Raw genomic sequence first — 71,309 nt, 5'->3', positions numbered from 1 at the left:
TAAGATCTCACGTGCCATAGAGCAGCTAAGCCCTCACACCTCAACTTGAAAGGCTGTGTGCCACAACTAGAGAAACTGGACCCCACCGAGAGACGACACAATGAAGATATCTAGTGCCACCACTAAGACCCAATGCAGCCAAATACATTTTAAAAAATTTTTTTAAAAAGACTTCAAAGTGTTCCAGGCGCTGGGGGTACCACAACGAGCAAACAGCTCCCTGCTCTGGTGGAGCCTGCGTTCTGCTGAGAAGTGAGGAGGCTGACAAAGACAATCACACCTGTAAGGTGGTTTCAGAGAGTGTTCAGAGCCTTAAGAAAAACAGTGATGTGATGGAAAGTGCCTGAGAACAAGGGAACTGAAACTTAGCAGGACCCTTCCGGGTAGGGGCCTCCCCACCCCCTGATTGTTTGTAGGAAATAGTCTCCTGGGCCTTCTGGGAGTTCCAAAGAGCAGACACAAGCAGTTACTAATTAGAGAAGTGAGGGAATGCGGAAACAAAGGGCAACTGGTCTGGAACGACAGTTCAGGGGTGAAACCGAGGCCTAGTTCATCTTCCAGGGATACACAGAACAATCTGATTCAAATCTCTGAGTTGCTTTTCGGGGACTAAGGCCCCAGCCGGGTGGAGAATGGTAACTACCTGCTGCGACCCCAGACTTGTTGGAACCAGAAGACTGGTTGGAATTGAGATTCCTGATCACCTCACCACCAGCCAGAGGGAAGTCAGACACCCACAGCCCTCACCCCACATTTCGCCTTTAACAACTCTTCCTTGAAGCCGTCAAGGAGTTCGGGTCTTCTGACCTCAAGCCACCTGTGGTCCTTGCTTCAGTTCAGTTCAGTCACTCAGTCGTGTCTGACACTCTGTGACCCCATGGACTGCAGCATGCCAGGCCTCCATGTTCATCACTAAGTCCTGGAGTTTACTCAAACTCATGTCCATTGAGTCAGTGATGCCATCCAACCGTCTCACCCTCTGTCGTCCCCTTCTCCTCCTGCCCTCAATCTTTCCCAGCATCAGGGTCTTTTCAAATATATCAGCTCTTCGCATCAGGTGGCCAAAGTATTGGAGTTTCAGCTTCAACATCAGTCCTTTCAATGAATATTCAGGACTGACCTCCTTTAGGATGGACTGGTTGGATCTCCTTGCAGTCCAAGGGACTCTCAAGAGTCTTCTCCAACACTACAGTTCAAAAGCATCAATTCTTCAGTGCTCAGCTTTCCTTATAACCCAACTCTCACATCCATACACGGCTTGGCGCTGCAATAAACCTTTCTCTGCTCCAAGCTCTGACATTTTGGTTTATATGGCCTCACTGTGCTTCAGGTACATGGAGGACTTGGATTCAATAACAGGACTGAAGGCTGGTGAGTCCAGAAAGGCGTTGAGAGGAGGTGACATTTGAGCAGAGCCCTGGACAGTGAGAAAGAGTCAGCCTCACTGAGGTCTGGGAGGAGAGCTTTCTGGGCAGTGAACAAGGTAAGTCACCAGAAGCCCTGTGAGTGGGTTTGGTGTGATCCATGAACTGGAAGGAGGTGGGGGAATGCAGGTGGAGACTGACAACAGCTGGAGGGGAGACCCATCTGGAGAAGGCAGGGCGGGCCGCTCCACTTTGTCCAGCCTACCTGTCCAGACCCTGCCCCAGGACTTCCCCGAAAGGCGGTGGTTACTTCCCCTCCCTCGGGAAGAATATCAGGGAGGCAGGGCAGGCTTTGGGGGAGGAGCAAGGGAAAGGCCTTTGGAAAATAGTTGCATAGCTTTAATAAGAGGTGAGGGTTTTTTAATTTATAATTTTAATATGTAAAATTATGATTTATAATTTTATGATTCATTTACTTATTTTTGGCTGCACTGGGTCTTCATTGCTTTGCTCAGGCTTTCTCTAGCTGTGGTGGCTTCTGCTGTCATGGAGCACAGGCTCTGGGCACACGGGCTGCAGTCTTCTCAGCCCTGAGGCACACGGGCTTCGTTGCTCCGAGGCACGTGGAATCTTCCTGGACCAGGGATCGAACCTGTGTCTCTTCCACTGGCAGGCGGATTCTTATCCATTGTGCCACTAGGGAAGTCCAGAGTATTGTTTACCCTATTTCACACCTGAGCCAGCGCAGGTTGAATGGTGGCTTCTGTTTCCTTCCATGCCTCTCATTTTCCAGCGTCCATGGCGTTCCGTAAACAAGGGGCTGACCTTCCTCTCAGCCCACTCCTGCCCCTCCCCTCTGTCACTGGGCCCTCCACCTCTCCTGTCTCTTGTCTCTCCGAGCTCAGGGCTGAGCTCTCCAGGGGACTCAGGTTGCTGACCTCATTCTGAGGGCTCTGTTCCTATTGGAATTAAAACCTACTTCCTTTTCTTAAAAAAGAAAAGAAAGGATTAATTTATTTATTTAGCTGTGCTGATCTTAGTTGCAGTATACGCGTCTTCAGTTTGGGCTGTTAGTTGCTCTACGCAGGATCCAGTTCCCTGACCAGGGATCGAACCTGGGCCGCCTGCCTCGGGAGCTCAGAGTCTTAGCCACTGGACCGGCAGGGAAGTCATGAAGCCCACTTCCTTTTGTGTACACATCTACTGCGGGGTCCCTTTCTCCTCTCTGTGTCCTGAGCGACACCACCCGGCTTCCCAGTTGCCTGGGCTCACGCTTCCCCTTGAAGGCTTCCCGAGGGGCTGCTGGGAGGTGAGGAGGAGGACTTCCGGGGCAACTTATCTAATGGCACCACCAATCAGGACTGTATTTCACTCTGAATTCTGCAAGGAAGTGACGGCAGCTTTGGTCTCTAAAGGAAAGAAAGGCAGACACTTCCCTCTCAGACTTGCTTGAGTGGTCGTGTCCCTCACACTGCGACCTCAGCCGGGGAAAGCACTTGCTCATCCAGTCACACGTTTACACACGCCCCGCGAGTGCTGTGCTTAGCCACTCAGTCGGGTCTGACTCTGTGGCCCCGTGGACTGCAGCGGCCACAAGCCCTACGGCGTGCCAAGCCCCAGGACTAGAAGTCAGTCTCTGAACTTCAGGGAGTCACAGCTGAATAACAATGTCAGGCACGGTCTAGAGTAACGTTGCCCCGTGTTCCCTCCCTTGATGTTCATAAGCAACCTTGGAGACAGGCGGGCTGGGTGCGTGCATGATGGCCTCCTGTGTGTTGTCCGAGGTCGTAGCAGGCTCCTGGGAAGACTGCGCTTAACCCAGGCCCCGCAACTCCATTTTTATTCCTCTGGAATCTTAATTCTTTTGAGCTTAGAGTGAGTGCATTCAGGGCATTAGGGGTTAGATGTGTTTTTTTGGTTGTGCTGGGTCCTCATCGCTGCTCTTGGGCTTTCTCTGGCTGTGGCCAGTGGGGGCTGCTCTTCCTTTTGGCGCTTGGGGTCCTCACAGCAGTGGCCTCTCTTCTTGCAGAGCTCTCAAGCTTCAGTAGTGGTGCTCAGGCTCCGCAGTGGCAGCCTTAGCTGCTCAGCAGCCTGTGGAATCTTCCCGGACCAGGGATCGAGCCCAGGTCTCCTGCATTGGCAGGTGGATTCCTAACCACTGGACCACCAGGGAAGGCCAGGCGTTAGGTTTTCACATGAATTTCAGGGGCACCAGCATTCCATCTGTACCATCTCCCGTCACTCCACTTCCCGCCTCCAGTCCCCTTGCTAATTCCTCAAACACTCAAGCACACTTCCCTCAGGACCTCTGCACTTCCCGTTGCCCGCGTCTCAAGCTCTTCGATGTCTTGTCCCCTTTGCTCTTCGCCCAGATGGTGCGGCTTGTGGTCTCATCTCGCCCGGCCTCCTCTCAGACGTGCTGGGCCAGCTCTTCTTAACATGGCAGCCCACCACTGTTGTCTCTCTCTTCACCGTCTTCCTTTTCTTTGTGCCGTGTCTCTCCTGACATTATTTCCTGGCGTGTTCCTTCATCCTCTGTCTCCTCCTAAGCATAGTGTTAATATCAGGTCTGAGACGGTAAGGATTTTGATTTGCTCCATGCTGCTGCACCGTGCCCAGCAAAGTACCTGGCATATCAACAAAATTAACGTGTATCAACAGAACGGAAGAGCACACGCATCATCGGTCTGGAAGAGTGTCTCAAAAAATATCTGTTTATTTGGCCGTTTTGAGTCTTAGCTGTGGCATGTGGGATCTTTGTTACGTCATGCGGGATCTTTTGTTTTGACACACGGACTCTCTAGCTATGGTGCCTGGGCTCAGTAGTTGTGGTGCTCAGGCTTAGTTGCCCCGCAGCAAGTGGGGTCTTGGTTCCCAGCAAGGGATCTATCAAACCCATGTCCCCTGCATTGCAAGGCGGATTCGTAATTGCTGGACCACCACGCAAGTCCCTGAAAGAATATATTTTTTGAAACTACAACTAAATGGATGTCTTAAAGCCAGTCTGCCATCACAGGTTATTTTTTTTTTTTCTCCCATTCTACATAATTTTAAATGGTTTGAATCAAGAATAAGATTTTATGAGAACGAAGTATTGAGGTAGACAATTGCTCATCTGCAAGCAATTCCTTTTCTCGATGCCTAATGAATTTCCCATAGGTCATAAAAACAGGTCATAAAGGAGATTAAGCATAATATTGCTGTGTGCATTAAGCTCCAATTTCTAATTAGAAACCGCAGAAAGTGATTGCTTCAGAACCAGGTGGGCCTAGCCAGCACAAAAGGAAGCAGAGTCTGGGTAGGATAAACATCCTATCTAGATAAAATCAGGGCATCCGACTCCAGATTGGTCAAATTATTTAGGAAATTGCCAGATGTCTGTTTCATGCTGTGACAAAGACAAGCTCTCAAAGACTTCATTAAAAAAAAAAAATTAGTTATTTATCTGGCTGAACCGGGTCTTGGGTCTTCTCCAGTGGCTCAGTGGCAAAGAATCCATCCACAGTGCAGGAGACAGGGGTTTGATCCCAGGCAGGAAGATGCCCTGGAGAAGGAAATGGTAACCCACTCTAGGATTCTTGCCTGGGAAATCCCATGGCCTGGCAGGCTGAGGGGTTGCAAAGAGTTGGATACAACTTAGCGACTAAATAACAACAACTGGGTCTTGGTTTTGATGCCCAGGATCTTTAGTTGCAGCATGTGGGACCTTGTTCCCTGACCCAGGATTGGACCCCAGGCCACCAGGGGGACTCACAGTCCTGCTGACCCCCTCGATTTCAGCTGGGTAGAACTGACTGTAGACGTCCAACCTCCAGAAGGGTCAGAGGACACCTTTTTGCTTTTGTCTATTATAGAGATTTTTTTTTAATATGGGCGGTTCTAAAAGTCATTGTTGAATTTGTTACAATATTACTTCTGCTTTATGTTTTGGTTCCCTGGCTGAAAGGCATGCGGAATCTTAGCTCCCCGACCAGGGATGGAACCTGCACTCCCCGCACTGGAAGGAGGAGTCTTAACCCTGGATCACCTGGGAAGTCCCTGAATTCATGTTGTTTTAAGCCACTGTTTGAGACAGCTTGTTACAGCGGCAATAGGAAATGAACGCAAGTCTTTCTGGGGATTCCTGGCTTCTGAGTGGGAGCCAGGGCATCTGAATTAGAACTGAGCTTCCTCAATGTGATGTGTGCACACTGGCCGCTGCCTTAGCAAAAAGCAGACCCGGAAGTTGTTAGGAGTGGAAGCCCGGGGCAGTGAGGAGGGTGAAGCAAGAAGAAAGAGGCGCAGACTCCTCGCTCTGAGACAGCCCTGTTACCACCTGGCCTCCGTTTGCCAGTGAGCTGTGAAGAGGCACAGCAGGTCGTTCAGTGGCTCATCTGCTCAGATGTTGTTGTTCAGTCGCTCAGTCGTGTCCAACTCTTTGCGACCCCATGAACTGCAGCACACCAGGCTTCCCTGTCACTCACCATCTCTCAGAGTTTGCCCAAGTTTATTGTCCACTGGATCAGCAATGCTATCCAACCATCTCATCCTCTGCCGCCCCCTTCTCTTCTCGCCCTCAACCTTTCCCAGCATCAGAGTCTTTTCCAATGAGTCCACTCTTCACATCACGTGGCCAAAGTACCGGGGCTTCATCCTCAACATCAGTCCTTCCAATGAGTATTCAGGGTTTTCTTAAAGATTGACTAGTTTGAGCTCTTCGAAATCCGAAGGACTCTCAGTCTGCTCAGATACAGGGTTGCCAACAGCAAGGATGCTTCCTCAGAGTGGCCCTCGGAGAGAGGAACGAGGGAAAATGAGTGGCGGGCTGCCTCCTGTTTCCCGTTCCCAACTGGTCAGGGCTCATCCATGCTGGGGTCGGGGTGAGGTTAGTGCCCTGGAACCCGAGGTTGATTCCATCTGGCCCCAGAGGCTGCCTAGGACATCCTATCCCCAAGCCTCAGCTTCTGCTGGTTCATTTACATCCAAGGATGAAATTCTGGTTCACACTTGGTTGGCTAAGGATTCAAGAGAGTGAACAAAAGCTAGCGGCCTCTGGAGGCCCCGGCCCGGAACCCCCACAGCACACTTCCAGAACATTCCATGGGGCAGGCAGCCACAGGCCGGTCCGGAATCAGTGGCTGTGAAAATCGACTCCCTCTCTATGGGAGAAGCTGCAAGAGGGCCTGGCTAGCAAAAAAGGAAGGGTTGGGGCAGTTTGGGCAAAAACTTCACCACGGAGGGGTTAGCGGATAAAAGGAGCGGAGGGGAGCGGGCGGAAGATTCCGGACCAGCGAGACTGGGAGCCACAGGTGCCGCAGGTTTGACCAGAGTGGAGCCGAACCCGCGGCCTTGACGCGGCGGAAGGCGGGCTGAAGCCGGGAGCCGCATCACGAGGCCCCGGCGCTGAGTCAGGGCGCTCGGATTTTGTTCTGAAAGCAGCCGGGAAGCGCAAAGCCGAGGCAAGCCTGCAGGCTGTCTGTGCTGAGAGCCCTTCCGATGGGACGCGGAGAGTAGGTCAGGCCATCCCGGCGGGCCTCGAGGGTGGAGTCCGCAGCGCAGGTAGGAGATGCCGCTGGCCTGACGGCAGGGTGGTGGAGAGCGACACAGTGGATGTGCGCGGGGACGCGGAGGAGGGAGACACGCCCCGACGCGGTGATGGGAGCGGGGGCGCCGATGGAGGCCTGGCGGACGCAAAGCCACGGGACCGAGGGCAGGACCCTGGACTGAGAAACGGGTGCCACGCCGGAAGTTAAGGAAAGGAAGTAGAGAGGAGCATATTCAGACAAAGGAAAGCGCCCCACGCTGGTGTGGACCGGCTGAAGCATGCCCTTCCTAGTTCATCTGAACACCAGGCTGGTGATCAGCATTTCATTATCCTGTATCCTCCAGGAAAGGGAACGGGGGTGATTCCAACCCCCAAGCCCTCAGAAACCCCTCGCTGATGTTCTTGATGCTCCTGAGCGCAGTCCATTTCCTTGTGTATTTGTGTGGGTCTAACAGGTTCCAAATAGGAAAAGGAGTCCGTCAAGACTGTATACTGTCACCCTGCTTATTTAACTTATATGCAGAGTACATCATGAGAAACACCAGGCTGGAGGAAGCACAAGCTGGAATCAAGAGTGCCGAGAGAAATGTCAATAACCTCAGATAGGCAGATGACCCCACCCTTATGGCAGAAAGTGAAGAGGAACTAAGAAGCCTCTTGATGAAAGTGAAAGAGGAGAGTGAAAAAGTTGGTTTAAAGTTCAACATTCAGAAAACGAAGATCATGGCATCTGGTCCCATCACTTCATGGGAAATAGATGGGGAAACAATGGAAACAGTGGGAGACTTTATTTTCTTGGGCTCCAAAATCACTACAGATGGTGATTGCAGCCATGAAATTAAAAGACGCTTACTTCTTGGAAGAAAAGTTATGACCAACCTAGACAGCATATTCAAAAGCAGAGACATTACTTTGCCAACAAAGGTCCGTCTAGTCAAGGCTATGGTTTTTCCAGTGGTCATGTATGGATGTGAAAGTTGGACTGTGAAGAAAGCTGAGCGCCAAAGAATTGATGCTTTTGAACTGCGCTATTGGAGAAGACTCTTGAGAGTCCCTTGGACTGCAAGGAGATCCAACCAGTCCACCCTAAAGGAGATCAGTCCTGGGTGTTCATTGGAAGGACTGATGCTAAAGCTGAAACTCCAATACTTTGGCCACCTCATGCGAAGAGTTGACTCATTGGAAAAGACGCTGATGCTGGAAGGGATTGAGGGCAGGAGGAGAAGGGGACGACAGAGGATGAGATGGCTGGATGGCATCACGGACTCGATGGGCATGAGTTTGAGTGAACTCTGGGAGTTGGTGATGGACAGGGAGGCCTGGTGTGCTGCGATTCACGGGGTTGCAAAGAGTCAGATACGACTGAGCGACTGAACTGAACTGAACTGAACAGGCCTTTGAAGAAAAGGTGGGGTGGGGCTTGGAGCATGGGCCTTTGATGTGGTTCCTGCCCTGTAAGGCTTGAAAACAAACTCAGAGGAGCCACATCTATTGAAAACTCAGAATATCGCTTCTTATATGTTCAGTGAAAAATAGAGAGTAAATGGGAAACTTGTGCTCACTGCCCAGAGCATTCTCTCCCCCGAAGCAAAGCTATGCAGGAAGCTAAGTGATTATCTGGGTGCTTGGTAAATCCATCTCCTGAGCCTCAATTTCTCTGTCTCGAAAATGAGGGTAATGATTCCTACCTCCCATGGGTGATTACAAGGATTAAATGTACAGACATTTTATACACCTCAAGTCTAAGGGTCAATTGTGGAAATAACATTTTAAAACTGACTATATATAATCTTATAATTAATAACAATGTGAACAGATCTTTTAATTTTTAAATTAATTTGTTTTTGGCTGCACTGCGTCTTTGTTGCTGCTCATGGGCTTTCTCTGGTTGTGGAGAGCTGGCTTCTCATTGCAGGGACTTCTCTTGTTGCGGAGCGCTGGCTCTAGCGTGCACACAGGCTTCCGTAGTTGCAGCTGGCTGGCTGTAGAGCACGGGCTCAGTAGTTGAGGTGCTTGGGCTTAGTTGCTTCAAGGTGTGTGGGATCATCCCCAACCAGGGATCAAACTGGTGTGCCCGGCATTGGCAGGTGAGTTCTTAACCACTGGACTGCCAGGGAAGTCCTAACTGAATTCCTGATAATCGGATCTGTTTAGTTCAGAAGTTAGAAAGTTAGTTCCGATCGTTACTGCAGTGGACTATATGTTTGTGTCCCCTCCAAATTCATATGCTGAAACCGTAACCTCAGTGTGATGGTGTTAAAAATAAAATAAAAACTTAAACACATACACACACAAAACACACACACACACACACAAAATGTGATGTTGTTAGGATGTGGGAATGATCAGGTCGTGAGAGTCGAGCCCTCCTGAATGGGATGAGCACCCCTATAAGAGGGACCCTACAGAGCTCTCTCACCCTCTTTCTGCCATGTGGGAACACGAGAGAAGCTGGCAGTCTGTAACCCAGAAGATGGCTTCACCAACAGCATGATCTCAGAGTTCCAGCCTCCAGAACTAAAAGAAATAAGTACTTATTGCTTATAAGCCCCCCAGTCCATGGTATTCTGTTGTTTATTTGCTGAGCCATGTCCGACTCTTCCAGAATGCCGTGGACTGTAGCCTGCCAGGCTCCTTCTGTCGGGAATTCCCAGGCAAGAATACAGGAGCAAGTTGCCATTCCTTTTCCAGGGGATCTTCCTGACCCAGGGACCAAACCTGGGTGGTCTTGGTCGCCTGCATTGCAGTCAAATTCTTTGCTGACTGAGGCTCCAGGGAAGCCCCTGCTATTCTTCTAGAGCTTCCCAGGTGGCGCTAGTGATAATGCAGGAAATGCAAGAGATGCAGGGTCCATCCCTGGGCTGGGAAGATCTCCTGGAGAAGGGCATGGCAACCCACTCCAGTATTCTTGCCTGGAGAAACCTACGGACAGAGGAGCCTGGCGGGCTACAGTTCATAGCATCACTCAAGAGTCAGACACGACTGAAGCGACGAACACGTATGCACGCAAACTAAGACAGCAAGATGACTTCTAAAGTATCTAAAGGCCACACTTAAGATACAGGGTCAGTCACTCAAAGCTGTCCTATGAGATTCCCCTCGAGGCAGCATTCTGCTCAGTGCGATGCTTGTGTTCCTGGCATCAAGGCCTTTAAAACTGTATGCTCTCGCTTTGCTTTCTACTAATTCCCTGGAAATCTTTCAAAGCATAGCCTCGTGAGATGAATTTCCCCGTAGCTTTTGCGTTTTACTGCCTTTGTCAGCTCTAACTCTGTCCTTTGTCAAGGTCACCTCCCAGTGAATAGTGTCTCATGATCCCATTTACAGTCCAAAGTGGTTATTCAGCCTCAGGACTTTTTCAGTTTGGAAGAATTATGCTCAGCAGATGTTCTCCAGTCATCCAGAATGTCAGCCCAGGGAACCTTAATTCCAGTCAATTGCCCTCCCTGAATCTTGCTGTTTTTTCTTGAGCGTTCTGAGTTTGTCATGAAATGAGGAAGTTTACTAGAGGAACGTGTTTAAAGTCAGAGGAAAAACAGGTGCAGAGTAAGGCTGAGTCTGGAGGGAGTTGAGGGGGAGAAAATTATTGGGTAAAATTCTAGATTCTCTGTGAAACAGCAGGCATCATGGAGCAGCTATTAGTACAGGACGCAGTGCTCACTGATGGTAAAGTGAAGCATGGAGGTGACGGCAGGGGCGTCCCTGGTGGCTGAGTGGTTAAGAATCTGCCTGCCAATGCAGGGGGCTTGGGTTTGATCCCCGGCTGGAAAAGATTCCACATGCCTTGGAGCAACGAAGCCTTTGCACCACGACCACTGAGGCCCCCTCTGAAGCCCACGTGCTGCAGCTGCTGGAGCCTGCACGCCCTAGAGGCAGTGCTCGAAGCAAGAGCAGCCACCTCAGGGAGAAGCCTGCAACTGGAGAGCAGCCCCCAACTCCCTGCAACTGGAGAGAAGCACCCCCAGCAACAAAGACCCAATACAGCCAAAAATCAATAAGTGGTTTTACAAAGATGTGACATCAGCTGTAGGTCTGAGAGATAAGCTTTCAGCTTACGAAAAGTTAAATGATACAAGAGAAATACCAAGCTAAGCTGAAGGTCATTGCTATTTGTTAGTGAAGTAATAGTATCCACAGTCATTCTTTTTTTTTTTTTTTATATTTGGCTGCATTGGATCTTAGCTGGGCACATGGGATCTTTGATTTTCATTACAGCATGCAGGAGATTTAGTTGCTGCCTGCTAACACTTAGTTGCGGCTTGTGGAATCTAGCTCCCCGATCAGGCATCGAACCTAAACCCCCTTGCATTTAGAGCATGGAGTCTTAGCCACTGGACCACAGGGAAGTCCCCGACAGTCCCCTCACAATGTACTTGGTCCCAGCCACTTATATGTAACGGTGAACAAGCCACTAGGTGAGGCGTCCTGGAGGACTGGCCATCCATTCCAGCTCGAGGGAGAAGAGAGGGAGATGATGGTGTGGACAGAGCCACTGAAATCCGGTATCGAGTCATAGGACCATGAGTCCGTCACTTGAGTTGTTTCTCCCAAAGCAATCAGCTGGGCCTGGATCCCTTCCATAGCTCATTTGAGCTTGTTAGAAGGCTTAAGTTTTGATAGAGCAGCTCTGAACTCTCCCCCAGTTAGGTCAGTCACTTTCGCTTTCTGGTCAGATGAGGCCCTGTTGTGCCGGAACTTGGCACCACATGCAGAATAAAGGTCTAGGACAAGCCTGGGGCATGGTTCTGAAAAGCTGGAGGAGTGTGGGAGCTGACGTATTTGTGCTTGACCTGGGGCAGACCTGGGGCCTGTGCCATCACCCTGTGACCCAGGCTCACCTCTTTGCTGAAAGATGATTAAAGGCACAAGATCACCCAGCTGGTTAGAGGCCCAACCAGCCCACAGCTCCACCATGCTTCCCATCTTTTGTGGAACCATGATGTCGGGTGGCTCAGACGGTAAAGAATCTGCCTGCAATGTGGGAGACCTGGGTTTGATCCCTGGATTGGGAAGATCCCCTGGAGGAAGGCATGGCAACCCCACTCCAGTATTCTTGCCTGGAGAATTCCCATGGACAGAGGAGCCTGGAGGGCTGCAGTCCATGGGGTCTCAAAGAGTCAGACATGACTGAGCGACTAAGCATGGTGTCTTCAACTCCTGGGCTGTTCCAGGTGATCTCAACTCCCATGTGTCTCTGTCACTATTACTTGCCTTTTTCTTCCTCTCTGAGTCATCTTTTCATTCTTCTTTGGTTCTTCACTTCTTTCTCAGAAGATAAGACTTCCCTGATGTCCCAGTGTGTAAGACTCTGAGCTCCCAATCCAGGGGGACTGGGTTCGAACCTGCATGCTGCGACTAAGACCCAGTGCAGCCAAATAAGTAAATAGTGATAATTTTTAAAATAGGTAGGGCAAAAAAGAAGATAAGGCAGTGTCCTCCACCGCAGAGTTCTTCTCATTCGTCCTTTAGTAGGTGATGTGCTGGCCACTTGCTCCCAGGGCACTGGCCCCTCGCCAGCTCTCCACCCCATGTCAGCTGCCCCTGAGGCGGGTCCTTAACTACTGCTCATCTCCGTGTCCCTGGGAGCCCTCAGTCAGAACTAAGGACTTCCCAGCTGCTTGTGTAACTTCAGTTAGTCTACTTCAGTTCGTTTCTGCTGCTGCTGCTGCTGCTAAGTCGCTTCAGTCGTGTCCAACTCTGTGCGACCCCACAGACGGCAGCCCACCAGGCTCCCCCGTCCCTGGGATTCTCCAGGCAAGAACACTGCAGTGGGTTGCCATTGCCTTCTCCAGTGCATGAAAGTGAACAGTGAAAGTGAAGTCGCTCAGTCGTGTCCGACTCTGAGCGACCCCATGGACTGCAGCCCACCAGGCTCCTCTGTCCATGGGGTTTTCCAGGCAAGAGCACTGGAGTGGGGTGCCATGGCCTTCTCCGAAGTTCGTTTCTAGCCCTCACTTATTTCCTGAGTGCTAGTGCCACGTGGGCTTCCCAGGTGGCGCTAACGGTAAAGAACTCGCCTGCCAATTCAGGGGATAGAAGAGACGCAGGTTCGATCCCTGGGTGGGGAAGATCCCCTGGAGGTGAAATGGCAACCCACTCCAGTATTCTTGCCTGGAGAGTGGTGATCAGACACAACGGAACCGACTTAGCACGCAGGTGACGTACGTGCAGATCCACGCAGCAAACTGACTCAGAGACTTCCGGGTGAAGTGTGTCAGGCAGCTCAGCGTATCTCAGGCGGAAGCATCTCCTTTGCCTCCAACCTCCCTCTTCCCCAGTCTCTGCTCTGAGTGGCACCAAGTTGGACATGAGGCAGGAACCCAAGAGTCTGTCTCACCTACCTCCCCTCCACCTCCGTGGTGGTGCAGTCAAGAAGTTCCAGGCTGTCTGCCTCCTTCACCTCCCCTGTCCCACCATTGCCGTCTTAATTTAGCTTTTCAGCTGGGAAACTTGCACTGACCCTTCAGGACTTGGGCAGTTCAAGTGTCATCTCCCCTAGGAAGCCTTCCAAAAGCCAGTTCAGGCTATTATGTAATTGTTAGGTTCTTTTTTTTTCTTCCCTTTCATCAGACCATAAATCTCTAAAGGCAAAGGCATTTTTTCCCCCTTGTACCCAGCATGGCATTTAGGGATGGCCCAGTACATGAATACATCAGTATATAAATGACCAAGATGAGGAAATAATACTTATTTTTCCATAGCTGCCCACAGGATTCATGGTCAAATAAGGACGTTTCCATTTTTACCTACCACTCTCCACAGGTTTTATAGTTACTTTCTTTTTCCCTAGGCATATTTTCTCTTGTTCTATTTCGTTCTCTGCTCTACTAAATACAAAGGGAAATAAGACTCAAGACTCAGGATATAAAGCAACTATATACGCCAATAAAAATTTAATTAAAAAAAGACTCAAAATAACACACTAGTGACTGGAAATTCAGTTCTAGTTTCCTGGACCAGAGAATTAAGTGAATATAAATCTTCAATGGAAGTTAAATTTGCAAACCATAATTAGACCAAATTAGCAATCAGAACCCTCATTGTTCTCTACTAGAGAGTCTCTTTACGTCCTCTCCGGGCTAGCTGTGGAAACACCACCCATAGACAATATACCTCCCTAATCCCTTCTTGTGGGACAGTTGGCTGTTATGTCTCATTTTAAGGTAAAGTGTTGTTAGTGGGTGAGAGCAGATAATAAAAATGTGAGCTCGGAGACATTGATTATAGACAAGCCCTGATGGGATTCTTGTGATATTCTCACAGAAAATGGAGGCTGGAAAACAACTGTCAGCCTAACCTTGTGAATTTCCAGGTTGGCGTCACTAATTATAATTTACCTCTGTGTGTGTGTGTGTGTGTGTGTGTGTGTGTGTGTGTGTATTAGCCAGTCATGTCCAACACTTACTAATTACTCACATCACACCGTGTATCACATAGTCACACCTGGGAAAACCACCTCGCCATCACCAACGTTTTTTCAAATGGAAAAAGAACAGTGAGCATCACACACGCACACCATCCTTAGTTTTTATTTTTCCATGAATTCTGATTAAAGGAAATATATTTGGGAAAAGGGCCATCCTGTTTGTTTATGTAGGAGTTTTTTTTTTTGGAAAAGGTGCTGAGTCAGAGTGTGCAGGTCATTCTCTTGGACAGATCAATGTGCTTCAGCCAAGGTCTAGTTATCCTCGTTAGGTAAGTAGGTGAAAGGGTCACAGTGGTAATATGGGTGCTTGTAGCTTTGGCTGTAGAATCTTCTCCAGGCTGCTGCAAAATCTAAATTAAGGCCAGGGGTTCCTGATTACTTACTTCCCTGGTGGCTCAGACGGTAAAGCGTCTGCTTGCAATGTGGGAGACCCAGGTTCAATCCCTGGGTCGGGAAGATCTCCTGGAGAAGGAAATGGCAACCCACTCCAGTATTCTTGCCTGGAAAATCCCATGGATGGAGGAGCCTGGTAGGCTACAGCCCATGGGTTCGAAAAGAGTCGGACACGATTGAGCGACTTCACTTTCACTCTCCTGATCATATATTTAGAGGCTGCTGTCAATTTAAGACCCTTCTGTGGTGCTAGTAGACAAGTCTGGCCTTTATCCAATCTGAAAGGAATGCAGGTTCATGTGACTCAAACCATCAAGTGAGAACTGGCCTTGACCTTCGGGGAAGGACGGTAATGATGACAGGAACCCAGCAGGACTCGTCAGTTTCAACAGAAGCCTGGGCTGGAGGCGTGGCTGCTGCTTGTTGTGCCCCCTGCAGAGGAATGTGTCAGTTAACCAGCACTGGGTGAGTGTCTGCTCCATTTAGAGCTCATGCTGTGTGGACTGCGGAAACATGTGCTCTTCGGCTTATAAATACATTGAGCGTTTCAAAAGAGCAGTGTGTCTTAAAGCCTTTCGAAAGGCTTGTGTCCCTCTAGAAACCAACCACTAATTATTTCATGTAGGGTGCGTTGATTCTGTGATGGTTCTCTTTCACATTAGCAATGATAAAGTGCACTTAACTGCACTGACAATTCGGTTCTTTGCGTTCTGACTGCGTGAAACCACATCCAACAGCCAACACAAGCAGTGTCTGTGTAAGAGGCACAATCAGACATAAACTGTTCCCTTTCAGATGGTTCCGTTGAGCCTGGGCACTGACCGGTGCAGTGGCTGGGTCTCTGTTGTGTGTCCTCTTAGCAAAACCCAAAGTGATGTTTAAAACTGGAGATTATAGAAGTTGTTAGAACTGGATGTATCCGTGGAATAAATAATGTGCGATTTTGAAAAGTTTACTTAAGGAAAGTATAAATCTATAAGACATATTTTGTTATTCGTTCTATATATATCCACTAGAAAGTGAAGTGAAAGTGAAGTTGCTCAGTCGTGTCCGACTCTTTGTGACCCTGTGAACTAGCCTACTAGGCTCCTCTGTCCATGGGATTCTCCAGGCAAGGATACTGGAGTGGGGTGCCATTCCCTTCGCCAGGGGATCTTCCCGACCCAGGGATCGAATCCAGGTCTCCCACGTTGCAGGCAGACGCTTTAACCTCTGAGCCTCAGGGAAGCCTGTATTAATATACTAGTATGTACATTAGTGTCGTCAGGTAGGAAATCTGCAAGTAACGGTGTCTGCTCGTAGGGGAGTGTCCTGGTCCAGGGGTTAGGACTAGGGGCTTTCACTTCAGGGGCCCAGGTGTGATCCCTGGTCCGGGAATTAAGATCCCATAAGCTGCACGGGCTTCCCTGGTGGCTCAGATGGTGAAGAATCTGCCTGTGATGTGGGAGACCCAGGTTCCATCCCTGGGTCAGGAACATTCCCTGGAGAAGGGAATGGCTACCCACTCCAGTATTCTAGCCTGGAGAATTCCACAGAGAGAGTAGCCTGGTGGGCTACAGCCCATCGGGTCCCAAAGAGTTGGACAGGACTGAACGACTCACACTTTCACTTTTTCACTGTAAGCGACACAGAGCAGCCCTAAATAAATAAATCTTAATTTAAAAAAACACACACAGCTGTGTGTTTAACAATGCTATTTTTCTCGTAGAACAAGAAGTCTGGAGGTAAGAAGCTGCGGGCACTGGCGTAGTTTCCCAGCAATGCCAATAAGGACCCTGCCTCTCTGTCCTTCCTGTCCTGCTCCTCTTGGCCACGTGGTCTTTTGTTTCCGAATTTGTCCCTTTGTGATTGTAAGATGACTGCCATGGCTCCGGGTACCTCGTCTGTCTTACCGGCGGGAGCGTGGAGGAAGGCAGTCCCGTGGCCACTCTTCTTGGGCCTGGTCCTTTTATTTATTTATTTATTAATTTTTTTGGTCATTTTATTTTATTTTAGTTTTTTTTAAAAATCTTTAATTCTTACATGCGTTCTCAAACATGAACCCCCCTCCCACCTCCCTCCCCACAACATCTCTCTGGGTCATCCCCATGCAGGGCCTGGTCCTTTTATAAAGAAGTAAAAGCTTCCTCAGGCACTCTCCCTTCCCCACAAGAGTGCCAGCTTTGTCTTGGTGGTTGGAACTTGTAACTTGGCCATGCTTAGCTGCAGAAGGCCTGGGAGAGGAAGTATTAACGTTTCTAGCTTCTGCAGTGGAGGGCTGGCAAAGCAGAGGACGGGTAGGAAGAAGTTATCTTACGAGCAATATCAGAGCTTTTTTATCAGAGCAGCTACCGGCTTTCCTTAGGGAAGCAGGGCGTGGCCAGGATCCTTTCAGTTGCTTCCTTTTGTGGCACTTAAATCGAATTTTACCCAGTTTGGGGCTTCCCAGGTAGCTCAGTGGAAGGTCTGGATCCCTAGTTCTAGGCTACTTACTAAGCTGTGTCAAACTGGCCTTTTTGTGGGTACAGGTGGGGATTGGAGCTGTTTTACTATTTATAAAAAGTTATCTGCCTTTCTACCTTCATTTGCTCGAAGCTAAAGCCCTACAAGTTTTCTACTTTGGCTACCCACGAGTGGCTTTTGGGATCTCAGTTCCCCAACCAGAGATCGAACCTGGGCCCTTGGCAGTGGAAGTGCAGGGTCCTAACCACTGGACTGCCGGGAAATTCCCTTGATTTGACTTTTAGAAGCAGTATGTTTCAAATTTAGAATAAATTAATAAAACAGCAACAAATCCCACCCCCTCCTATATTTTCATTGCTCTGATGGTGTATATTCTAATTTTTTTTCCACTGAAGAAAGTTTGGGTGAAATTCACATAAGCTAGACATAAGGTGATGGTTGGACAGGGAGGCCTGGCATGCTGCGGTTCCTGGGGTCGCAAAGAGTCAGACACGACTGACCGACTGAACTGAACTGAACCATTTAACAAGTGTGTTTAGCGGCATTTACTATATTTACAGTGCCGTGTAACCATCACCTCTGTTGAGACCCAGAATATGTTTTTGAACAAGTGATCCGAAATTCTGGGGAAGATGTGGTCGTCTGTGCTAAAAAGACTGCCGATGCTGCCTGCAAGATGCCCGCCACTCCCCCTACCCCCACGTGGGGGCTCTGGGCTCACAGACTTAGCTTCACTATAGGCTTTAAAACAGTGGCTGGACACCTGTCCCAGCTCTCAGAACCCTCTTGGCCCTGCCCTTTCACATGTCAAAGGTTGCAGTGAGAAGCTCTTTGTTTGCTGAGGATTTGCAGTTTATGGCGGCTTAGATAACAGTTCAGTTCACATGAAAACAAACAAATGATGACCAACCCGAGTCAGGCACAAGGCCATGAATGGACTCGGGAGGGCTACCTGAAAGTAGAATCTCTCCTGTGACTCACCTGCTGGGAGAGGAATTTTCCAGGTTAAGTCCTTAAGATGAGTTATCAGAGGGCCAGGTCACAATGTATTTGTAGAGCCCCATACCCTTCCTTGGCACCGTCACAGAATCAGCTCGTGGGATCCTCGCAGCAGTCTGATGGAGGAGGCTGGGCAGGTGTTGGCATCTTACAGCATCTCCCTCTTTTGAGCACTTAACCTCCTTCCAACTGTAGAGATAGAAAAGGAGGACCACAGAGGCCCCTCTAATTACAGAATAACTCGGAAAGAGTAAGATTTGATTTGAATTTTTTTTGGCTGCACCATGCAGCTTGTGGGATCTTAGTTCCCTGATCAGGGATCGAAATCTGCAGTGGAAATGCAGAGTCCTAACCACTGGACCACCGGGAATTCCCTGATTTGACTTTTATAACCAGTGTTTTCCAAACCGTTGAATTTTCCATGTAGCGGATTATGAACAAAAATGAAAGAAAATAGAATAATAAATGTCGGAGTGCATTGTAGTCATAGTAAGTATTTTTTCCTGAAATGTTTACCGCGCTGGTGTGTGTGTGTGTGTGTGTGTGAGTGTGTACTGGGTGATGCTGCAAAATCTGTTTCCTGATGTGGGTTACAGTTGAACCAAAATGAAAGCCCTGGGCAGGAATGGCCGTGGTCCCTTCAGCACCGCTCAGATTTGAACACTGCCAGCCTCAGGCCTTGCCCGCTGCCCTGACCCTCCAGGTCAGGATGGTGATGTCATGTGTGTGTGTTCAGAGTCCTGTGCTCTTTATCAAAAACAAAAATTGAGTGTCTGCCCCAAAGGCAAGTTCCAAGAACGGAAAACATGACTCTCGCTGGTTGTACAACATTTCGACTTTCCAGTGGTAAGAACAATGTCAGTCCCGGCTTTGCTGTCTGCATTTATTTTTTGAGTGTTCACGATCATTTTAGAGCAGTTCTACTGCTGCAAGCCAGCCTCCTGGCCCCAAAAAGCACACCACAGGGAGCTCTGGCTAAAATTACCCCACGGAGGTCACCTGTTAACTTCCTTTATCCTGTGCCTCTCAGCATCAGGCAGCCTGGATCACTTACAATTTCCCAATTTCTTTTTCATGGAAAAAGCCATTTATTCCACCTGTTGGAGATTGCATTTGGTCCCTTTATCTTACTTCTGCTACACTTAAGTCTGATAGTTTTCTTAGGCAGTGTCTACATGAAGGCACCCAGAAAATTAGAGAGTAAAATATTTAGCCAAATCATTGGCTTAAACAGCACAGATAATTCCAATTAAAGCCCACTGATTTTTTTTTTTTTTTGCATGTTGCATTAGCTAGTTCCCATAATGTCCCATAGATATAACTTACCATAAAAGCAAATAAAAAGCCATTTTGGTTTCTGTTCCCATGTGTTTTTGAAACTGTATCATTCAAAAATTAATTGGAAGTACTGAGTATAAATCTTGGGGACAAAACCACTAAGAAATATGAGAAGCTTTAACTTTTGGCTCTTAGCTGGTTAGCTAAACTGGTTTTATGGTTTTTTTTGTGTTTTTTTTTTGTAAATTTTCTGGCCACACTGCCAGGCTTACAGGATCTCAGTTGCCCCACCAGGGACTGAATCTGTCCCCCCTGCAGTGGAAGCATGGAGTCTTAGCCACTGGACCGCCAGGGAGGGAAGTCTGGGCCCTTTGTGTGTAACCTGAGTCATTTGCAATGATGGTCATAGTAACAAGGGCAACAGTGATGTGGATTATATGTAGGACACTGTGCTCACGATTTCATTTATTTCCTTTACTTCTTACAAAAACCCTCTGAAGAGAGTTTGTGCTTTTCCTTTTAAGAGAACTGAGACTTATAAAAAGGATAAATGACTTTTCACGTTCTCCCGAGTTGGATGCCAAATCTTTGTGGAGGGAGAGGAATTAGCCAGGGATGTGAACCCTTTCAGCCGTTTTCATAGAGGTGTTCATCTGTTTTCTGTTCCCCCTGCTCCCTGTTCTGCCTGTCAACTCACCAGGTGCAGAGACTGGAGGGGGAAAAACCTCACCACATTCCTGAGTGTTTATGGGAGGCTGGGGGAATGAAGGTCATTTCCTAAGGAGCAGACCCCAGAGACCCAGGCATGGACCTGTCTGAGATCCAGACCTGAGAGGGAAGAACAGAGGGCTTATTGGGGAGAGAGATGAGATGCAAACCCAGCTGACAAGGCTGGAAGATAGGGTGGTCAGGGGAGTCAGCGAGCGTGGAGGAGTGTCATATTGCTGCTATGGCAAGTTACCACAAGCTTGGCGCTATAAAACAATAAACAGTTATTATCTTTTGTTCTAGAGGTCAGAGGTCTGGAATGGAACTCAGAAGGCAAAAATCAATTGATCGTCAGGGCTGTGTGCCTTCTGATGACTCCAGGGGGAAAATCTGTTTCCTTGACTTTTCCAGCTTCTGGAGGCTGCCCACATTCCTTGGGTTAGGACTCTTTTTCATCTTCAGAGCCAACAGTGGCAGGTTGAGTTCTTCTCATCAGACCGCTCCAGCCTACATCCACAGTCGTGTTATGTCTCCGGCTTTTCTGCTTCCCTCCTTCACTTAGAAGGATACATGTGATTATGTTGGACCCATTCATTATCTTGGGTAATCCAAGATAACCTCCCTACCAAAATATCAGCTGATTGGCAACCTTAATTCTATCTGTAATCTTAATGCTCTTTTGCCATGTAACCTAACATAGTCACAGTTTCCAGGGGTTAGGACATGGAGTTCTCTGGGGCTATTATTATGACTGTCACAGTAGCCTCTTAGATAAAAGCAACGTTTGACCTGAAACTAAAAAAAATGAGTTAATGTCAGGTTGTGAAAAGAGGGAGCAGGGCAGGCAGTAGTCCAAGCAGAGGTGACAGTCTGCGCAGAAGAAAAAGAGCTTGGCGTCTCAGAATAACCGGCATCATGCTGGCCTCCAAGGCCAGGGTAAGGACTCGGGGGCTTCTGCTAAGGACAGCGGAGAGCTTTTAAAGGCTGTTGGGCAGCAGGAAGGTTTGATCCAGATCACTGTGCTCTACGGAGATAGATGAAGGAGGCAAGAGAGGACATGAGAGGCTAGTGATTATCAAATACCTTCCTTCCTGGAAGATCATTCCACCAAATTTGGACAGAGATTCACCAGATATTCACCAAAATCCATTTTGTTTTCCTGTGTAAGTTACTTTAGTCATGTTGGACTCTTTGTGACCCCGTGAACTGTAGCTCACCAGGCTCCTCTGTCCGTGGGATTCTCCCGGCAAGAATGCTGGAGCGGGTTGCCATTTCCTTCTTCAGTTTGATTTCCTAGATGTACAGTTAAAGCACACTTCCCAGCATCCTGGTATTATTAGTGAGGCTTGGAGACTAATTCTTGCCCATAGACTGTGGCCAGAGACAGTAAGAGCGGGTGGGCCCCCTCTTTCTCCCTTTTTTACAGAGACCTTGGATGCCATCTATGAAGAGCATTGCTTTGGGAGAAGGGAGGATACTGGGTTCCTGAATGACACTGTGGAGCACAGCCCCATTATTATTCTGACTGTTGTATGTGAGAGGAAGCAATACGCTTCACTCTGTTACAGCACTGAGCTATGGAATTATCTTTTGCAGTAGTTAGCTAAGTCCAGCTAATAGACAACCCCAGCATACTCAGTCATGTCTGACTTTTTGGAACCCCATGCACTATAACCTGCCTGCACCTCTGTCCATGGATTTTTCCAGCCAAGAAAAATACTGGAGTGGGTTTCCATTTCCTTCTCCAGGGGATCTTCCTCACCCAGGGATCGAACCTATATCTCCTGGCATTGGTAGGTGGATTCTTTACCACTGAGCCACCTGGAAGTCCAGTAGACAACCAGACAGACAGACCAATAAATTAAGCAAAATAATTTTGAGTTTTAACAAGAGCTCTGAAGGAAATTAACGTGTGAAGTGATGGCAAATAATTAGGTGTTACTCCCTCAGAAAGGAAGGTCATGAAAAGCGTTTCTAATGAAGTGGCATTTGATCAGAGGCTTAGAGGATGAGAAACAGAGGCTCTGAGCAGAGGGAGTGGAGACAAGGAAATTAATAAATGTGATCACCCTGAATGAGGAGACACTGGCTGTGTTGCTAGGAGGAAAAAGGTGGCTACTGTGGCTGGAACTCGAAGCACGGTCAGAAACTCTCACTGGGAAAGGATTCACGAAAAGACTCCAGCCTTGGTGCCCCTCCCACAAGGCTCAGAGTTCTAGAAGCATGTCTCTGCTGGACCGTGTACTCACAGAGACAGTTCTCTCTTCCTAGCTATTGCCACTGGCTGGAGTATAAGTAAGTTTGGCCAGAGGGGAAGCAGGGAGACTAGTTAAAGCAAAAGTCTCGATAAGACGTTTTGGTGACTTTGACTAGGTTGCTGGCAGTGCTGATGGGGAGAAGTGACTAGATTTGAGATACGTTGTCTCTCTTTTTTTAAGTTGTTTTTTCCTGTGATGAGAACTTTTTAAAAAATCAATTTCTCTTTGCGCTGGGCCTTCACTGCTGTGCTTGGGCTTTCTCTAGTTGGAGCGAGCAGGTCTCCTCTCTAGCTGTAGTGCGTGGGTTTCTCTTTGCAGTGGCTTGTCTTTTGCAGAGCACAAGCTCTAGGGTGCGCAGGCGTCAGGAGTTTCGGTTCGCCGGCTCAGTGGTTTCAGCTCTCGGGTTCCAGAGGGTAGGTTCAGTAGTTGTAGCGCGTGGGCTTAGCTGACCTGCGGCATGCGGAATCTTTCCAGACCAGGGATGGAACCACGCCCCCTGCGCTGGCAGGCACAGATTCCTAACCGCTGGACCACCAGGAAAGTCCGAGGTTCATTTTAAAGACAGAGGTGACAGGAGTTACAACGTGGATGCTGCAAGTGAGAGCAAAGGAAAAATCCAGGATGACGTCTGGGTTTTCAGATAGATCTTGAATAGACAATGGTGACGTTTACTAAGAGAAAGACTAAAGAAGGGACAGGCTTCAGGGACAAAATTAAGAGAGCTCTTTGATTTTGTGATGGTTGACCATCTGTGTCAACTTGGCTAGTCTTTGGGGTGCCAGATGTTTGTTTATTTTTTGCTCGAGGTGTGTCTATGAGGGTGTTTCTGGATGCAGCTAACATCTGAAGCAGTCGACTTGAGTGAAGGGAATTGCCCTCCCAGTGTAGGTGGGTTTCACTTAATCAGCTGAAGATTTGAAAAGAAGGAAAAGCCTGAGTGAGAGAGAACTCTTTCTGCTTAACTGCTGTGTTTCCTTTTCCTGTTTTTGAGCTCAGGCTGAAACATCGGCCCTTCTTGGATCTGCTGCTGCTGCTAAGTTGCTTCAGTCGTGTCCGACTCTATGCGACCCCATAGATGGCAGCCCACTAGGCTCCTCTGTCCCTGGGATTCTCCAGGCAAGAACGCTGGAGTGGGTTGCCGTTTCCTTCTCCAATGCATGAAAGTGAAAGTGAAGTCGCTCAGCCGTGTCCAACTCTTACTGACCCCATGGACTGCAGCCTACAAGGCTCCTCCGTCCATGAGATTTTCCAGGCAAGAGTACTGGAGTGGGGTGCCATTGCCTTCTCCCTTCTTGGATCTAGAGCTTGTTAACTGCGGATCTTGGGACTTCTTAGTCTTCGTTAACTGTGTGAGCCAATTCCTTATAACAGATTTCTTTGGCTATCGATCTATCTGTTTCTGTATCTCTCCCTCCTGGTGGTTCTTTTCTTTGGCGAACACTAGTACAGATTTGATAGGTTTGAGGTGGCTATTCCATCCGAGAGAAGGCATCCCATCACTAGTTGGACATATGAGTCTGGAGTAGCAAGCAGAGCAGGGCTAGAAATACAGACTCGGGATCGTTGGTGGTATTTGGAGCCTCTGCTCAAGAGGAGATCATTAGAGAGAGGGTTTGGTACGAGAAGAAAAGAGGCTCAGGATAGAGCCCAGATGCATTCTCCTGCTTGGAGAGCTGGTAGAGAGAAGGAGCCAGTGAAGAAGATGGGGAATGGTTGGCCAGTGAGGATGGATGAATCCTAGGAGTAGATTTCTTTCTTTCGTTCAAAAGAGTTTTCAGTTTTTAAAATCAAAGTTGTACGCTGTCATGGTTTTTAAAGTCAAGTTGTTCTACAAGAGTTGCCGTGAAAAATAATAGTGAGCAGCCCCAACCTGCCCCCATTACTCACCCCTCATTCCCAGAAGCAACTACTGTCAACTCTTTCACCTGTTTCTTCTGGCATTTATTGCCTTCATTTCTCACAAGCTGGTTTATCTGCCATTTCTTAATTCTTCTGCTTGGATATGTATAGACTTCCTTCTTCTAAAGACTTACTCTCTATGCCCACCCACCCTCACCCTCACACTCACTCACACACAGGTACTCACATAGACACACAGGGTTCTTCACTATCCCCTAATTACGATTATATTGCCTGTTTTGGTTAAACCAATATATAGTGTTTTAACTATTCTGACTTTGTAAATGTTATTCATAGCTGAGCCATGTAGTATACTAGGATTCAGTTCAGTTCAGTTCACTCAGTTGTGTCCGACTCTTGCTAGCCCGTGGACTGCAGCACGCCAGGCCTCCATGTACATCACCAACTCCTGGAGCTTGCTCAGACTCATGTCCATTGAGTTGGTGATGTCATCCAACCATCTCATCCTCTGTCATCCCCTTCTCCTCCTGCCTTCAGTCTTTCCCAGCCATCAGGATCTTTTCCAGTGAGTCAGTTCTTCGCATCAGGTAGCCAAAGTACTGGAATTTCAGCTTCAGCATCAGTCCTTCCAATGAATATTCAGGACTGATTTCCTATGATTCTGTTTCCTTTTTTTAATATGACCTCTGGTTTTCCCTGGGATTGATTAGTCATTGTCTATGTTTAAGGCCTTCCCTGACAGTCTTGTGGTTAGGACCCTGCGCTTCCACTGCCAGGGACAAGGGTTCAATCCCTGGCTGGGGAATTAAGATCCCACATACTGCCTGGCACACCTCCCCCCCACTTCCAAAAAAAAGGAAAAAGAAATAATTGTCTTCATTTAAAAGGTCTGGGGGGACTTCTGCCTATTTCTAATTCATCCCTAGACTCTGTTAGAAGTTCAAGCCTCCTGTCACTTGCACAAATGTCAGGTGACTCTCAGTCTGTTTTCCTCTGCAGTGTGTTTCCAGGGTCTCTGTACACTCCTGCCCTAATCCAGGCTGGTTGCTCTTGTCCTGAGATTGATTTTCATGGTGATCTTAGGAAGTCCTTTCCCCACCTTCCTGTGTTAGAGCTCCTATTTCTCGGCCCTCATATTTTCCTTTATTAAACGTTTATTCCTTAGTTTTGAGGAAATATATCCTCTATTAACTGTTCTGAAGACACACACATGAGAGGCCAGTTCTTTGAGACCTTTTGTGTCCGTAGCTTTAAAAGTTTCTGGTTAGATATGATGTTACAGTTTGGCAATAATTTTGCCTCAAATTCAAGGCTTTGCTCTGTTGTTTTCTAGTTTCCTGTACTGCTGTTGAGAAGTTACGATTATTCTCTTTAAATGTCACTTGCTTCTCTCTTTGTCTGTCTGTCATCTATTTCTCTCTCTCTCTCCACCTAATCAGTCCCTAAAAGTTGAAATGGAACACAAAAAAATTGGGTTTGTTGGGGGACAGTGAGGAGGGATGAAGGTAGAGAAACTAAATTCCAAAAGAAAGACCTAGACTTGAAGTCCCTGCTGCAAATCAGACACACCTGCTCTATAAAAAGGGAACACATAGCTGGAGTGTAGCTCACAGCACTTCAAGATAATCTTATCAATGTCCTGATTCTTTCTATTATGCCATTACTCAGTCGACCTGAGCTGGTAAACCTGCTGTTAGGTGGGTACCTTATATGATTACATAATCCCAAGAAGGTTTAGAATTAAATATAGCGATGGTGAACTAAATCAAACCCATAGTACTAATATTTTTAGTACCAACCTCAAAGTGTAAGACAATCTGCATGTGTCTGCTATTTATGCGCCATGTCCGTAATAAAAATAGAAGCTATACTCTAGACAGTCTGACAGATTACCTCGTGATTTCACTCTGACATGTGTAATAAATTTTATATTTATGATTTTAAAGTGACGGTGCAAGAGAATGTGCTCAAGTGTGTAAGCTGCATTGATTAAGAGAACCGGGGTATAGGCCTGTCCTCTGAGGTGGCAGGGGTCTTTGTGAGGGTCTCATGACAGTTCCTTCTGCTGCATCAGCTGCTACGGGCTGTGCTCATCTCCCTTTACCAAACGAACCCCAACAGGCTAAGGGCACGATAGCCAAAGCACCGTGGAGAACTGTGGAGAATGAAATCTCTAAACGCAAATGTGCTAAAGGCTGGAGTAGAGATCGCTCAGCACACACTTCTTCTGTGAAGGACCAGGTTATAAATATTTCACTCTTTGCAGTCCCAGAGGCAAAACTGAGGCTATAGCTATGAAAAAGGTAACCACTAAAAAGTGTAACAACCATTATTAGCTCTGCTGCTACTGCTAAGTCACTTCAGTCGCGTCCGACTCTGTGTGACCCCATGGATGGCAGCCCACCAGGCTCCCCCGTCCCTGAGATTCTCCAGGCAAGAACACTGGAGTCGGTTGCCATTTCCTTCTCCAATGCATGAAAGTGAAGAGTGAAAGTGAAGTCGCTCAGTCGTGTCCGACTCTTATCGACCTCATGGACTGCAGCCTACCAGGCTCCTCCGTCCATGGGATTTTCCAGGCAAGAGTCCTGGAGTGGAGTGCCATTGCCTTCTCCGATTATTAGCTCTAGGACTGTATAAAAACAGGCAACTGTCTGGATTTGGCCTACAAACCGTACTTTGGCAATTTCTGGACATAAAAATTGAAAGGATAATAAAAAGGAAATAAACACAGAAAATAGCAAACAGTTAAATACCTGAGATTCCTGGTATATCTCACTGGAATTCATATGAGATTCCCTGTACTGGAAGTATTTTTTCTACTGAATACTTTTCTACTGAATACTGAGACACAACTAGGGGAGCTTTGATCAAAGCCCGCAACTGAACCAACCTGAGGAATGTGGATGGACCATTTGGGAAAGGTTTTTATCTTTCAGCCAGATCCCAAATTATACACTCTTCAAATGTATATATATTCACTACCTACCATTTCATGCGCTGTGCTGAGTACTAGAAATACAGCAGTGGGCAAGACTGGGTCCCTGCTAGAAGGAGCTCTGCACTCTGGTTGGGAGAACTGGGACGGGGCACAAGCTATTGCTGCTGAAGTGCAGTAACTGTTCTGGTAGCAGGAGGGATGTGCATGGGGGCATCTGCTGTGTCTAGCGTTTAGGGATCAGGAGAGACTTCCTGATGGAGCTGATGCCCAAAACTGAAGCCTGAAGGATGAGAGCAAAGGAGCAAAAGAGAGAGCTTGGCAGGTGCAGCTTAGCAATGTGCGAGGCTCCAGAGGTGTAGGAAGCAATAGCACGCGCAGGGAGCTGCAGCTCATCCATACAAACACGTGGAGCCTTACTCAAAAGACGGGCTTTCCAAAGAGGACCTGTGGGACTTCCCTGGCGATCCAGTGGTTAAGACTGCGCTCCCAACACAGAGGGTGCAGTTCAGCTGCTGGTTGGGGAACTAAGAGCCCACCTGCCACCCTGTATGACCACCCCCCACCTGTCAAAAAAAGAGCGCCTGTAACCAAGAAAAAATATGCCAAAAGCCACATTTCCAGGAACATAATTTCTCAAACCTCAGCACTGTTGCCGTTTTTGATAATTCTTTGCTGTGGGAGGCCTTTTCTGGGCATTGTAGGGTGTTCAGCGGCATGGCTGGCCCCTACCCCTTAGATGCCTGTAGTATCACTCAGTTGTGACAATCAAAAAACATCTCCAGACATTGCCTGTCTCCTGGGGGACAGATCTGCTGGTTAATAACCACTGCTGTGAGATATAAGGATAAAGAATTTGACCAGCTCATTCCAAGCATACCAGCTGGGAACACTGCCCATCCATCTGTTGTTGTTAGGAGTAGCTGTGGCCCATTACTGCTGCACTTTGCCAGCGGCAAGGTGACCAGATGTCTCTGATGCAACCTATTCCTCCTCCTCCTCCTCCTCTCATCACCAATCACTGAAGTCCACCCTGAAAGTGGTCTGATTCAAGCCTTTCATTCGGCATGGCACCAAGCATCTAAAAAACCCAAAGAGACTCCTTCCTGACAAGATGTAGGGTCACATGACAATGTATCAATATTTTTCCTGTAGTCTAAGGTAGTCTCACACACATTTATTAAATTCTGCTGCTGCTGCTGCTAAGTCACTTCAGTCGTGTCCAACTCTGTGCGACCCCAGAGACGGCAGCCCACCAGGCTCCCCCGTCCCTGGGATTCTCCAGGCAAGAACACTGGAGTGGGTTGCCATTTCCTTCTCCAGTGCATGAAAGTGAAAAGTGAAAGTGAAGTCGCTCACTCGTGCCCGACTCTTACTAGATTCTAGCTGATTCCAAAGCATTTGTTCTTCCTTGTTACTACAGCAGTACAATCAGTGTGACTGCCAAGGTGATGAAGAAAACCAAGATGTGAGTGAAGATGGCCCTCGCTGCCCAGCTCTTCGTGGAGTCTGGCATAGCCCAAGTTACAGACTGCGGTGCCGGCTTGTTGAGGACGACTCTTTTCAACAGCCTGAATGGAAGTACAGCAAAGAGTCCAGCTACTTGAGATGGACAGGCTTTAGAATGCAGGGTTGAGAGGCAGATGAAGAGGGGAGGATGGGGAACAGGATTCCTGTGACTGGAGCTCCAAGGACCACAAGGGAAAGGGCTTCTCTGTTAGGTTAAGAGGCCATCCTTGATCCTGAAGACCCTGGGAAGCCAAGGAAGAATTTTAAGCTCACAAGTGACAGAGCCAGATGAATGTATTTATTTTTATTTTTAAAGAGTTCTTTATTTTTGGCTGTGCTGAGTCTTCATTGCTGCAAGAGGACTTTCTCTAGTTGTGGCGAGCGGGGCCACTCTTGGTTGGTGCGGTTGGGCTTCTCGCCATGGTGGCTTCTCTTGTGGTGGGGCGCCAGGTAGGCACACGGGCGTCAGCAGCTGTGGCTCAAGGGCTTAGTTGCTCTGCGGCACGTGGGATCTTCCCAGACCAGGGGTCAAACTCGTGTCCCCTGGGTCGGCAGGCGGATGCTCAATCACTAGACCACTAGGGAGGCCCCGCCAGAAGAATTTAGATGTTTCTACATCATTTACACTTTACAGAGTACATTTTTGCACGTCACTTCATTTAAGGTAGGTGTTCATTTAAGGTCCTTACTTCATTCTGTAAGGTAGGTGTTGTTTGTATTTGGCAGCTGAGGACTTAGAGAAGTTAATTAATCAAGGTCAGAGAGCTAAAATAGTTGTGGCCAGGACTGAATAGAATTCAGGTCTCCATTTCCGCCTTGCCATCTCATATTTTGACTGTAGTCAGATAAAACACACACACAAAGGGCCGTTACAGGGCAAATGTGAAAGCAAAGAATAGGTGAAAAATTGGTTGTGTTTAGCAGGGACTGGCACTGAGTAGTTAGTAGATTTGTTCCTAGACTTACCGTTTCATTTGTTATTCTTGTTTTTTTTCTAAACTGGTTATGATGATGTCACATGTTAGTATTCCCTAGAGCAATAATTTCCAACACATGGATCAAGACCCTTGGGGGAACCCAAGATTATTAAGAAGGTCCTCAATTCAATGTGAATTTTCTTGATAGGTGCTGAAAGTACTACCATTCATTTTATAGGGATTCCAGTATTTTTTAAAAATTTAGTTTACATTACAAAAGGATCATTATATTTGAGAGGGCTCTTCATGCTAAATATAAACAATATTATGTGTGTATTACTAAAGATGAAGTGCATATTAGCAGAGGCTGGTGGGGCACAGGGAAACTGGAGTTTGGCTATCTAAAGAATCTATAGGAAAGGGTGTGTCACACAGTTGTGAGCCGGAAAAGGACTTGGTGAGATGACAGTGGAGGTAGAAAAAGCCTCAGGAGAATGTGGTCCAGCTGACACTGATTTTGAACTTCTAGCCTCAGAACTGTGAGAGAGTAAACCCCTGTGTTTTTTTTTTTTTTAAACTGTATTGTTTGTGGTAATTTATTAAGGCAGTCCCAAGAAACGAATTCCCTGGCTGACAGCCAGTGGGGACCAGAGATATGCCAACAGCCCTGTGGGGGAGCTTGAAAGAGGATATTCCTACAGCCGGTTGAGTTTGGAGGCAGATCTTCCCTCAGTCCAGTCTTGAGAGGACTGCAGTCCTGCCATAGTGAATACATTCTTGTGAGAAACCTGGAGCCAGACCATCCTACCTAAGCCCTTCTTGGATTTCTGATGCACAGAAACTGTGAAGTAATACACGTTTGTCGTTTAAAGCTGCAAAACATAACCCTACAGCAGCAGATAACAAACGGATGCATAGTCTTAATTTTGGGGGGAGTGGGAGAATAGACAGAAACTGATGACAGTGGCTAGTGATAGGCGGTGAGTGGGACGAGTACAGCGAACAGGAAGGGGGAGTTCCTCCTCTGAAAACGCTTGGAAGAGTTGATTTTGAACCAAGCGAACGCTTTATACATTCAAAAATGAAAGCTAGATAAGAAAGATGAAAAAAGCAAACTAACATGATGCAAATAAAAATAACAAACCTAACACTATATCACAGTGTATCACACGGCTAACACAACCATATTGCAAAGCAGATGAATTCAAGTGACTTTTGATCACCATCCTCTCGCTGCACACCTTTGGGAAGAGATGGATTTACATAGATTAAAAAAAAGTGCAAAGAAATCTTAAACTTAGGTTTGCTACTGGTGTTAGTATCGGAGTCACAGCTCTTTTGTCTATATTGTAGGATAGAATAAACCAGTAAATATATTGATGTTGACGAGAACCAGAGTTTTCCTGCATTTTTACCTTTCCCCACCATGTTTACTATTTTTGACATCATATTTTACATCTTTTTCTTAGTAACCAGGGTTTTTCACTGTGGGAGAAAAAAAATATAAAATGGAAAGAGGAAGGCTAGAATGAACTTCGAGATGCTAACTTTTTAATTGGAGGTATCAATATAAACTCATGATTTTAAAATATATCTGGGTAAAGAGTATACTGTTTAGTGTTTTATAGCTCTATGAATATCTATACACTTGGTCCACTGAAAGGGCCTAGAAGAAATAACATCCCAATAGCAATGAGCACCCTGGACACTAAGATCTAATTTTCCGAGTACCATTTTCTACTAAAAGGAACTAAAATTTCTCTGCATCAGGCAGAGAAAATGCAAGGAGAGCTAGGAGATCCTATGTCAGAAAGAAAGATAGTGCTCAAAGAGCGATCAATCGATCGATAGGATGGGGACTTTCTTGGTTTCCAGGGACTAAGACTTGGCTGATCCCAATGCAGGGGGTCTGGGTTCTATCCCGGATCAGGGAACTAGATCCCACAGGCTGCAACTGAGACCCAGCACAGCCAAATAAATAAATATTAAAACAAAAACAAAAACAGGATATATGCAAGGAAAGTACGGGAAGGGGCTTTCACAGGTCACAAAAGGGAAATTCAGACACCACAAATAATATTGGTAGTTAGTTATGACTGGATTAAATTGATTTTTAAAGAATGCCAGAGTTCATGCTGTTATTCAAAAAAGGAGACTTGTGAAGGGGAAGAGAAGGAAGAGAAACAAAATACAGGTATCATCTGTATCATCTGCATCATTACAGAGGGAGAGAGGATCTTTGTGGAGGACTGCCAGACCACCCTTGACCAAGTGATCAGGCTTGACATGGACATAGGATACAGTGTCTCTGGATGGAAATAGACAGTGTCACCTCTGACTTCTTTTACTAAAAAGTTTGATTTGCATCTAATCATAATTCAATAACCCCATACTCTTACAGTCTACTATTGGCCTGGATTTTTCAAATATGTCAAAGTAATGAAAGATTTTTTTCAGAGTGCTGAAATCCCCTGGTTGTCTAGTGGTTAGGACTGGGTGTTTTCACTGTCAGCCTGCCAGGTTTGGATCCAGGGTTGGATTAACAAAGAGCCTGCAAGCCAGCTTAAAAAAAAAAAAGTGAGAGTACTAGTACTAGGGTAATCCTGGGTACATCTTGAACTGAAAAATTAAAAAACATATGCGTGTGTTTGTGACCTTTCAGTTCAGTTCAGTTCAGTCGCTCAGTCGTGTCCGACTCTTTGCGACCCCATGAATCGCAGCACACCAGGCCTCCCTGTCCATCACCAACTCCCGGAGTTCACTCAAACTCACGTCCATTGAGTCAGTGATGCCATCCAGCCATCTCATCCTCTGTCATCCCCTTCTCCTCCTGCCCACAATCCCTCCCAGCATCAGAGTCTTTTCCAGTGAGTCAACTCTTCCCATGAGGCGGCCAAAGTACTGGAGTTTCAGCTTGAGCATCATTCCTTCCAAAGAAATCCCAGGGCTGATTTCCTTCAGAATGGACTGGTTGGATCTCCTTGCAGTCCAAGGGACTCTCAAGAGTCTTCTCCAACACCACAGTTCAAAGCATCAATTCTTCGGCGCTCAGCTTTGTTCACAGTCCAACTTTCGCAACCATACACGACCACAGGAAAAACCATAGCCTTGACTAGACGGACCTTAGTCGGCAAAGTAATGTCTCTGCTTATGAATATGCTATCTAGGTTGGTCATAACTTTCCTTACAAGGAGTAAGCGACCTTTAGGGACAACAAAAGAAATTTAAATATGGACAGTATATTGGATTTGACTGAAACGGTATTAAATTTCTTGCTTGTCCTAATGGTGAAGTATTTAGGGGGTGAAGCAGTGTTGTTTGCAACAGTCCAATAATTCAGGGTGAAAAACAGACCCTATATAGTGAAAGAGAACGCAAATATTGTGAAATGTTAGCATTAAATTTAGTGCAGAGTCTACTGAACAAGTCTTCAGTTGGTTTATAAATTCTACTTTAAAAAGCCGGGTTTTAAATAAAAAGGGAGCAAGTTTACTTCTCATTGCAGAGGGCTCTTCCATGGCTCTTAAGTTTCTGTTTCACTGCGGCGTCGATCTCGAGGCTGTAGGAGGCGTCACCGCTACCGGGGGAGCTCCCACCCCCGCCAGAGACGAGGCCCGGGGTCCAGCCGGTCCACAGCCTGGTGGCCCCCAACTGCCTGGGACGGGGCCGGGGCGTGGCCTGTGCCGGGAGCGGCCAATAGGAGCCGAGCCGGCGGGCGGGGCCGCGCGCAGGCCCCTGGGTCGCCCCCGCCTCTCTGCTGCCTCTTTCCGCGCGGCCGCCGGTTCCGTCTGCTGCACACCCCGGGACGGAGAAGGCGCAGGGCCACCGCCGGCCGGTGAGTGTCTGGCCTTCCGGCCGCGGCAGCGCCGGTCGCCCCTCCTCCGGCCGGCCCCCCCAGTACCCAGCGGCACCCAGAATCACCGGCGCCAGACTCCCGGGCCCCTACGCAGCGGTGCTGCCTGGTCGGCCGCGGCCAGGGGGCTGGGGATCGGGGCCGGGTCCCGGAGAGCCCCGGCGCGGGTGGGGCCTTCCCGGGGCTGCTTTTGCTCTCCGGCTCGCGTGCTGGGCCTGGCTTGGTGGGGCGTGAGGTTCCGGGGTGCGCCCCCCTCCTGGTGCTGCCGCTGCCTGCGGTCGGGCCGATGCTGCAGGAGGGCCGGTTCCTGGCTCTCATCACTCGGCGGCGTGGGGGGTGATTTCTCTCCCAGTGTCACCGAGATCAGGTGTGACGCCCGTCTTGCATCCCGGCGTGTGCGCCCTTGCAGCCGCGGTGCGTTTCACCTGCCTCTGCATCGCTCACACCTGCGATTCATTGAAGAGCGTGCAACCAGGGCCGGGCGAGCTGCGTACTCTGGGAGAGGGCCCTCTCTTTGAAGTTGCTCCTGGAACACGCCAGGTTGGCTCACGTTTTCATGGACTGGTGGAATTCATTTGCTCTGAAAGTTAATGTAGCTAAGGGTTTTAGCATAGTTCTAGGTGTGATTAATTTCGTGTACAGCGTTTACAATGACATTGTTCCTGCGCAAGAACTGCTAAAAGTGTCGTAGCCCTGCGAGAGTCTAGTTTCGTGCTCCTCCTGTTGCGAGAAAAGTTGAAAGGCGTAAATTTTGCCCTTGATTTTGCTGCTGCCAAGCTCTGTGACTCAGTTAATTCATAGGAGATAAGATAGATTCCTAAGACTCTTAAAATACCACGTTTCATGAGTCTGATGAGCTTGTTTTTCGTCCTGAACCTTTAAAAAGAATGGGATATAGGAAAAATCCGCGGAAGACAGCCCTGCGGGGAACAAAGATTTTTGAGCGCACCGAAGCTCAGAGACTGGATTGCGGTTTAAGATTGGGAACTGAAAAGGGAGCACTGTTATACTGAAAGAACTTAGCCAGGGTTAATTATATAAGAGAAACTTGGAAAGCTTTCAGAAGTTCTGGCAGCGGTTGCTGTATTTAATTACCTCTCTTTGCAGCTGTATAGATGCTGTAAGGAGAAGATAAATATTAAAGTTATAGAAAATGTAATAGGTTATGTAACCTATCAAGTGTAGAGAGAATGCTTTGGAATTCTTGATTTATATAGACATTTCCGGTCGGGAAACACTTTTTTGTTTATTAATAGTTACGAAATGTTTATATACCCCCTCAGGAAAATCATACATTTATTTTTAATATGTTGATTTCCTACCCTCCCACGCCCACCCCCACTTTTTATTGTATTCTTATTATTTGCGGCAATGTGTTTTTTAAACAGCCTTTGGAAAAGAGTGTTTGGCTTTGTAGTACGTAGAGGAAGATCAGCTTTCCCTCAGGGAGAGCTCAGTTTGAGTCCTTCATTGCTGTGTAACTTGGCAAAGTCACTTTCCCTGTCTGAGGCCGGCTGTCCTCAGTTGTGAAACGTGATGATGATACCTATTGCATAAGGTCGTGGAGATTAACCAAAACCTTTTATGTGGAAAACAGAGCAGTGCCTGACGTTAATGCATGTCATGTATTAATAATGACGGCCATTGTTAGCACTGTGTTCACAGCTGGAGAGAAGTGGTCTCTGGGTTTTAGTTTAGCTAGGAGGCGGGGCCGGAAGAAGAAAGCATAGAGATAGGTGATCGACAGCCACGCCCCATGCAGGACGCCGGAGTTTTTGCAAGTTGTAAGTCCCTCCCTGAATCTCAGGCTGAGCTACTGCTCAGACACTAGTGATTGCAAAGGGACACTCCAGTCTCCTTGACTCTGTTGGCCTTCAGTCTTGGCACTTGAGTACAGTTGGGGTTTACGCCAAAAAGTGAACTAGCAAGTTAAGGAATGTGTGTGAGGAGAACCCCTCCAAAGAGAGCTCTAAAACAAAGAAACGGTTGAAATGCGGAACGGAGGTTTCAGCCCCAGATAACTGAAGCCCTGTTACAGCTAGCCTTGGCCAGTACGCTTACTGGACCTATGGACCCCTCTATTCCAGTATTAACCGGAACCTCTTCTTGTTTGGATGCTTGCCCAATTACTGATGCTTTGGAGTTGCTATTTAAGCCGAGTTACTCTTTAACAATAACTCTGCAAACAATAACCTGGGAAGGCACAGTAGTCTTAACTGCTCAGGCATGTAATCCTAGCTTTGGGAAAGGAAAAGAGAAGAGCCCCGAAGTTATTTTTACCCTACTTTTAGTTAACTTTTAAACATCTTATTAAGAGTTGAATAGAAAGTACTTTCGTACAGTTTAACCAGGAATACCAGCAGGACTCTGGTTTGTGGAAGATAAGGTATTGTGAGGGTACATCTGAATGGGAGCTCATGGGTGTGTGATTCAAAACTGTGGGAGGCCGCTCCGCTGCAATGTGGCACCCTAATTGAGTGTTTGCATATGAGTATAACCCAGAACCTCTGGGTTTTAACATTGTAACTAAAAAACCTAATATTGAAGCCGACAGAAAAAAAAAAAAAAAAAAAAGCCAAATCTCATTTAAACTAGCAAAACAAAAGTATTGACAGAACCAGGAGATTTAATGGGTGAGATGGCATGAAGTCATATACAATATGGTTTTTTAAAAGCATTTTTAATTAGAGATCAGAAGGTAAAATCCATGTCCCATACATTTTTGCTGACGTTTTAGAGGATATCTTTTGTACTTCTGTGTGTGTGTGTATATTTTGTATGTATCCATTTCTACAAACACTGCTAAAAATCACTGCTAAATAAGATGAATCAAAAGAACTGTCTGTAGTGTCATCACTGCCTGATCAACTACCTAAGTTATTTAAGTGATTAAGTATTCCAAGGTGTCATTTGCCATCACTATTTGACTCGTTGATGCTTGGGGACGCTCCTGAGGTCCTCATTCAGTGGGTGGGGCCCTAGTATCTGTACTTCTAAGAAGCTCCTCAGACAGGTTCAGTTCAGTCACTTAGTCGTATCCGACTCTTTGCGACCCCATGAACCGCAGCACGCCAGGCCTCCCTGTCCATCACCAACTCCAGGAGTTCACCCAAACCCATGTGCATCGAGTCGATGATGCCATCCAACCATCTCATCCTCTGTCGTCCCCTTCTCCTCCTGCTCTCAATTTTTCCCAGCATCAGGGTCTTTTCAAATGAGTCAGCTCTTCGCATCAGGTGGCCAAAGTATTGGAGTTTCAGCTTCAACATCAGTCCTTCCAGTGAACACCCAGGACTGGTGTTCACTTTCACCCAGAACACTCCTTTAAGATGGATTGGTTGGCTCTCCTTGCAGTCCAAGGGACTCTCAAGAGTCTTCTCCAACACCACAGTTCAAAAGCATCAATTCTTCAGCACTCAGCTTTCTTCATAGTCCAACTCTCACATCCATACTTGACCACTGGAAAAACCATAGCCTTGACTAGATGGACCTTTGTTGGCAAAGTAATGTCTCTGCTTTTTAATATGCTGTCTAGGTTGGTCAGACTTTACTTCCAAGGAGTAAGCGTCTTTTAATTTCATTGGTGCAATCACCATCTGCAGTGATTTTGGTGCCCAGAAAAATAAAGTCAGCCACTGTTTCCCCATCTATTTCCCATGAAGTGATGGGACTGGATGCCATGATCTTAGTTTTCTGAATGCTGAGCTTTAAGCCAACCTTTTCACTCTCCTCTCACTTTCATCAAGAGGCTCTGTAGTTCTTCACTTTCTGCTGTAAGGGTGGTGTTATCTGCATATCTGAGGTTATTGGTATTTCTCTTGGCAATCTTGAGTCCAGCTTGTGCTTCCTCCAGCCCAGCGTTTCTCACGATGTACTCTGCATAGAAGTTAAATAAGCAGGGTGAAAATATACAGCCTTGATGGACTCCTTTTCCTATTTGGAACCAGTCTGTTGTTCCATGTCCAGTTCTAACTGTTGCTTCCTGACCTGCATACAGATTTCTCAAGAGGCAGGTCAGGTGGTCTGGTATTTGAATCTCTTTCAGAATTTTCCACAGTTTGTTATGATCCGCACAATCAAAGGCTTTGGCATAGTCAATAAAGCAGAAATAGATGTTTTTCTGGAACTCTCTTGCTTTTTCTAAAACTCTCTTGCTTTTTCTAAAACCAGCTTGAACATCTGGAAGTTCACGGTTCACGTATTGCTGACCTCAGACAGCTTAGGAGCTGCTAAAAAGGAGTCCTGTGTTCCACTCAGCACATATAGTGTCTCAGCTAAGAAAATAAGAATCATAGAGGCCATGAGGGGTGGGGAATGGTTAATGATTTCCTTTTGGAGTTGTTAGTTACAGCAGGCAGATAGTTAGGTCTGAGTAGAGAAATGGGGGCAGGGGCCAGGTGGCAGGAAATCAAGCATCTTGTAAACAGCGAGGGTCCGTATGCAGATAAAGAAAAACAGGAACCTTCAGACTGACAGGAAACTGACACCATTTTGGATGATAAGGGTCTGAAAAGCAGACAAAGAAAGGTGGGAAAGATGGGAATCACCTGCATCCAAATATAATGCTTTGCTCACTGTGCTCTCTTTACAATAGGGCTTCCCTGAAGCTCAGTAGTGAAGAATCCGCCTGCCAATGCCGGAGATGCAGGTTTGATCCCAGGTGGGCAAGATCCCCTGGAGAAGGAAGTGGCAACCCACTCCAGTATTCCTGCCTGGAGAATTCCATGGACAGAGGAGCCTGGAAGGCTACAGTCCGTGGGGTCCCAAAGAGTCAGACACGACTGAGCAACTCAACAGCAGCAAAGTCTTACAGATCAGAAGTACCCATATTGCACTGATGCCATGACGCTTCTGATCTGAGCTAAATCCCTAAGACAGAAATCCTTCTTCTTAGGAAAATGGGGCTGGGATGAAAATCAGGGAATATAACCCCCAGGCTCATCCTTCTCCAGTAAACATTCCGCTCCTTTATTTGTATGCTCCTCACAACCAGCTTGCCAAAGAAATTGTGGGTGGCAGCTCTAAGCCTATTCTCCCTCTTTGCTTAAATAAACTTTCACTTTTACTTTCTTAGTTTCTCTGCTTCATCTCTGAATTCTTTCGTTATGAAGAAAGAACCTCCAATTCACTGGCCACAGGGTGATGTAATATTTTGGAACTAGATAGAGGCGCTGGTGGCGCAACCCTGCGAAGGTATTGAGTGCTCTGAGTACTGAGTATTGAGTTGTTTGCTCTGATGTTTTGTTTGTAGTATGTGAATTTTGCCTCAGTAAAAAAAGCTCTGGAAAAAATAATACCATCTGTATACTGTATATTGGAAAAATTAATTATCCCTATTCAGATTGATTGAGAAATATCAATAACCTCAGATATGCAGATGACACCACCCTTATGGCAGAAAGTGAAGAGGAACTGAAGAGCCTCTTGATGAAAGTGAAAGTGGAGAGTGAAAAAGCTTAAAGCTCAACATTCAGAAAACTAAGATCATGGCATCTGGTCCCATCACTTCATGGTAAATAGGTGGGGAAACAATGGAAACTGTGACGAACTTTATTTTTCTGGGCTCCAAAATCTCTGCAGATGGTGACTGCAGCCATGAAATTAAAAGATGCTTGCTCCTTGGAAGAAAAGCTATGACCAACCTAGACAGCATATTAAAAAGCAGAGACATTACTTTGCTGACAGGTCTGTCTAGTCAGAGCTATGGTTTTTTCTAGTAGTCGTGTGTGGATGTGAGAGTTGGACCATAAAGAAAGCTGAGCACTGAAGAATTGATGCTTTTGAACAGTGGTGCTGGAGAAGACTCTAGAGAGTCCCTTGGACTGCAAGGAAATCAAACCAGTCAATCCTAAAGGAAAATCAGTCCTGAATATTCATTGGAAGACCAATGCTGAAGCTGAAACTCCAATACTTTGGTCACCTGATGCAAAGAACTGACTCACTGGAAAAGACTCCGATGCTGGGAAAGATTGGGAGGAGAAGGGGACGACAGAGGATGAGATGGTTGGACGGCATCACCGACTCAATGGACATGAGTTTGAGCAAGCTCCAGGGGCTGGTGATGGACAGGGAAGCCTGGCGTGCTACAGTCCGTGGGGGTTGCAAAGAGTTGCACACGACTGAGTGACTGAATTGTTTCAAATTGACTACCTTCTGAGCATTGTTCGGAGCTTCCCTGGTGGCTCAGATGGTGAAAGCGTCTGCTTGCAGTACGGGAGACCCAGGTTCAGTCCCTGGGTCGGGAATATCCCCTGGAGAAGGAAATAGCAACCCACTCCAGTCCTCTTGCCTGGAAAATTCTATGGGTGGAGGAGCCTTGTAGGCTGCAGTCCATGGGGTCTCAAAGAGTCAGACAAGTCTGAGCAGCTTCACTTTCACTTGAGTATATATATTTCTAAGACTTTTCTCTTAAATTAAGCACGTTTTTATTGTTTCTGTGGTGTGTCTCATCAGTAGTATTCACAGCTGCTTAGTATTTTCTCCTTAATTAAAACACCATCGTTCCTTTTGATCATGTACAGCCTCAGGTAGTAGCAGAAAGAACATGAAACTTGGGATCAAGTTTGGAGGTTGTAGGTCCATTTCTGCCCCCTTGGCCATGTGGCTTTGGACAAGGAGTGTTCCTGAAACTGGCTTTCCTGGTCTGTTTTTCTGTCCTATCCCAAACTTCTTGTGGGGGGATCCACTGAAATCCTTTATATTGAGCACTTTTATAATGGCAACCTACAGTACTTCTGCATATCACTGTTACGTGGTTACTGTTTTGTTTTTTAACTTGAAGTCAGCAAAATTCAAGAATGGGTTGAGGACAATACATGGACTATTGGATTTATTATTAATGTGTTTTACAGTTTGTAACTTATAGTGTTAATCATTATCTTACCTCTGACTTCAGTAAGGCTAAGAATTAGTTAAGTACAAATATTAAACTTAAGGATATTAGATGAATTTTTGGGAGCAGTGCTTGTTCTTTGTTAGAAAAATACATAAAATGTGTGTTTTGTTTTGTTTTTTTAAACATGATGATTTTTAAGTTCCATGCTTAGGGAGCCTTCTACTTTACCCATCTGTAGCTACTCTGAATTTAGCTAATGTCCATAAATGAGGAATAGAGATCAGTTTATCAGTCTACCAGGGTCCCCTTTGAGTTCCTGTGTCTTCTCTTGGTTTAAGGAAGCCAATTGGCCGTCTTGTGAACTGACATTAGTAGTAACTTGTGTTAGGTCTCCTGGGAAGTACAAACCTGGAAAAACTCCCTGGACCTACAAAGTGAAAACCTTGGGCAGATTGCTTGCCAACAACTATAGTAAATTACTGGCCAAAAAGGTCATTCTAGTTTTTCCAATATCTTATGAGAAACCCCAGCGAATTTTTTGGTCCACTGAATGCAATTTTACTTTAAACTGACAAGAATTAAAGTTGATAGCATATACACAGAAGTGGGGGAGTTTCCTTGTGTCTCCTTTTAATGGGCACAAGCCCAACTTTGCCAGCTGAAATCCCATGAAGCTGCAAAACATATAATAAATGTGGGGGCCTGGCTGTGGTAGGTGCGGGCATGTATGTCACAGTGAGTGAGGGCACGTAGCCTCAAAGGAGGATGGAAGGCAGCCTTTGTGAGTGTCTTTTTTGTGTTAGTTTTTAAAAATATACTTAATTTCCACAATAGGCCTAAAAGCGGGGCATTTTATTTTGCTTGGTGAATAAAGGTGTGGGCTCTACCCCTGACTGGTTGCCTTGGATGTTTTGACGATGAAGAGGATGGAGAATTGAAGAACCTAGAGGTTAATAACTGGAGCTTTATGAATGAGGAAGGAAGTGATGAGGCTCTCACCCCGTAGTCGGCCTTGTTTCTTCATCCCGGGCCTCCTCACAGCTAGTGACATAGTATGGGTAAGAGAAGAGAGGTAACTTTATAAACTAGAAGTATGCTGTGGCCATGTTAGGTCAGTAATTACCATTTTAGCTTGTGACACTCACGGGGTTGCAGCATTTCCCTACTTCGGTGAATCTGAAGGACTTCATTGCCTCCCGGGAGGGACTCACTAAGACAGTGGCAAGCTAATAGCAAGTATTTATTAAGTGTTGAAGAACAGGTCGAAGATAACACGGGCCACCCAGAAAATCGCCTTCACTGTACCACACTATACACATGCATGCAAGGTATAATTTTATTGGATTATTTATGGCCTCGGTGAGAAATAAGGCCACTTATAAAGTGATTTGGGGTTTACAAGATGGGGTGCTTTGCTTTATAAGGTGAGGCTTGGGAACTGAGGGGGGTTTCCACGGTAGCATCTGGTGGCACCCTCATCTGACTCTTTGCAACCCCGTGGACTGTAGCCTGCCAGGCTTCTCTGCCTGTGGGATTCTCCAGGCAGGGATACTGGAGTGGGTTTCTGTGACCTCCTCCAGGGGACCTTCCCGACCCAGGAGTTGAACCTGGGTCTCCTGCATTTCAGGCAGGGTTTTTTTTGCCATCTGAGCTACCAGGGAGGCCCATCTCCAAGTGAAACACAAGTTTAAAAAAGAAACTGCCTGTGTGAGAAGTTCCATTGAAACGTCTTACTTTTGTGTCCAGGAAAAACCCCGTTGGGGGCTATGCTTCTGTGAACGACAGACAGCAGTGAGCATGTCGGCCCTGAACTGGAAACCCTTCGTGTACGGAGGCCTGGCCTCCATCACGGCGGAGTGCGGTAAGTAAGGAGCCCAGAGCGGAGGCTGGCCAGCTGCCTGCCGCATACCACGAGGCTTAGACTGCTGGTCACGATAATTGGATATTGAAAGACTTCTGGTGTGAGTGTAGTTCAAATACAGAATGTGAAATTTTGAAACACTTCATCTTAGAATTCAAAATTTCTTTCTCTTCTTGGGAATCTTTTAAGACAAAATAGGGACTTTCTGGGTGGTCCATTGGTTGAGAATTCAGGGGACATCAGTTTGATCACTGGTGTGGGGATTAAGATCCTATCCGCCATGGGGCAGCTAAGCTCGCTTGTCACAAGGAAAGATCCCGCATGACGCAAGTGTCATAAGACCTGATGTAGCCAAATAAATAAATATTAAAAAAAAAAAAAGGTAAACAATGACTCTGACTGCTTATTAGCAGTTTAGGGTTCAAAGTTCAGTGGGGAGAAGGTTGAACCGGTTGCCTTAACGAAAGCCTCATGGAACATTGTTGGCTGACATCTGTCCCCATTCTCCTTGTTGTCCTTCCCACTCTGTCCCTGTGAACACATTTGACTATAAAGAGGTTTAGGGAGCCCCACGATCTTCCCGAGCCAGAGGTGGGCGATCGTCTTCGCGGCGTCGTGTTCCCATCATGCTCGCTGTCCATGTCCTGCTGATGACTTCGTCAGCTCTGTCTCCCGCCACATCCCGTCTGTTCCTCTGTTTATTCCTCGAATCATTCATTCAACACATGTTGGCGATTGGTGCGAATTCCCTGGCGGTCCAGTGGTTAGCACTTCCCGCTTCCACTGCCTGCGGGACCCGGGCTGGTCCCTGGTCAGGGAACTAAGGTTCCACAAGCCTCCTGCTGTGGCCAAAAGGAAAACAAAACAAAATGAAACCCACGTTGACTGAGATGCTGCTGCGTGCCAGGTGCTAGGCGAGTCACTGCTGACCTGGGATAGAGGCTGCCCTTGTGGCCGCAGGGACTGGGGCCGATGGGTTGGGACACTGTAACCACTGACCCACCCACCCCTGCCTTAGGTTTCCTCTGTGGACTCATTGACACAGTGACTCACGGCTACTGTGTTTGGGTGTGTATATTTGGATGGACTCTCTCTTAGGTACTACAGTAAACATTTTAGCCTCTATTAAGAGTCACTTTTGGAGAAGGAAATGGCAACCCGCTCCAGTCCTCTTGCCTGGAGAATCCTGTGGACGGAGGAGCCTGGTAGGCTGCAGTCCATGGCGTTGCAGAGAGTCAGACATGGCTGAGCGACTTCACGTCACTCGCTTCACTCGCTTCTTACTTTGTCATTGGAGGAGGAAATGGCACCCCACTCTAGTGTTCTTGCCTGGGGAATCCCATGGACGGAGGAGCCTGGCGGGCCATGGTCCGCGGGGTCACAGAGGGCCGGACATGACTGCAGTGACTGTGCAGCGGCGGCAGCAGCAAGAGTCACTTTGGGCTGTAACACACAGTGAGAAACTCCATTCATGTTGAACACAACATTAGCCTTCACATGTGGGAAAAGTAGTAACTTTTATTTTATTTTTATCTTTTTATTATAATAATTTTTTGGCCATGCTGCACAGCTTGCAGGATCTTAGTTCCCTGACAAGGGACTGAACCTGGGACGTAGCAGTGAAAGCGCTAAGTCCTAACCACTGGACTGCCAGGGAATTCCCAGTAACTTAGATTTTTAAATGGATATCCTGTTTGTATAAAGCATTCCAAGTACCTACTTTAGACAGCAGTGCAGCCTCTTCACATCCTGTGTAGAAAAAGATGGGACATAAATACAAATATATGGAAAAGAAAATAGTTACGTGTTTAAAAAAAAATCTTTTGATTCTTAATTTTTTTTTTTAATAAGTAGAAGACTGAAAAGTATCAACTTCTTAATTCAACTTCTTAATTCTGCTTCTTAGTCTGAATGTTTCCTCAGTAATAAGTCACTGTTTATCCTTTGTTTAGTGGAATTTCTTTCTATTAAGTGAAACATTTCCTTCTGAAAAATTTTAAGGTACCTTTCCAATCGATTTAACCAAGACACGACTACAGATTCAAGGCCAGAAGAACGATGCAAACTTTAAAGAAATCAGATATCGAGGAATGTTGCACGCATTAGTGAGGATAGGCAGAGAGGAAGGCCTGAAAGCGCTGTATTCGGGGTAAGTAGACGTTTCAAATGGACAGACTTCACACTGAGATGTCACAGAGAAAAAGTCCAAGTTCGGGGTGTATTTTAAAAGAACAAGTAGCGATGGTTGATTTTTTTCATTTCAACTTTGTTTTCTACATGTTTTATATAGTGAATGTTGTGTTAAAACTTTTTACCATAGTCAAATACAGATAATGGTACAAAAATTATGTTTGTTTTGAAACATTCTGTAGTTAATTTTTTTCCTCTTCCTCTTGGTTATTACTGAGCTTTTTACCATAACAAAAATGCTGTCGTATTCTCCGTGGACAAGAATTGCAGTGAACAGCTTTTCTTTAGTCCAGCGTTTAGTGAACATTTTGCTGTAGGTGCTGGATAGGAAAAGTGATTAAGAAGGGACCCTGCCTCTATCAGAGGCCCTGAAGGAGACCATCATTCGGATGATTTAAACGAAGGGAGATTTGATGAAAGGGGCTGCCCTGGTGGCTCAGTGGTAGAGGACCTGCCTGCACTGAAGGAGATCTCGGTTTGATCCCTGAGTCGGGAAGATCTCATGGAGAAGGGATTGGCTACCCGCTGCAGTATTCTTGCCTGGAGAATCCCGTGGATGGAGGAGCCTGGTGGGCTACAGTTCATGGGGTCACAAAGAGTTGGACACGACTGAGCGACTAACACTCACTTTAATAAAAGGGCTGCTTAAGGTTTAAGGGAACAACTGAAGGGTTACCTAGAAACTGGCCAAATGAGAAATTGTTACCCAGGCTAGGACCAAAGGAACAAGGCCAAAAGAACAGTGTTAGCAGAGCCTCCCAGAGCTGGAGCCTTGAAGGAACCTGTGGGAGTGGTCGAGGGGTTCCCTGCTAGTGCCCAGGGAGAGGAGGAAATCCTCTGCTTCTTCCTGTCCCTCCTGCCCTCCCTCCCACCTTCTACCTGCTGAATCCTCCTGGAGTCAGCTAGCAAGGGAGCCGGGTGGTAGTCCAGCAGCAGCTCCTGCCCTGAAGGAACTGCTTAGGGCAGAGCATCCATATAGTGTGTGACCTCATCCATGGAGGTGGTGGGAAAGGAGGAGGCTGGCTGATGTCTCTTCTGGTTCTGGCCCGTATGCAGATGGAGGTTCCGTTCCTTGGTCTAGGACCCAGAAGAGGAGGGTGGATCGTTTGGAAGTGGGGGTAATTAGCTCGGTATGAACTCTTGCTCTGGTGGTAGGTGTAGGGCGTGTGAGTTGAGAAATCTGGGAAGCAGGTGGAAATGCATCCTCATGGAAACATGGGTTCAGGAGTCAGCAGTCTCTGGGCAGTTGAAGCCGCGTAAGTAGATGAGCTTATCTGGCGAGCGCGTGGGGCCAGGAGAGAAGAGAGGAAGGACAGAATCCCCGGCCCCCAGAGGACAGAGATAGGCTGTGCAGAGAAAGAAGAGGAGTGGAAGAGGCTTAGGGAGGAGATGATCGCAAGCAGGGCCAAGGGGGGGCTGGAGCAGGTACCACAAGGGCGAAGAGGCTTCATGAGATGCTGATTGAAAACCATCGTTTGATTCAGTGATTGAGATGTCCCCTCGGCCCATTTTGGTGGGCGTGGGTATTGATGGAGAGGTTGGAGGGAAGCCCAGTTGCAGCCTAAGAAGGAAGTGGTAAGCGTGGCAGGAGAGCCTAGGAGTGTGAATGCCAGGTGGTTCTGAGATTGAGGAGGGCCCCTGGAAGGAGAGGGAATAACTGGAAAAGGGCCCCCAGGGAGGTGGGTGGTGAACTTCAGAGAAACCCTGGAGGATGCTGACAGAGGCCGGATTTCATCAGGGACTCTGTCCCGAGAAAGGAGAGCCCTCCACGATCAGGAAAACAGAACTCTGTGTTCACGTATTTGTGTACGTTTTCACTGAGGATAAATACAGTGCACTGAGCTGTCACTTGGGGAGCTAATAACTTGCACACATTTGACTGAACCCGCCTGTGTGTTTGCTGGATTTTGATCTTTTAAGAAAAATCCATCTTAGTGTAGTTTGCGGAAGGCAGATAACATGACTGTGTCCCTTGTGTGCGTCCCCTAGAGGAGTTTCAGTGACTCTTAAGAATTTCTGTGTCCCTTTGTCCCTTGGTTTGGCAGGATCGCCCCGGCGATGTTACGCCAGGCTTCCTATGGCACCATCAAGATAGGCACCTACCAGAGCTTGAAGCGGTTATTTGTCGAGCGTCCAGAAGGTGAGTGAGGAATCCTTTTTCCACTTATGGACAGGAGGTGGGTTGTTCGTCTTTTTACTCAAGTGGTTTACGAGCAGAAGAGAACTTTGGGCATAAAGTCTAAACAAATTCTGCCTAAAGCATGTCAGCTGTTAGCTGAATTTAGGAGGGTAACAGTTAAAAAAGAGCAATTTACAAGTTTCTTAATGAGTTATTTCCACAACATCCAGACTAGGGAGTATGTCGTTATAATTCTAGCCTACTTAAAATTCTCTAAAATCCTAGGAATTATCACCTGTTTTTCAGGAAAACAGGCTATATTTCTTAGTGTTAAGAACTCTGATTTTATTTTATTTTATTGCTGGTTGATTCTTTGACTTTGCTTTAATCCATGGAAGTTCCTATCTGTTTTTACAAAGGAATGAGCACCAGTCTCTGTTGGGTGAGAGCAGTGAGCAGGAGCAAAGACACTTTAAAAGTGCTTCAGTGTATTCCAAATAAGTATGGTGTGCTTGAAAGTTTTATCTCCACGTTATCTCATAGGGTATCTTCTATTCTCTTACCATGGTGTATTACCTCGTCTTATTTACAATAGTTCACATTTACACACACGAGTGAATTGATGGATGGTTACTCTTCCGTGATAATTCACATTCCTTCTTAGGTATCAAGAAATTTTGCTATGGGACTTGCCTGGCGGTCCAGTAGGTATGACTTCCACTCATAGGACTTGGGTTCAGTCCCTAGTTGGACAAGTAGGATCCTGTAAGCCAAGAGGTGCAGCCAAAAAAAAAAAAAAAAAAAAACCCAGAATAAAAAGAAGTAATTAAAAAAAAAGTTTTTCCTGAGAAAAATCTCTCCTGCCAACAAAATCCCAAATTCTTTTAAAATCACTTACTTTGTTAAGCATATATTTCTTTATTCTCCTAAGTGAACAAGTGGTATGTAAGTGAATCTCATTTGTACGTGCATTACACACATGAAGAGTTCTGTGTATGTGAAAAGTCAAATAATATGTCTTTGCAGATGAAACCCTTCTGATAAATGTGGTCTGTGGGATTCTCTCTGGAGTCATATCCTCAAGCATTGCTAATCCAACGGATGTTTTGAAGGTAGGCAGCCCTATATCTTGGGCGTCCCTCATAGTTCAGTTGGTAAAGAATCTGCCCACAATGCAGGAGACCCGAGTTCGATTCCTGGGTCGGGAAGATCCCAGGGAGAAGGAAATGGCAACCCACTCCAGTATTCTTGCCTGGAGAATTCCATGGACAGAGGAGCCTGGCGGGCTACAGTCCATAGGGTCACAAGGGTCCAACACAACTTAAACCGCCACCACAGCCTTGTATCTTATAGGCACACTCTGCATCTTCTTAATGAGATCAATACTCAGATCATGATGCACGTGCGAGTCTGTTTACGGTTTTAGTGCCGGGAAGCCTCTAACTTAGAAACACGCACTAGGGGATTTCCCGCTGATACAGGTGAGCTCACGAGTAGAGCCCCTTCTTGGAGGCTGTGGTGATTTGGGAGGTTTTGGTGACTAACCAGAGAAAAACGTTTAGGCTTGGATGCATTTCATTTGTCATTGAAAAATCTCCTGTGTTTTATTGGTTCATGAAAATAGGTGGACTGCAAGTGTTACACCAGTCGAGGCTGCACATTGGTGACCCTTTCTGAAGGCGTTACGTTAGCCATTAATCTGACTCCAGGAAATAATCAAGAAAATATTTACTTAACCACAAGTAGACATACCTTATTAGATGACCTTGCCGACAGTACCAGGATACAGCCTTCTTCAATCCCTTGGGACTAACAAACTCAAAATTAGGTGCACGTCCTTGTCTGAACCGCCTCAAATTCTCCCTCTCCTTCCCTCCCTCTCCTTCCCCCCCATTGTTGCAAGCAGCATTCATTGTGCTCCTGCTTTGTACCAGTTGGTGTCCTGTGTGCTTAGAATCCAAGGATGATTAAGGCAAGGACCCCGCCTGTAGTCTTTAGTCTAATGGGAGCTTCTGATAACATCAAAGCTGTACACGGCAGGGACGCTACAGTTACACAGGGCCAAAGAGAACTACCAGGCTCTAAGTTTACCCCATGCTGGGGTTAGATCGCTGGAGAAGTCTCCACACCCATTCACCTCTTACATGCACGGAGAGGCAGGTTCCCGCATTTTGTCTGATTTTCCCATGCTACCGTGGCAGTAGCAATCACCTTTAGAGTTAGAGGTAAATGCGTGTGCTCCCTCAGACAAAACAAGGTACCAGGTTTTAGTGAAAAGTCCTTCTTTATTTTTAAAAACGTGGAGAGCTGCATCAAGCGTTATTTTTATGTTGGCATCTCGGTCATGTGAATTCCATGGCTGTGGTAAAGTTCACTCGTAAGTTCAAGTGTAAGAGAGGGTGACGGCGTCACATGGCTGTCCTTTGGCCAGCATGTCCGCATACCTTTCCGTTTGGCTGGAGGGAAATCATAGTGGCTTGGAGTAACTAATTTAAGAAGGGTGCTTGCCCATGCTTGATGCTGCCAGGCACGCTGGATACTCATTAATTATGTGAAGAATTAACACTCAGAGTCTGTCTTTCCTGCTTAGTAACCTAGAGGGAAATATGCCATTTTCTTTCCATTTCAAAAGACTATTAATAATAATAATAATTTTGTTTTGACACTTAATGAGCTACTACCTGGAATACTCTGGACTTTCCTCGATGCTTTTTGATGATTCCAAAGTGCCCAAGAACCAATCCATATAAACTTAAGCTAGCTTTTTAGTAATATATATGGTACAGTTTTTTTCTTTTAATGGCTTTTAAACAGCAGATTGATTTTTTTTTTTTCCTGAATTTGGGGAGAAACATGCCAGTTTCTTTCTCACGTTAGTCTTTAATCTCTAGATACGGATGCAAGCCCAAAGCAGCACCCTTCAAGGAGGGATGATAGGCAACTTCATTAACATTTACCAGCAAGAGGGGACGAGAGGACTGTGGAAGGTGAGCTGACTTGGTTCTTCTTCTTTACAAAAAAAAAAAAAGGTTTTGTTGTCCCTATTTCCATTATTTTATCTAATCCAAATGGCATAATGACGTAACTGACCAATAACATCTGCCCTTGAAGGGATCTTCTTCCTTAATTTGTAAAATGAAAGCATGTCACGATTTTTATATCAGGAATGTGTCATGATTTTACAGTAACTTTTGTGTAATTCACATGGAAGAAATGCTGTGAAGGCTGAATTTTTGTTTTTGTTTTTTCCTGTTTTAAGTTCTTAGAAGGGCTTACAGTTAGGTCGGGTTTTTTCAGTGGTATGGTTTCATGGCTTCTGTGAAGACCGTTAATCAGGCACTGGGATGGAATGCTATTTCCTAGTATCGTAGGGACTGTCAGTCCGTAGAATGGATCCGAAAGGCGATCCAGTCCCACCCTCCCCATACATACAAGGAAACTGGAGGTGCCTGTCCTGGTGAAGGGCGTACAGTTAGTACTGGAATCAGAATTCGACTTTGGCGCTTCTGACTTCTTACCCTCTGCGTTTTTCTGCTCCCTCACCGCATTTCTACCCACCAGCAGGCAGACATAAAAACTGGCCGTCATTTGTGGGGGAGAGATGTCTGAATCTTCATGTTGGTGTTTTTACCCAGGGTGTGTCCCTTACTGCTCAGAGGGCTGCTATTGTGGTCGGCGTGGAGCTGCCAGTCTACGACCTCACCAAGAAGCATCTGATTCTCTCAGGCCTGATGGGAGACACGGTGTATACCCATTTCCTGTAGGTTTATGGATTTTTTTTTAAATTAATGTTTTAGGTATGCATGACTTTAGACATTTTAAAGAAAGTTTATTATAAAAGTATTATATTATCATATTTGAAAATTGTGGTACAGAAGAGAAGCAGGAAAAGGTATAATAAGCCTTTATCCTTTTACCTAGGTAGCCCTTTTAACTGTTTGATATGTACCTTCAGGTTTTTCTATGCACGTGTAAGTACGTCTATAAAAATATATTGCTGTGTTGTGCTCAGGCGTGTCCGACTTTTTATGACCATGTAGACTGTAGCCCGCCAGGCTCCTCTGTCCGTGGGTTTCTCCAGGCAAGAATACTGTTGTGGGTTGCCATGCCCTCCTCCAGGGGATCTTCCTGACCCAGGGATCAAACCTGAGTCTCCTGCATTGGCAGGTGGATTCTTTAGCACAGAGCCACCAGGAAAGCCCCACAGATGTATATTATATGTGCTTTATTACGCATCTATGATCGTGTTTAGCATTCTTTTACTTTTATTTTTATATTAAAATTTTTTTTCAACTTTATTGAGGTATAACTAGCAAGTAAAATTGTAAAATATTTAAAGTGCACAATGTGATTTGATACATATGTGAATTGTGAAATGATTACCCCATCCAGTTAATTAACACATCCATCATTTTGTGTGTGAGAACAAAATTATTCTACTCTTGTAGCAAATTTAAATTATGTGTAATACTGTTATCAACCATAACCACCATATTATATATTAGACCCTCAGACCTTATTCATTTATTATTTTTAAAATTAATTATTTTGGAGTATAGTTGCTTTAAAGGGCTTCCCAGGTGACTCAGTGGTAAAGAATCCACCTGCCAATGCGGGAAGCTCGGGTTCGATCCCTGGGTCAGAAAAATTCCCTGGAGACGGAAATGACAACTCACTCCAGTACTCTTGCCTGGGAAATCCCATGGACAGAGGAGCCTGGGGTAGCAAGAGTCAGACCAGGACGAGTGACTAAACAGCAACAAGTTGCTTTATAAGACCCTCTTCATCTTAAAACTGAAAGTTTGCATGCCTTTCCCAGCCTCTTCCCTGTTTCTCCCAACCGCTAGCTCTTGCAGTCACTTTTCTACTGTGTTTCTATGACATTTGGCAGCTCCGGAGACTGTTCTGATTCTTACGCCTCAGCTGGACGGGGAGTGCCAGTGACGTCTACTGGGTAGAGGCTAGTGAACCACATACGTCTCATACTGCACAGGAAAGACGTTCACAGCAAAGAATTATCTGTTCAAAGTGTTAGTAGCTCCGAAGCTGTGAAACCCGACTCTTGAGTTAGTTGATACCAGGACTGGTCTGTGGTCCAGGTATCAGTGTAGTGGTACCACGGGCCCCCAGTGGGCATCGTATTACAGTGAGGAAATCTTTTTCTCTGATCTCTTAGAACAGGATAGTTATGATACGGCTAAAATTATTCTGATGTCTGTTTATAGGTGAATAGATAGACACAGTAGATCATCCTTGGAAGATGTTCCTTGTATGTTTCTGTATTTCTTCCTGTTTCCGTGACAGTCCTGAACCTCAAAGGTATTGTTAGCCGGGACTGGGATTTATAAGCCAGGATAAACAGTGCTGATGTTTAGAAGTCTGTGTAGCGCTTTAGCAGAGAAGGCAATGGCACCCCACTCCAGTACTCTTGCCTGGAAAATCCCATGGACGGAGGAGCCTGGTAGGCTGCAGTCCATGGGGTCGCTGAGGGTCGGACACAACTGAGAGACTTCACTTTCACTTTTCACTTTCATGCACTGGAGAAGGAATGGCAAGCCACTCCAGTGTTCTTGCCTGGAGAATCCCAGGGACGGGGGAGCCTGGTGGGCTGCCGTCTATGGGGTCGCACAGAGTCGGACACGACTGAAGAGACTTAGCAGCAGCAGCAGCAGTAGCGCTTTAGATCGGGTCCTTCTTCGGATGTATTCTGTCTTGCTACCTGTTACACATTAACCTAATTTGGGAGGAGGCCGTTTCCTTTGATATGCTTTTCTAATGGTCCTTCCTTATAGCTCAAGCTTCACCTGTGGGCTGGCGGGAGCCCTGGCCTCCAACCCTGTGGACGTGGTGAGAACGCGTATGATGAACCAGAGAGCGCTCCGGGATGGCAAATGCCCTGGCTACACAGGCACCCTGGATTGCCTGCTACAGGTGAGTGGGGTTGTCCGTCTGTACAGTGTTGTGAGTTCTTTCTGGGGCTTCTTGGCTTCCGTGTTATCCTCTGACGAGTTTCTCTTTTTGGAGCCCGAAGAACCTCTGGTTCTGTCCCTTGTAATCCTGTGACTCTGGTCTGTGTACAGACAGTGTACACCTCGGTTTCCTCACAGGTGGCACAGTGATACCACCTGTGTCACAGGAGTGTTATAAAAATCATTGCAGTAATACTGCCGAAGTAGTTAGCATGGTGCCTGGAATAATGTTACGTAGAAATAGTGTATATATATTTATAATAAGTATAAGCATAATAATAAAAGCTTGTTCATAGAATATGATATATTAATATAAGGGACACTAGTGGAATAAGCACATTTGCTTAGTCTTCAGCATTCTGTGGATTGCTTCTGTCTGTGCAACTGCCCCCCAAATATGTGTATACATATATATATTTTATATTTATTTAATCAAAGATGCATCTAAGTTTTGAGGGCTTACTATAACTAAGATGAGTGATGCCCTAAAGCCTTGAGATGGTACAGAGTATTTGCCTAAAACAGGGGCTTTTATAAATACAAAATCTAAATGAATATTTAGAAATGAAAGTTCATTTTTCTTCTGTCTCTGCTCTGCTGTGAAGGGTGAGAAAATACTCATATTTTCTGTGATGGCAGTAGAACCCTGTCTGCCTCCGGAATATATTGCCTTCCTATTGAGTCAGACTGGACTGAATATCCTTCATTCAGATGTCTCTGAAAGGAACCCATGAGTCTTAGCCTTAATTCTCGGTTTAAATAACTGGGCCTACTGTTGAGGAGTAGATGAGGGTCTGGGCCTGTCTCTGCTACTGGACTGCCAGCAGCCAAAGATGAGGGTCCACTTCTGCGGTTGCTGTTTTCCGTCATGATGCTGGCACACCCCTAGACACCAAAATATCACTTTAATGAAGCAAAGATGCTCGATGTTGTCCATCCAACCACATGAAGTAAAGGCCCCCTGAATTATCTTTATCCCTGTCGCCTCCCTTTCTAATTTATGACCTGTTGTGAGTCCACATGGCAAGGAGACAGTAGACTCTAGTTTGGAGTTAAATCTCACCACTTCTTCACCCAGCTCCTGTTCGCTTTGGGTGTGGGATGGTTTGGTACAGAGCCTGAGTCCTCACCTAGGCAGAAAGCTTTAAAGAACAAAGAAAGGCAGTGGGCAATGATTTCGTAGATAGTCCTTCCAACAGAATTTTATTTTTAAGAAAGACCAGTTCAGTTCAGTCTGGCTACTAATTATTAAGGCATATTTGACATAATTGGAAAGTTGGACACTAACTTATTTTCCCTCCGCTCCCTTCTAACAGACATGGAAGAATGAAGGGTTTTTTGCTCTGTATAAAGGGTTTTGGCCAAATTGGTTGAGACTTGGTCCTTGGAATATTATCGTATCCTTTTCTATTGCAGTAGATCTGAACAAAGATATACCTAAAGAATGTTGTTTGCATAAACTATCGGGTTATTAATTATAATTAAAAGTAGATTTTTTTTTTCTCTTTTGAATTCTTCTCATTCAATAAGTTAACTGTTCAGTTTCTTTATACACAGGTAGAAAGTCTCTCTGCCAGGCTCTGTGAAACTTGGTTTAATGATGGTGTTCTTGAAAGCCAGTGATATCAGTGAAAACCTTTATTTAGACTCTGCTCTAGGAGCTGAGTGTGTTTATGATTTCAGAGAGAAGCAAGGGCTTATTTATTTATTCTGTAAATCCCTGGCCACCCTTGGGCAGGATGTGGTTTGGCAGCTGTGTTCTAGAATGCTTGAGAGTGCCTAATGATAGGACTTAGCTCCAGAATTATTTGCCTGATTAGCAGTTTGTCCTCCACGCCAAAGTGAGAGGCAGGAAAGAAACGACAGTTTATTAGGAATGAAAGAGCAGAATTACAAAGTAGGAGATGTTGGTTTCTGCCACTCTTATTCTACTTAAAAAAAAAAATTTATTTTTAATTGAAGGATAATTGCTTTACCAGCCTTGTTCCTCATTATCTGTGCTTCCCTTCCATGGAAGCCTGCCTACCGGCCACCCTGGAGGAGAACTTCCCAGGGTTGCTGCCTTCTCTTACAGACTTCACTATTCTGTATAGTCCTCCCCAACGTTAGAAAAACTAGCAGTGTGGATGTGCTCCCAGAGGCTGTGGCAGTGGATGCAAGGGATTTGTGTGCCTCAGCTGTGGTCTGTCTGTTCAGGCCGATCTTGGGAAGGCTCCCGGGGAGCTCTTTTGGGGTGGTTGAGGATGGAGCCCTCGTGTTTCATCACGCCCCCAGCACATGGTCTGCCCAGACCTGTTTGTTAGGAGGCATGTGCTATTTGTGGGTCTGTTTTGATACGTCAGGGTTAAGATGGCATAAAATGTCAGCCTTAACTAATACACCTGCAGTTCTTTGTGACCTATGAGCAGCTGAAGAAACTGGATTTGTGACAAGACAAGATTGCATGAGACATCCTCTGAAAACGCTCACTTCTGAAATAGCGAAGCTTCCTGTCTTTCCCATTGCTTCTCACTGCTTGGCCCGCCACAGATTAAGGTGTGAGCAACAGGTGAGGGCTGGGTTAGCTCGGATCACTGTGTCCCGGCATCGGACACTCTGCACCAAACGTTTAACGGCCTCGACTGTAACACCAGACACTAGTCCTTACCATTCAAGTGCCCTTCGACATCAAAGATAACAGGAAATGCATGTTTCTTGCTAAAGAAAACTTGCATGAAGGTCAGGAACTGTGGACCGTTTCCTTCAGGTGGAGAGTAACTCTGCTGCACCTCAGCTAATAGCCAGGACTCCCAGACTGTTCTGAAGAAGCTCTTTGGAACCGTGGGATAGAACGTCTGAGACGGTGTTACGTTCCTGAGCTTTTGGGGGGCTTTGGCTTCGTGTCTGCTGAAGAAATTCACACATGGAGACCTGGTGTACCCCAAGTATAAACAGGGCAGGATAGAGATCCCAGGAACATTGCACTGCTTTGTAATTTCCTATTTTGGCAGGATCTTTCACTTATAATAAGTGATTTTTACGCCTTTGACCACTGGACCTTTGTGAGAAATTGTTACAAAGTATTACCATCTAAACTCTTGATGGTGTGAGAGGTTGGCTTGGAAGGTAGCAAAGTCTGTGTTGTGGGAGGTGTGTTTAAGCAACTTGGGTTCTGTCCTAGGTAATGGTAGTACTGGGTTGGCCAAAACGTTCGTTCAGGTTGTAAGAGCGTGGGAAAAATCTGAATGAACTCTTTGGCCAAGTCAATAATTTGTGATATTAGCAAAGTTTCCATCTCCCAGTCTGTACAATGGGGATAATAAGATCTATTGATACTGAGCGTCAGGTGAAGAAAACAGTAGCTCCTATTATTGGACTTGTAGGATACGTGTCTTTACATCATGGTGTCATATAGCCATAATTCCAGAATAAATAGTTCCTGTGTGTGAAGAGAGTCATTTTATCAGGGACTACTCCCAAGTGAGGTCCTGTGATAAAACTCCTGTGAAAGAAACAGGCTAACGTTCTGTTATATTTCCTTTAGTGAAATGTGGCAAGTTAATCGAAGAGTTGATTTTTTCAGATTTCCCGGGTTTTACTTTAGTTCTGGTCACGTTTGTTAAAATATTTCCTGTCTTGGACTTCCTTAATCCTTGCTTGAAATTTGAAAAGCAATATTTTTGTATACCTAGAGTCTGATAAGAGGTATATAATAGCTTCCTTCTTTTCTTCTAAAGACAGGATATTATTCTTCTTTCTCGTCTTTATCTTACTCTTTTCAAAATAAAAAGTGACTCTGAGAGAGTCCCAGGACCTTTATGCTTCTAGAAGACATCCTTAGGAAAGAAAATATATTCAGCATTCACTTGGGTAACTTTGGTTCTACCCTTAGAGTGTGCTCAGTCGTGCCCGACTCTGTGCGACCCCATGAACTGTAGCCCGCCAGGCTCCTCTGTCCATGGGATTCTCCAGGCGAGAGTACTGGAGTGGGGTGCCATGTCCTCCTCCGGGGGATCCCCCCGACCCAGGATCGAAGCTGTGTCTCCTGTGTTGGCAGGCAGATTCTTCCTGCTGCGCCACCTGGGAAGCCCTGTGAGAGTAACGGTAAATACGTGCTCACTGGGGCTCCAGGACAGTCACCTTTGCGGTATATGCAGGTTCCCAGTCCGTCCAGCCCCTGGACTGCTTCCTCCTTCGAAGCAGAATAGAAGGCGTGCAGATTTTTCTTGGGATTGGGCAGTTTTTCTCCCGGTCTCTCTCACCTTGCCGTCTATATTAATGCTGACTTTGAAAATAAGATTTTGTGAAGCAGGATTTCTGTTCCAGAAGGAAGAACTAAGGCAAGAAAGGAGGCGGTCAGAGGGGCAGGTAGGTGTTGATTGCGTCAAGATTCAGATGGAAGTCTAGTTTTCGCTGACCAGCTCCGGATGTGATACTAGAGAGCTGAGCCCCTTCAGGCCTCGTCCCTCGTACTAAACCATATCTTTAGAGAGGAGACTTCTCTTCTTACCAGAACATTCCATTGGTGTAAGGGCTTTCTATAGACAGGCTTTCACTTTTGGGTTCCTTGAATTTAAAGGACGACTTTTTATGAACCATTCTTTGTTTTTCTCCCTTAATGTAGAAAACATTGTGTATACATATAATTCTTAAAACAGTAGAAGTGAGTTCATTTTGAAGATCATGAAAAGATTGAATGTCATGTAATATTCATTAGATCAGTTTATTCAAATATGTACATGTTCATACCAGGATGAAAAGAAAACCAAACCCCTCTGTAAAAGGTAAGCACATTTTAAAGACAAAAATTTTGTATTTCTTCAGTGCAGAGTTATTATAAATACCTTATAGAACAGAGTCTTAACCTGTTTTGATTTTTTTTTTTCTGTTCCCTGAAAGAGTTATGCAGTTGTTGAAGCTTCTAACCAAGGAAGAACTTGAAGGACTGGGAGACTTGGTCCCCTTGTCTCTGGGGCTGTGACTATAAGTTCCCTCCCTGCACCCCCTTGGGCATTGTTAAATGTAGCAAAGGGATTTTTAGCTTTTATAACCCAAATGAAGAAAGTGGGTTTTTTGTTTGTTTGCTTGTGGATTTGTATAATCGCTGATGGCTAAGTTGGGCTGATTGTGATATAAAGAACGGCTTCTGTTTTCTGTATTTATTCATGCACCAGAAATTGTGTATGTTATTATATAAAGACTATAAAAGTTTTCATAAGCCTTTATATTTTGAGCTCTTTATTTAAACATTGTTGGAAAATGTGGCATAAACCTTGTGTCATTATTTAATAAACTGTAGTAATATATAATAATAAAAATGATTTGTGGTTGTTTCAGATGCATAGAAACATTTGAACAAAGACAAGCTCTAAAACGTCCAGGAAGCTGGAGTAGGTCTGGCGATCGTGAAAGTGGCTGCAGACATTTCTCTCTGCTTAGAGAAGTTGTTGAGATCATCTTACTAATTGCCTGGAGACGTGTGTGGCCCCCCAGTCTGCAGCTCCGCAGAGTCCAGTGAATTTGGCTCATTGGGTTTGCTGGGCAAGGTGGCTTTGAGATAATGGAACACAGGTGGGATGCCATCAGGGTCTTGAAATTTCAGGACCCCTCAGTCCTTCTTCCAGCGCCTGACATTGGCAGGATCCTTGGTTAACTGTTGGCTAGGCGGACACCTCTGGTTGGGTATAAAACAACCAGGGGATGAAATGCAAACTTGGTTCATTATTTTTTTTTTTTTACTTGAAAATATTTTCTAGATGCCTGTCTTAACATCTGAATTAAACACAATGGTTTATTGAAAAAACAGAATTGGCAAAAAAAAAGGGAGCCTTGTGGTCTCTGGGCCCCTACCTAAGAGATCAGATGACACACCTCTATGTGATCGAGTTCACGTGAAGGTCAGTGGGAAGAGCTGGCTGCTGGTGAACCTTAAATGCTTGGAGAATTCACATCCCACTGGATCCGGGCACCTGTTAGACACACTGGGCGTGGAATCCAGGCTATCTATTTTTAAATGCACAGCTGAGAAAATCTGATGGTAAATTTTTGGTAGATGACAGCTGCTCCATCCTGAAGCAGAGTATGGGAATAGAAGACAAGGACATGGATGAATCAGTTGCTTGTAAGCTTGATGCAAATTGTGGAACCAAGAGCAAAATACTGGAAACTCCCTATGCCTATATGTCCCTTGCTGATACAATAATCCATACAGTGGCTTACCATGGGACTCAGGAGAAGAATGAGTTATATCTCAGTCTGCTGACCTGGGCAAATGTCCATGATACGCTATTATATAGGAAAAAAGTTAGGGTGTAGACCTCTGTAGGTATATCATGACCTCATCGCTTAGAGGAAAAAGCATAAACTTAGGTCAGTAGGGAATGGTTGTAAAGGTTGTGGATTAGGCTTCTCCAGAGAAAAGCGGACCAGTGGGATGAGTGTGTGTGGCCATGCATGGTTTATTTTAAGGAATATGCTTATGTGATTGTGGGAGGCTGGCAAGTCTAAAACCTGTAGGGCAGTTGCGCAGGACAGCGGACTGGGAGCTCAGGCAGGGTTTCTATTTGTCTTTTTTTTCCTTTGGCTGTGCCGTGCGGCTTGAGGCAGTGAATACACTGGGCTGCCAGGGAACTCCCTCTGTTTTAGTCTTGAGTCAGAATTCTTTCTCTGAGAAACCAGTTTTTCCCTCCTAAGATCTCTAACTGATTGAATGGGATGGGGTCCACCCATATTATGGAGTGTAATTTTTTTTTACATGCTTTTAAAAGACTTTTATTTATTTCTTGGCTTTGTTCCTGTACGCAGGCTGTTTCTAGTCTTGATGAGGGGGAGCTTCTCATTGCGGTGGTTTCTCCTGTTGCAAAGCAGAGCCTCCAGGGCTTACGGGCTTCAGTGGTTGTGAGTCCTAAGCTGTTGCACTCGGGCCCAGTAGATGTGGAGTACAGACTGAGCTGCCCCTCGGCACGTGAGATCTTCTCTGAGCAGGGATAGAACCGTGACCCCTGCATTGGCAGGCAGATTCCTAAGCAGGGAAGGCCAGTATGGAGTGTAATCTTAAAGTCAACTGATTGTAGATGTTATCCACAGCTGCACATGCCCTCATGGCAACACCTAGACTAGCGCCTGCCATACAACTGGGCGCTGTAGCAAGGTCAAATTGACACAAAATTTAGTCATCACAGGGTAGAAGATTATTGATATTTTCTTTATGCATAATTGTATTGGTTGGTTTGAAAACTGATGTTTTGCCATTTAAAGAAAAATCTTAAAAAGGACTAATTTGGAATACAAATGTTCAAAGTACATAGAAGTGAAGGGAATTGGGGGAAGTGAGAGTTGCAATGTATGTAGTGGACTATTTCTGTTTTAACTATGTTTGTAAAGTATACCTAATGTTTGCCAAACATAAAATTGAGCTGAAAGGTTAAATGGGAAACTTGTTTATTTCAGTTTTAACTACTTCTTATTCCTCAGTAAACTTAGTACTTCTGTAATTTAAAAGTTTTTAAACTTTTTTTTTTTTGGACAGTGGGGGAAACCTCTAGAAGAGTGTATCATGTACATCAGTCAGTTTCAGTTCAGTCGCTCAGTCGTGTCCGACTCTTTGCGACCCCATGAATCGCAGCACGCCAGGTCTCCCTGTCCGTCACCAACTCTTAGCCTCTAAACACCAGAGTATGTTAATATAATTTTTAAGACTCCCCCTGACATAATGATTTTCATATTGTATGCAGTTTCATTGTATTATATGGTAGAGAGACCACTACATTTTCATTTAAGAGGGTTTGCTTCGTCAATTATAATCTTGCAAATAGATTTCTAAAACACCCCACAATTCTCTATGGAAACAGAAACTGACAAAATGAATGTGTGAGAATCCCAGTAATTCTCGACTTAAAAGTAGTCTGCATCTAACAGTTAATGCCAGGGTTATGAACATCCCAGAACTGCTTCATTTTGAATTGCGTCACTACTTCACCTCTTTTTTTGGTGCAGGGGAGAGAGGGCTGTTTGACACGCAGGATCTTAGTTCCCTGACCAGGGATCAAACCCGTGCCCTCTGCAATGGAAGTGTGGCGTCGTAACCACCGGACCACCAGGGAATTCCTGCATCATCATTTTACTTAAATATTTATTGGCTTTTTTATTTATATGGCTGCACCGGGTCTTAGTTATGGCATGCAAGATCTTTACTAGCAGCATGAATGCATGCTTAATCGCTAAGTCTGTTCGACTCTTTGTGATTCTGTGGACCTACCAGTCTCCTCTGTCCATGGGACTTTCCGGGCAAGAACACTGGAGTGCGTTGCTGTGCCCTCCTGCAGAGGATCTTCCCAACCCAGGGATCGATCCCATCTCTTGCGACTCCTGTACTGTCAGGTGGGTTCTTTACCACGAGCGCCACCTGTCTTTTAACTGTGGCATGTGGGATCTGGTTCCCTGAGCAAGGATGGAATCTGGCTCCCAGCCTTGGGAGTGTGGGGTCTCAGCCACTGGATCACCAGGGAAGTCCCCCTGCATCACTATTTTAATTCGCTCTCCTACTTGGTGCTGTTTTAACACAATAATTTGCAGAGTGTTTGCATGCTTGTGTCCAACTCTTTGCGACCCCATGGACTGTAGCCCACCAGTCTCCTCTGTCCATGGAATCTTCCAGGCACGAATACTGGAGTGGCTTGCCATTTCCCACTCCACATTTGCAGAGCAGATAATACCAAAAATACTTGCCATGTTAAATGGAAGCAACCTGCGAAGGTTTGTTCATTACTTCTGGGACTCTTTCGTGGTAAACATTATCTTAAGGTCGCCAAGGAGTCTGAGAATTGGGGTGAGAGCACTGTGTGTGCTGTTTCTTACTGAGTTCTTTATTTACCCAGTTTCTCTTATGACACAAGTAAGATTTGTCAGTTAGTGTTCAGTTCAGTTGCGGTAAAATATGCATTTAAAAACTTGCCATTTTAATCATTTTTAAGTGTGTAGTTCTGTGGCATTGAGTGCACCATCATCCATCCGCATAACTGTCCCATCTGAGCTCTACACCCACTAAATAAGTCTGCATTTTCTCCCCTCCTCCCAAGCCTGGGAACCCCCGTTCTATTTTCAGTCTCTAGGAGGTCTTCCATGTTTTTCAATTTTGCTTCCTTTTAAAGGCTGAACAATAATTTTGTTATGCATATATGCCACGGTTTGCTTATTCATTCATCCATCAGTGAGCACTTGGGCTGTTTGCATGTTTGAGCTATTTACTGCTATAAATATGAGTGTCCTAATGTCTCTCTGAGACTCTGCTTTCAGTCCTCTTGGTTATATACTCAGAAGTGGAATCGCTGGATCATACGGTAATTGTATTTTTAAGTTTTTGAAGAACTCCATACTGTTTCCTACAAGGGCTGTACTATCTGACATTCTGACCTACAGTGCCAAAGGGTCCCACTTGATCCCCATCCTTTCTAACACTTCTTGTTTTCTTTTCTTTTTTTTAATGGTAACTATCCTAATGGATGTGAGGTGTTATCTCATGGTAGTTTTGAGTTGCATTTCCCTAATAATTGGTGTTGAGTATCTTTTTTTGCTGTTTTTGTTGTCCATTTGTATATCTTTGGAGAAATGTCTATTCAAGTTCTTCACTTGGTTTTGAATTGGGTTGTTTGGTCTTTTTGTTGAGTTTTGGCAGTTCTCTATATAATTCTAGATATTAATCCCTTACGAGATATATGATATGCAAATCTTTTCTCCCATTCTGTGGGTTGCCTTTTTACTCTTTGATAGTGCCTTTTGCTACACATTATAAAACTTACGTCCAGTTTGCTTCTAAGGGCTTTATTGCTTTATGGTCTTACATTTAGGTCCTTAGTCTATTTTGAGGTGATTTTTGTATATGGTGTTAGATAAGGGTCCAACTTCCTTTCTGTGTGTGTGGATATTCAGTTTCCCCGGTACCATTTGTTGAAAAGGCTGTCCTTTCTCCATTGAATAGTTTTGTCAAAAATCATTTCAATATATATGTGAGGATATATTTCTGTATCGTCATAGGTCTATCTATGCCACTTCCACACTGTTTTGATTACTGTGGGTTTGCATTAAGATTTGAAATCAGGAAATGTGAGTCCTGCAGTTTTATTGTTCTTTTTCAAGATTGTTTTGGCTTATCTGGGTCCTTTGAGGCTCCATATGAATTTTAGGATGGGTTTTTCTGTTTTGCAAAAACCATCATTGGGATTTTGATAGAGATTGCATTGAATGTGCAGATTTTTGGGGGTAGTATTGACATTTTAATAATTATCAAGTTTTAAAAGCCATGAACATGGGACGTATTTCCATTTATTTGTCATCTTCAATTTCTTTTAGCAGTGTTTTTATTGTACAAGTTCTAACAAGTCTTTCATCTCTTTGGTTAATTTCTGAGTGTTTTATTCTTTGTGATGCTATTGTAAATGGAATTGTTTTAAATTTTCAGATTATTCATTGTTTGTGCAGAGGAATGCAACTGATTTTTGTGTGTTGACTTTGTATCCTATTATTTTGCTGAATTCATTTATTAGTTCTAATAGTCTTTTTTTTGTTCGTAGAATATTTAGAGTTTTCTACACTTAAGATCACGTCATCTACAAACAGATAATTTACTTCTTCCTTTCTGATTTGGATATCTTTTATTTCTAAACCTAATTGCTCTCGTTAGAACTGCCAGTACAGTATTGAATATAAGTGGTGAAAGTGTTTGTCTTTGCCTTGTTCCTGATCCTAGAAGAAAAGGTTTCAGTCCTTCACCATTGAGTATGATATTTGCTGTGGATTTTTCATAGTGGTTTTTATTATGTTGAGGTAGTTTCCCTTCATTCCTAGTTTGTTGAGTGTTGAATTTTGTCAAATGCTTTTTCGGAATCAATTGAGATTGTCATATGGGGTTTTTCCTTCATCCTGTTAATGTAGCATGTTACACTGATCAGTTTTTGTATGTTGAACCATTCTTCCATTCCAGGAATAAATTCCACTTGGACATAGAATAAATCCTCTTAATATGCTGCTGCATTCTCCTTGCTAGTATTTTGTTGAGGATTTTTGTAGTAATGGTCATAAGGGATATTCGTCTATGGTGGTTTTCTTGCAGCATCTTTGTTTGACTTTGTTATCTGGGTAATGCTGGCCTTGTAGAATGAGTTAGGAAGTGTTTCCTCTTTAGTTTTTTGGAAAACTTTGAGAAACACTGGTATTGGTTTTTCCATAAATGTTTGGTAGAATCCACCAGTAAAACCATCAGGTCTATTGGATCCAGGGTTTTTCTTTGTTAGGAGATTTTTGATTACTGATAAAAAATCAGTAATTTGGGATTACTGATTCAGTAGGTTTTTTTTTTTTTTTAATTACTCCTTACAGAATAAGTCCATTCAGATTTTCTGTTTCTTCCTGATTCAGTCTTGGTAGGTTTTGTGTTTCTAGAAATTTGTCCATTTCATCTGTATTATCCAATTTGTTGGCATACAGTTATTCATAGTAGTTGCTTTTATTCCTTTTTATTTCTCTAGAATTGATAGTAATGTCCCCATTTTCATCTTTGATTTTAGTAATTTTAGTCTTCTGTTTTTTTCCCCCCTTAGTCCATCTAGCTAAAGGTTTGTGAATTTTGTTAATCTTGTCAAAGAACCAAGTTTTGGATTTTTTTATTCTCTATTTAATTTATCTGTGTTCTAATCTTTATTTTCCTTCATTGTGTTAGCTTTGGGTTTCGTTTTTTCTTTTTCTAGTTGGTTAAGTTGTAAGTTTGTGCCTCACTTTCATTTGTCTCTAAGTATTTCTCATTTCCCTTGTGACTTCTTTGCTGATACCTTGTTTGAGAGTGTGTTGTTTAATTTCCACAGTTCTGTGAGTTTTCCAGTTTTCCTTCAGTTATGAATGTCTAACTATCTCGCTGTGGCCAGAGGCTCTTCATAGAGACTCCAGCAAGAAGCAGCCTGAAGTTCTCTAGGAGTGATGGAAGAGCACCTCCTTGGTCCAGTGGTTAAGAATCTGCCTGCCAATACAGGGGGCCCTGGTTTGGTCCCCGGGCAGGGAAGATTCTGCCTGCCACGAGGCAACCAAGCCTGTGCGCCACAACTGCTGTGCCTGAGCTCGCCCGTGAGCTGCACCTCCTGAGGCCCTTGTGCCCAGAGCCTGCGCTCTGCAACTAAAGAAGCTGCTGCTGTGAGAAGCCTGCATGCTGCAACTAACGGATGCTCAGCTGGAGCAAGGAAGACAAACACAGCCAGAAATAATAAATGCTTTCTAAAAAGAGTGACAGAAAAAAACTAAAAAAAATAAAAAATAAAAAGAGTGATAGAAGAGACTGCGGCGTTTGAATCAGGCCTGGAAAGGGTCCAGCAATTTGGTGATAACTACAAGTGGCTGAGTGCTCCTCCGTTCTCAACCAGGGAGGTCTTTCTTTCCCAGGGAGGTCTTTTCTGCATCCTGGGTGAGATCCAGCCTACCTTGTACTTTCCCTTGTTAAAGGATAATTTTCAGGAAAATGTAAAAGCATGATTTGTACAAATATAAATTAATGAAACGAAAGGAGTGAAACAAACAGGGAAGAAGTCTCAAAAAATGCCCAGGCAAATTAAAAATATAACCAGATTTTTAGAAAATTACAATATTTTGGAAATCTTTATGACTGAAGAACATCATTGGACTTAAATACGTAGGCAATTTGCCTTTAAATCCTGATGTGACTTCTTTCCCCCAAGGTTCCTAACTAAAGAAAAAAAATTTTAGCTAGTTTAAAAAAATTAATTCAGTGAGAGGTAATTTGTTCAATACTGAGAGTTTGAAGCCTATACTTGTATTGATTCATTTTAAAAGAGCAATAACCCTGGTGGCTCAGATGGTAAAGCATCTGCCTGTAACATGGGAGACCCAGGTTCGATCCCTGGGTCAGGAAGATCCCCTGGAGAAGGAAATGGCAATCCACTCTAGTATTCCTGCCTGGAGAATTCCATGGATTAAGGAGCCTCGTAGGCTACAGTCCACGGGGTCGCAAAGAGTCAGACACGACTGAGTGACTTCACTTCACTTCACTTCACTTAAAGTTTGTATAAGATAAAAAATAGACAATTCTTTGAAGAGAGCAATGGTAAACTGTAAAATAGATCTTAAGAAATTTCTCTGTATACAGCTTGAGACAAGGAGATGGGAAATATGAAAGGTTAAGAGACTTGGGGGATAGAATGAAAAGGTTGTATTTGGACAAGTTCCCATCAAGAAGCAGACTCTATGTAAAGACTTGAATGAAGTTAAAGAGACTGACCATGGTTGTTAGAAAACCTAGATATGAGCAGTGGTGGGAAATGGTTACTACCCCTAAACTTGAAGAAGCAAGGCTGGGAAATCAAGTTACTTTTTAGCACCATAATGTAATAATGCTTTTTATTCCATTTCTTTAAATTTTATTACTAGTAAACATGCAGTTCATAGCTTTTTGAGGTTGAAATCTTGGCAAGTAGTTATGTCTTTATTCAAAATATGCCTTGATTCTAAATTGGAAGCTGGGGGACCGTATGTCTGATCTAAGAAAACACTTGTGTTGTGAAATAAATACTAACTTACTATTTAAGTAAATTGTCCAGATTTAAAGTGATTTACACAGATCTCTGATGTGTGAATGAGAAACTGATACAGTGAGTAAGCAAAGAAATAATTTGAAAAGGCAAACAGATCTTCAAATACTTGTTGAAGCTATAAAAACCAACACTAAGAGAAGTGACTCTCATAAGATCGTGTAGGAAGAAATTCAACAGTTTCAAATTACCCTGCTCTGAAAAATGCAAGACGGAGTTGCAGGCAGGCGGCTGCCATAAGAATGTTTTCTTTCAAATGATTTCATCTTGTTACTTCATTGTAAGCCATGGAGTGAACACATAAATCTGAGAAGCCTGGTGTTTAATCCGCGCTCCTCACCGATGCTATGATTTAATGTTTTGGCACTTAAACTTCACCTCCTGGGGAAAGTAAGGGCAGATGAGAGCCGCTTGATGCTACAACATCAGCTGTTTTTGTGATGTTGCATTATGGGTTGGGATCTTTGGCAGTGGACCGAGTGGGGCCGACAGAGGCGAGACCTTGAGGTAGACTGGAAGGAGGTGTTGGGATCGGTATCTCCCATCTCCCCCACGTTCTCCTCCCATCCTTGATCTAGAACACCCGTGACTCTTGTCCCGTGGACAGTTTTCCATTTCAAGGGGCCTATTCTAAGACATTAATGGATGAAAAGTCTTAAGAAGCAAAGATACAACTTTAGAATGTTTAGTTACAGACATTTATAGCACATAATAGGGACGTTCACCATTATCTGTGCCTTTAGAGCAGCAGGATATAATGTGTGGCTTTTTTTTTCTTCTATTTTTTGCTATAATGCCTGGCAAGCAGGATTTTAGTTGTGTGATCAGGGATTGAACCCATGCCCCTTACTATGAAAGTGTGGAGTCTAAACCACTGGACCATCAGGGAAGTTGCTGTGTGGTGTTTCTTGAACCAAAGCCTTTGATCAGTGTTTTTAACGTGTGTTTTCATTTGATATACATATATGTATATATTTTTTCTGAATCATCAGCACGATTGTCTTAGGATTGCCACGTGATTTCAGCTTCTATCCTACCTCCCTCGCTATTTTAATTAAGCTATAGAAGAACAGGGATTGATTTATATGCAAATGGTATGTACAAGCTAGATTTAGGAAAGGCAGAGGAACCAGAGTTTGAATTGCCAACATCTGCTGGATCATAGAAAAAGCTAGAGAATTCCAGAAAAACATCTGCTTCATTGACTATGCTAAAGCCTTTGACTGTGTGGATCACAACAAACTGGAAAATTCTTAAAGAGGTGGGAATACCTCTTAAATACCTTAAAGAGGTGGGACCACCTTAGGTGCCTCCTGAGATTTCTCAGGAGGTCAAGAAGCAACAGAACCGGACATGGAACAACGGACTAGTTGCAAATTGGGAAAGGAGTACATCAAGGCTGTATATTGTCACTCTGTTTATTTAACATACGTGCAGAGTACATTATGCGAAATGGCAGACTGGATGAACCACAAGTGGAATGAAGCCTCCAAAGAGACCCCAGGCCAGGATGCTGATGCTCTCCGGCGGGGAGCTGGGTCGTGGCCGCCTGGGATCCAGCTTCTGTGGCAAGGACGGGAGTATCCCCAGGCAGCCTGGTACAGATACGCGGGGTCCTAGTAGCTATTCCAGCCCCAAAAGGAGCAGGCCCCGCGTGGCTGTCGTGGTGTTAGGGCGAGCTGGCCACTGGCGCTCGAGCCCCCCGGCACCCGCCCATCTGCGGCGGCCACCCGGAGGCGCACATGCAGACTTGGAGGAGGGGACGGAAGGGAAGCCAGACCACAGAAACCACGAGCAGCCCTGGCTGGCTCTGGAGGCTCACCCACAGTTGTTCTTTAGCAAGCTTACAACCCAGTAAGGAAGTTGGGGTAGGGGCGGGGTGAAGCAAAAGTGGCAAATTTTTTTTTTTTTTTATCCTCCTTCCCCCTGTTTCAGGTTTACAGTTCGATTCAACAAAATGCCAGTCACACGATAAAAATCTGCAGATGAAACTTTAAAAATGCAGGATCTAGGTTATTTCAGGTGAATATCTGCCTGTTACGCCATGACATAATCATGAAGGTTATTTAACCTGAAAAAGAAGAGATGTGTTTTTGCTTTTTGGTGGTTTTGTTTTTAATCATCAAAAACAAAACATCCCTCATTTACCAACCAGGCTGTTCATTTTAAAATGGAAGGCTGGAGAGCATATTTCCACCCAGGGGAGTCCTCCAAAGGTGACCAGTGCCCCCTCTCCCCACATCCAGCCAAGAGGAGAAGGAAGGGGACCTACTTTGGGAGGTGGGGACAACCACTCTAGACCTTGTGTCAGGGTTCGGTTATTTTAGGTTTACTGCCAACACGATGTACATGTTTTACACCATAACCTACTGGTCCCTGGCAGGGAGTCACAAGCTGAATGAGCACCCCGTGGGGAATTAATACCAGCAGAGGCCAGTGGAGGTGGCTTCCAATTCTTGGTCAATCCCCTGAGGTCCAAGTCCTTCTAGCTTTCTTTCCTCTACAGTTGGCCCAGCTGTTGCTCAATTTCCAGGCTGCTGTGGTGTTTATGCTCTGAGAAGGCAATGGCAACCCACTCCAGTGTTCTTGCCTTGAGAATCCCAGGGACGGGAGAGCCTGGTGGGCTGCCGTCTATGGGGTCGCACAGAGTCGGACACGCTGAAGCGACTTGGCAGCAGCAGTGGTGTTTATGCTCATGTTCTTAATTTCAGAAAACAGTCACAAATCCCTTTCAGGAAACTTCCTTTCCTCTACCCTTTTCTGAAAGATTCCTCAAACTTTTGCCATATATATTTTGGCCACGCTGTGCCATGTAGGAACCCCAAGGACTGAACTTGTGACCCCTGCAGTAGAAGCGTGGAGTCTTAGCCAGTGAACCATCGGAGAATTCCCTGCAATATATATATCCCACAACCTAACTCGTCTCTGCTTCCTTATGGCAGGTCCCCAAATATTTGCACATATGTGTAGAACGTTATGGATTCTCAATGGAACACTAATTAGGGACATCTCTGGTGGTCCAGTGATTAAGACTGCATGCTTTCACTGCCAAGAGTGTGGGTTCAGTCCCTGGTCAGGGAACTAAGATCCTGTAGCACAACCAAAGCAAAAAACAAAAAAACGCTGCCCATTCTTAACTACTCCTTCTGTTAAGAAGGGGGTCAGTCCCTCCCCTTGAATCTGGCCTGACTAAAGTGACTCGCTTGGCAGAGTACAGCAGAAATGACCTTCTGTGACTTCTGATGCAAGGTCAGAAGAAGCTGGAACAATCTCTTCAAGCCTTGAGTCACATCCAAATACTCTGAGGTCTTCACATGTGAACGGCCTCATGGAGAGACCCTGTGGCTCCAGACATGGTGAACAGAGGAGTCTTTTCTGATATGTCCTGAAATTCCTGACCTGCAAGATTATGAAAGATAGTGAAGCAGTGGTTCATGTGGGGGTTGGTTTGTTAGGTAGCAATAGATGATAGGAACTAAACCATTCCCTCTATTGAAAAATATTTAAGCTGTGTCCATTTTTTTTCCCATAAAATTATCCTATGTATGTACTTTTTTGTGTTTAATATGTAAAATTTTCTCAGGATAAATTCATATAAAATTGCTGGATCAAGGGGCTGTCTTCTCTTTCCATTTCTCTGGTCCGTGCTTTAATAGGTGTTGGTAAGTTTCCCTCTAGAAAAGAGTGTATTAAAGTGGCCTTTTCCTTCAACTTCCCAAGTATCTTTGAGGTCTCACTTCATCATCCTGTGTTTCATTTATTTACATCTAAACGGGAGAAAAGCCTGCCTTACTTCCAGGGTTTCGATCAAGAGGTCAAAGGGAAATTTGAATAATTTTATAAACGAAAATGTCATCTACGATGGTATGGGAACTTGGTCACTTGGGGATGAGACTCCAGTGACCTCATCTTTGTCTTTTTCCCAAGATCAGTTCAGTTCAGTTACTCAGTCATGTCTGACTTGTGACCCCATGGACTACAGCATGCCAGGCTTCCCTCTCCATCACCAACTCCTGGAGCTTGCTCAAACTCCAGTCCATTGAGTCAGTGATGCCATCCAACCATCTCATCCTCTCTTGTTCCTTCTCCTCCTGCCTTTGATCTTTCCCAGCATCAGGATCTTTTCTAATGAGTCAGTTCTTCTCATCAGGTGGCCAAACCATTGGAGCTTCAGCTTCAGCATCAGTCTTTCCAGTGAATATTCAGGACTGATTTCTTTTAGGATTGACTGGTTGGATCTCCTTGCAGTCCAGGGGACTCTCAATAGCCGTCTCCAACACCAAGATAACCTATGCAGTCCTGTCTTCTCATTTCTCTCATGCACACACGTTGTGTGAATACATAGTGTGTGCATCTGACTGTCTACAACCCCGTGGACTGTAGCCCGCCAGGGTCCTCTGTCAATGAGATTTCCCAGGCAAGAATACTAGAGGCTGCCATTTCCTTCTCCATGTGAATACATATGTGTGCTTTATACATACATGCATATATACACATGTATGTGATATGAGTGTTTATCAATTTGAATGATTTTATGGGAACACATCAATACTTGAATCAATTAAATATGTTGTTAAAAATTACAGTAGTGAGAGTTCCCTGGTGGTCTAGTGGCTAGGATTTGGTGCTTTCACCGTTGTGACTTGGGTTTAGTCCCTGGTTGGGCAACTGTGATCTTGCAAGCTGTGAGATGAGGGGCGCACCCCCCCCAAAAAAAAAGTTACAGTAGCAAAGCTGCAGTTGTATTTGTCATGGCATCTAGTGCATCTGGAAATAGGCTCATCATCAGTTGGAAACAGGAGGAAATTTGACTTGTGATATAGAGCATAAAAGGGGATCCATTATAGGAAATCTGTACTTTTTCTGGAGGTGGGGGCCACCTCATACAGAAAAGAGCACTCGAGTCTGAAGCAGAGTTCAGCATATTATATTCCACACTCTCCGCTGAATTTTGAGCAGCCAGTGCATTGTTCAAATGTATATACTTCTGTGCCAGTGTTCTGCATTGAAAATACCCCAGGAACACTGCGGTTAATTGCTCTCGTCTCTCCCCCAGCCTGCAGGGCCAGCTGGTGACTGCTGGATCTCTGCTGTCTTCTCTTAGCTCCAGTTCTTCAGTTCAAGAAGAGTCCAGTCATTATTGTGTTGGATATCTATCCTCTCCTCTCATTTGCCCTCACAGCAGCTGCTTAAAAGATTCGGCCCTTGTGTAAATCATTTCTGTGGGTACGACAACCTGCACTGCATCGCTGCAGCACTGTGAATCACCAGTCGGTAAATTATGTTTTAAGCAATTTAGCATAC

The 71,309-nt window shown here is 45.3% G+C and overlaps 1 protein-coding gene across 2 annotated transcripts; it reads left to right on the top strand.

Moving 5' to 3' along the window:
• Positions 33,328-57,737, top strand: SLC25A30 (solute carrier family 25 member 30). 2 transcript variants are annotated; one of them, XM_018056765.1, is made up of 10 exons: positions 33,328-33,448; positions 42,048-42,162; positions 44,164-44,311; positions 46,398-46,492; positions 47,498-47,583; positions 49,363-49,458; positions 50,107-50,231; positions 52,264-52,402; positions 53,757-53,837; positions 54,828-57,737. In XM_018056765.1, exons 2-10 carry the CDS (start codon positions 42,099-42,101, stop codon positions 54,867-54,869), a joined length of 876 nt encoding a protein of 291 aa, XP_017912254.1. In that variant the 5' UTR covers positions 33,328-33,448; positions 42,048-42,098; the 3' UTR covers positions 54,870-57,737. The 2 variants fall into 2 exon arrangements, with proteins under 2 accessions (XP_017912254.1, XP_005687489.1); XM_005687432.3 differs by lacking the exon at positions 33,328-33,448 and adding an exon at positions 33,470-34,006.

This window comes from Capra hircus, chromosome 12 (genome assembly GCF_001704415.2).
Source record: "Capra hircus breed San Clemente chromosome 12, ASM170441v1, whole genome shotgun sequence".
Lineage (NCBI taxonomy): Eukaryota > Metazoa > Chordata > Mammalia > Artiodactyla > Bovidae > Capra > Capra hircus.
Note: the sequence above shows the minus strand (reverse complement) of the source record. Positions and strands in the feature narration are given on the sequence as shown.

Excerpts from the sequence above, each read along its gene's own strand:
- SLC25A30 (XM_018056765.1), top strand. The coding sequence starts at position 42,099 with ATGTCGGCCCTGAACTGGAAACCCTTCGTGTACGGAGGCCTGGCCTCC. Across the intron at positions 42,163-44,163 it reads CTCCATCACGGCGGAGTGCG|GTACCTTTCCAATCGATTTA; the intron begins GTAAGTAAGGAG and ends AAAAATTTTAAG. Across the intron at positions 50,232-52,263 it reads ACGGTGTATACCCATTTCCT|CTCAAGCTTCACCTGTGGGC; the intron begins GTAGGTTTATGG and ends CCTTCCTTATAG.